Below are 60,948 nucleotides of genomic sequence, written 5' to 3'. Positions count from 1 at the left end.
ATTTTGCTTCCTTATGCTGCTCTTTTGAGTTGAAGTGTCAAGTGCCTAGATCTGATGACAGGACTCAGTTCCTGCATTTGTGCCCTGACTTCAAAAGAGGTGTGTGTGTGTGTGGTGGTGGGGGAGTTTTGTGTTTTTCATTTTTAAGAAGGTAGGACTTATGAAGCAGGGGGGAATTCCACAGCACCTTGACATCTCCAAATCTGAATTAATGTAATCAATCAGTGTCCATACCCCAGGCACCTTGAGGTGGTGGCGGCTGTGAATGGGAGCTTTTCTTCGTGGCTTCGTGGGATATGACAGTGGCTCTGAGGACCCAGGCAACCACAGATCACCACATAGGATAAAACGGCTGCTTTTGTTCTAATTACCAAGTTTGGGATGGTTCACTAACCCAGACAGTGGGAAATTATAGTGTGAGCTTCTTTCTTTCTTTCTTTCTTTCTTTCTTTCTTTTTTCTTTCTTTCTTTCTTTCTTTCTCTCTCTCTCTCTCTCTCTCTCTCTCTCTCTCTCTCTCTCTCTCTTTCTTTCTTTCTTTGTTTTGTTTTTTTTGTTTTTGTTTTTTGAGACAGGGTTTGTCTGTGTACCCCTGACTTTCCTGGATCTCCCTCTGTAGTCCAGGTGGCCTTGAACTCCCAAAGATCCACCTGCCTCTGCCTCCCGAGTGCTGGGACTAAAGGTGTGTGCCACCACCACCCGGCCCTCTTGTGAATGTTTTATGGGTCTGCTTCGCTCGGTGTCATTTCTCTGGTGTCTGTAACTTCCATCGCCTCCACACTGTTGAATAAGCAACATTTTATTTATTCATTTATTGTTGAACAACTATTTTGTGAAACCATTTGAGAGCAACCTGTGAGGTGAGCAGTCTGACATTTCACCCTTAAATACTTTATCATGTGTATATATATTTTTTTTTTTTGGTTTTTCGAGACAGGGTTTCTCTGTGTAGCTTTGCGCCTTTCCTGGATCTTGCTCTGTAGACCAGGCTGGCCTCGAACTCACAAAGATCTGCCTGGCTCTGCCTCCCAAGTGCTGGGATTAAAGGCGTGCACCACCACTGCCCAGATCATGTGTATTTTTAAGAACCAGGACACTTTTCCTGCATAACCATCATATTGTCACCTCATTCTGGTAGTTAAAATGGATGCCATCTTATCTAGCACACAGTCTACACTAGAATGTCTCCAAAGTGCCCAGTGGTAAATACATGGCATGTTAAGATGCTGTTTGGACATCATGGTTACATAGCAACAACTAATATCAAGGTGTATTGGATTTCTGCTGCTGTGGGGAAATGTCTGAGATAAACAGAGGGAAGATAGGTCTATTTTGGCTCACAGTTTGAGAGGTTCTAGCTTAAGTTTGACCATGGCTCTTGGCTTGAGATGAGGGAGGGCATCATGGTATGGAAGACATGGTGGGGCGAAACTGCTCTCATCATAGCATCCAGGAGGAAGAGACAGATGGGAAGGGTGCGGGGACAAGATGAACCCCTCCAAGCATGACCCTGTGACCTACTCTCTCTGATAAGACCCACCTCCTACTTTCCAATAATGATGAAATTGTGAGCCCATCAATGGATTAGCCTATTGATTAGGTATAACGCTTATGATCCAGTCACCTCTCACTGCCATCCCATGGGTCTCTTTCTGCCAGTGAGGCCACCGAGGGGCTTGGGGACTCATGGTTGTCAGAGTTATCTGTTAACAGCTCTACAGCATCACAGCCCTCAGCAGAAGATGGAAGACTTGTCCTCCTCTGAGTCTGTGCTGGGTTTTAGGACAATTATCAGCAATTACAGCAGTTATCCTGGAGGATGTCTGTAAGGAGGGCTGCAGAGGTGGCTCAGCAGTTAAGGGTGCATATTGCTTCTCCAGAGGACCGAGGTTTGGCTCTGAGCACCCACACTGGGTGGCTTGCAACTGCTTGTTACTCTAGCTCCAGGAGACCCAGCACCCTCTTCTGGGAACACCGGAAACACAAATAAAAATAAGCCTTTTAATAAAAGATGATGGTAGACACCTTTCATTCATGTCTTGAGTTCAGATGAAGAACTTCACTCTTGTTCCATGTCCTCTGTATGCTTCCCAGGGTGGTCAGAAGCAGCCAAAGGTTGGGACAAAAATTTCAGCTCGATTACTCAACACTGGTAACACTCAGTTCATTTCTTCCTTTGCCTAAGCCATGTTCATCTTGAAGTTTCAGCAGTCATGTGATAGCTAACCTGGGGTCAATTTGTCCAGGCTCTGATGTTCACTTATTTAGGCAATCGCTTAGATGTTGATATGAAGGTGTGAGGGTTAATCTCAATAGTCATCTTGATGAGAACTAGCATTATCTGGGAGACAGGCCTCTAGGCATGCTTGGGGGGTTATTTTGAGTAGATTAATTAAACTGGGAATATCTGTTACTGTGGGTGGCACCATTCCCTGGGATGGGATCCTGGAGTGTATAAAAACCCCCTTCTGGCTTTTGCAGCCATCTTCACTCACATGCAGATACAAATATACACATAATTTAAAATAAAATAAATCTTAAAATTAAGGAAAAATGAGCCAAGCACAGAATTCACTGTTCTCTTCTTTCTGACCGTGGACATCCCGTGGGCAGCCGAGTCTTTCTGACCGTGGACATCCCGTGAGCAGCCAAGTCTTTCTGACCATGGACATCCCGTGGGCAGCCGAGTCTTTCTGACCGTGGACATCCCGTGGGCAGCCGAGTCTTTCTGACTGTGGACATCCCGTGGGCAGCCGAGTCTTTCTGACCGTGGACATCCCGTGGGCAGCCGAGTCTTTCTGACCGTGGACATCCCGTGGGCAGCTGAGTAAAACTGACTTCCCCATCATGATGATACCATGGGCCGTGAGCCAAGTGAACCTTCCTCCCTCAGGTTGTCTTTGTCAGGCTATCTTATCACAGAAACAGGAAAAACAACTAAGACGGAAGCATTCAACGTTTTGTAGGCAGAGTCTGTCTGTGTCTCAGCAACCGCTCCCAAATAACCATTCAGAGACTTATTACTAATTATAAATGCTCGGCCAACAACTCAGGCTGGTTACTAGCTGACTCTTACATTTGAAATTACCCCATATTTCTTATTTACCTTCTGCCACATGGCTGTACCTTTTCTCAGTAGGGCATGCTCATCTCCTGTTTCCTCTGCATCTGGCTCGTGACTTCTGAGATTCCACCCTTCTTCTTCCTAGCAATCTCTCTGCCCCCAAATCCCACCTAGCTACTGACCAATCAGCATTTTATTAACAATGAGAGCAATACATTTTCACAGTGTACAGAAGGATTATTCCACAGCAACATTTAAAGTAGAGAATGTTTGGGTAAAGCTGGCACCCTCTTCTGGTCTCCTGAGGCACTGCATGCATGTGTTGTGCATACATGCAAACACTCATACATGTAAAATAAAAATACATCTTTGGTTTTTAAAAAATGATATGTGGGGAGTGTCCTCCAAGTGAGCCCTGGGAAGGGTGCAAAAAGAGAGCATTATAGAATGAACTAGTGCTCTGGGTTGTTTCGGGTCACTCTGTCTAGATACCCCTTGGGGGAGGGGGCATGAAGGCACAGAGTCAATGATATAGACACTGGGAGTCAGGTGAGAAGCAAGCAGTGGGCTTGTTTATTGTAGATATGGAGCGAATCCTTCCCAATTTCCCATTGGCAGCCATAGACTCTCTTATCTGTGTTGTCTCTTTCTCATTGGCCCCCAACACTCTGACGGTCGTGCATCACCAATCACCAGGTGCAGTGCCAGACTCCAAGTTGGCTCAGTGGGAAGTAGCTAGCATGCATGCCTATGCATACTACCCAGAACAGGGAAGCTTCAGTTTTATCAGGTTAGCTGGCTGTACTCCTCCTAAACTGGGTCCATTCTGTCTCCCCACTGTATACACCCCACGCACCATTTCTTGTCCCCACTCACCTATCAGTTCCTTGTATCCTAAACTAAAGTTGCTGGGCTAACATATAAAGGTGTTTGGCTTTGGCATAGCTCCTCCTCTTCCACTGTCTCAGCCTTGTCCTGAGATGGTTTGCTCTGCATGGTCATTTGGAAGGTTTTTTGTTTTGTTTTTTAATCTTGACCAGTTCCCACTGGAATAAAACATTCTGTAACTCATGGAATTATGCAAGATCATGGGGGAAAAGTCTTTTCAAAGGTTTTTTTGAAATCTTGGCAGCAATAAAGTCTATCAAGAAGCCTAGGAGCCCTGAAGGCTACAGCTAAGGGCTGTGGCAGAAACAATAGGAGTCTGGTCAAATTCATGGAAAAGGGAGGAGTCCTCGGACCCCTCATTTGTCAATGGAACAGCAACTTCTGTGCACAAAGGTCTAAAGCAGATGAGATCCCTCACTAGATCTACTTCATGATGTAAAGACAGCAGACCCAGCAAAAATCTGGCATTACAAGCAGCCGTGAGCTGCCTAGTGTGGTCCTGGGAATTGAACTCCAGCTCTTGGTGAGAACAGTATGTGGATGAGTGCTTTGCCTGTTTGGATATGTTTACCATGTGTGTGCAGTGCCTCAGGAGGTCAAAAAGGGTGCCAGATGCCTGGAACTGGAGTCACAGGTGGTTGTGAGCCACCATGTGGGTGCTGGGACCAAACCAGAGTCCTCTGCAAGAGCAAGAAGTACTTTACCTCCAAAGCCATCTGACCAGCACCTTTAACAGGTATTTGCTTTGTTTTTTTGAGACAAGGTTTGACTATGTAGCCTTGGCTAGCCTGGAACTCACTATGCAGACCAGGCTAGCTTTAAACTAATAGAGATCTGCTTGCCTCTGCTTCTAGGTGCTGGGATTAAAGGTGTGCATCACCAGCTCCAGATCTTTCTCAGGTTTTTGAGAATTTTTAGGTCATTTACTTCTAATTTATCTTGTTATAATAAAAATACATTTTCTCTTAAAATTATTTTATTTGCATTGATGATGATGATGATGATGATGTGTGTGTGTTTGTGTGTGTGTGTGCATGTGCTCACATGCACTGTGTGTGCTACAGTGCATGTGTAAAGGTCAGAGAACAATTTTTGGAGTCGGTCCTCTCTTTCCAGTGTAGAATCCAGGAATCAAACTTATGATCAGGCTTGGTCAGCATGTGCTGTCACCCATCTTGAGGGTATTTGAAGGGATACAATTCTTTCAAAGTACAGATTTAGCTACATCCTACAAAATTTGACATGTGAATTTTTTTTGTACATAACACTGGGTCTCATAAGGACATTTTCATATATTTATTGTGCTAGATGGTTTTGTGCCAACAAGCTGAAGTCATCTTGAGAGGTTGACTTAAGAAAAAAGACTCCATAAGGTCAGACTGTAGACAAGCCTGTAGTAATTTCCTTAATTAGTGATTGATAGGGGAGGTCCCAGCCCATTGTGGGTGGTGCTATCCCTGGGCTTATGGTCCTGGGTTCTATAAGAAAGCAGACTGAGCAAGTCATGGGGAGCAAGCTAGTAAGCAGCACTCCTCCATGGCATCAGAATCAGCTCTTGCCAACAGGTTCCTGTCCTGACTTCTTTGGATGATGAACAGTGATGTGGGAGTGTCAGCCAGATAAACCCTTTCCTCCCCAGGTTGCTTTGGTCATGGTGTTTCCTCACAGCAATAGTCACCCTGACTAGGACAAGTATCTGATGTACTTAGATCACACTGCCCCTTCAATTGCCTCTTTCTTGTCGATGTGGCTTCATTTCCTATAGACAGCCTGTGCTTTCCTGGATGGAACTTTTTTGTTTTGGAGACAGGATCTCACCGTCTATTCCTGTTCCGCCTTGAACTCACAGAGATCTGTCTGCTCTGCCCCTCTGGTGCTGGGATTGGTCAATGTAACAGTTTTGATAAGTAACATTTTTACCAGACAGTTCCCAATGAGTTAGTTCATTTGTGGTTTTGTCTTAAGTCTCTGTTACCAATATTTGTTAGTTTCCAAAGCATGAGGATTCTAAGTGTCCTTTTGTTGCCATGTTCTAATTCTCTTGCAGGGTTGTTACAAGACACATTTGGCAGGACTCTGGCTCTCTGAAATTGACCAGAGATTGCTTTAACACCAGTGCACACCCCTCAGTTCCCGTCCTGCGTGGCTTCCAAAGTTGAACGTAGCTTTTGGTATTTGGGAAGGAGATGTAACGGCAGAATTTTGTTAGTCTTCTGCCTGGTTTTCTTTCTTTGTTTCCACTGCCTTGTGGCTCAGAGCCAACGGTTGCCTGTTGATAGGCTGTGTTAAGTTAGCCCTTTGAGAACTCAAAGGATCCCAACTTGTAGTGTTTCTGATGTCCACAGGATAGACATTTCCGCTGCAGATAACATCAGGTTGCCAGTGATTAACAACTGCCTTTCAATATTCTCCAGTATTTTACGTGGATCTGCCAACTAGGGTCAGCCAGTGCCACACTGTTTTTATTTATTTTGCAGGATGCATGTGTGCCCTGAGCTCAGAGGACAACTTCAAGGAGCCAGCATTCTCCTTTGACTATGTGGGTCCAGGGAACAGACCTTGAGTCGTTAGAATTGGTGACTAGCGCCTTTGCCCACTGAGTCATCTGGCTGGCTGTGTTATTTCTTGACATTTATGTTGTGTATTTTTTTGTTTGTTTGTGTTTAGAGACAGAGTTTTTCTGTGTAACAGCTCTAGCTGTCTTGAAACTCACTCTATAGATCAGGCTGGCCTTGAACTCAGAGATCTGCCTACTTCTGTCTTCCGAGTGCTGGGACTAACGGTGTGTGCCACCACCACCCAGCTATGTATTTGTTTTAGCCTTGGCTTTCTTTATTTTCTTACCCTTACTCCCCTTTTGTCCAGTTGCTTTTTAAACTGTCTGTCTCTGTAGATGTTTCAAACTCTTGGAATGAAGGGTGTAATGATACGGTTATTTGATCGATAGAAACAAAACAAAGTGTTCCAGTTTGAACAAGTTTATATTTCAGTTTCTGGGGGTCTGTGTGGTGTTGGTTCAGGTGTGTCACAGGCTTGAGGGGTCAAGGTTAACTGAGCTTGCAGAGTCCCCACACTGTCCTGCTCAGAGTCCCTTCTCAGTTTCTCTCATTAGGGAGACTCCTCCCTGGCTGCTGCTGAGCAGCTGCGCACTGCGGCTGATTTTCAGGGCAAGCTGGGAGTTCTCTGCTCACCGTCCACTTTCAGTTCCTGCTTTCTGACTCCTACCCAGAGTTCTCAGTGGCCATCGTGGGAGAGAGGCTCTTAAACTAACATTTCAATTTCAAAATAAATTAAACAGCAAGGCTAGAAGCACCTCCAGGCATTGTGATTTTAGATACCCCACCACAAGCACCCCCTTCCAGAGGCACGGGACCATTTAGAGTACCTTGAATCTGTGTACTCAGTCTTCAATGTTACTCATGGTTCAGTTTAATATGCTTGCTCATTTAGTTGTTTATTAGCAAAATAACAGTGTGTACTGGAGACGCAAACCACCTTAGGGTCACCGAGGCTTCATTTGACCACAGGAGGATGAGGGGCCGGTTGGCCCTGCCTTGGGATACACGAAGATGGGAACCAGGAACCAGGAGCCAGTGTTTAACTTGGTTACTGAGGCACCTGTGATAGCTGCTTGCCAAAGGACAATGGTTCTATCCCCTCATCTGTGAACCTGAGAGTGAAATCTCATCTTCCTTTTTTTTTTTTTTTTTTTTTTTTTTTGGTTTTTCGAGACAGGGTTTCTCTGTGTAGCTTTGCGCCTTTCCTGGAACTCACTTGGTAGTCCAGGCTGGACTCGAACTCACAGAGATCCACCTGGCTCTGCCTCCCGAGTGCTGGGATTAAAGGCGTGCGCCACCACCGCCCGGCTAAAATCTTCCTTTTTTAAGCTTTACCTCTGAGCTACACCCAGCGGTCATGTGAGGACTTTTATGATTTGCAATATTTTTAAAAATTATCTTGTGTGCATGTGGAGGCCGGCCAGAGGAAGTCAACAGCAGGTGACTTCCTCAGTCACTGTTCACCTTACTTTTTGCGACAGGGTCTCTCACCGAACCTGGAGCTCATTGATTTGGTCGGCCATTGAGTTATGTGGGTCTGTTTCTGCCTCCCCAGCACTGAGGTTCCAGGCAGGGGCCACTGTGCCTGGCTACTGCGTGGGTGCTGGGAATCCAGCCCCATGTTCTTGTGCACAGGCAGCCCTTTATTGACTGTGCCATCTCTTCAGCACCTGGTCTACAATATTTAAAAAACCACCCAGGGGCTGGAGAGATGGCTCAGTGGTCAAGGCCTGGCTGTTCTTGTGGAGGACCCACATGGCGGCTCACAACCAGACTCCAGTTCTAGAGTTTCCCTTCCTCTGGCCTCTGCGGGGACCTGCACATATTCATGCAGGAAAAAAAAATACACCTAGAATAAAAGTAAATAAATCTTTAAGAATTAAAAAAATTCAGTACACAGTAACCTCTCATCTGTGAGGTCTTTTCTCCTAGTGTCCTCTACTCCCTTTCTCTGGGGAAGATGTTGTACTTTGGGGTAAAGAATGATAAGGTGTGAAATTTAATGTGAAGCTTCACAGCTTCCATTTTGACTCCTAATTCTAACTGTATAGAAGTTCATTGGGTTATGAAGGCTTTGGATTGGGTTAATTTTAGTGTTGGATTTTTTTTTTTATCTATTTGCAGTTTATTTATTTATATGTTCTATTTATTTTTATTTGCAAGTGTTTTTAATAATAAAGTTTATTTTTAAAAAGGAATGGAAAGGGCCGTCTGCTCTCTGGGTCGGGGAGGAAGCTCCCCTCCCCCCCGTGTGTCTCTGATGTCCATTTCACTTTCTGTCCACGACACCAGTGTCTGGTTCCATGACAGGGAAGTCTGGGGACGAGTCACTCATCATAGAATTTTGGCAGCTCATCTCCCAGGATTACTCGATGATCCACGCCAGCAGCTGTAATGGTGACCAGGTAGATGACACCCCCACTGGAGCCGTCACGGTTCATGGCCAGAGCGATGGCTGCAGGGGGTCGTGTTGGAGAGAGGAGCAGAAAATGGCTGAGCTTCAACACTCTTTCCCTTCCCTTCCACCCGTGTGCCGCTTCTCCCTCAAAGCTCATCGAACAGAGGCATCTTCAGAAATGTCCGGTCAGCAGCATCTGCCCGCGTCCCTACTGTAAATGTTCCCACCGCGTTCTACTTCAGGTGACCTACAGATTAATGCTTTGTCCAAATCCTTGAATGGTGAGCAATCATTCCTGTGAGCTGGCGTGGAGCAGGGGGCAGCGCTTGCTTAGCACCCTGCTGGTTTCCATAGTGATCTTGTACCCTTACTTGGTTTGTGCAAAGCAGTCCCAAGAGCTGCTCCAGAGCTCCATCTCTTTTAACATTCGTCTTGTTCCCTTTCACTCTAAAATGGTTCCCAGTTTTATAGGGTGGGGTTGGAGAGATGGCTCAGTGGTTAAGAGCACCCACTGTTCTTACGGTGGACCCAGGTGAGCTTGGTTCCCAGCACTCACATCAGGTGACTCACAACCGCCTATAATTCCAGCTCCAGGGGATCCTCTTCTGTCTCCACATACACATGCACAAACCCACACACAGACACATTCAAGTACATTTACATAATTAAATATTTTTTAAAAGCTTGGACATGGGATGGTCACCCGTGTATTCCTTTTCTGATTCTTCACAGTCTACTCTCTTCCCATGTCCATACGCCCTCCCCAGTCACCTCTCACTTGGCTAGTTACCATTGGTGGTGAAGCGCCTGCACTCCTCAGGGGTCATGCCTGCTTTATATGCTGAGTCCACATAACCGTAAATGTAGGTACTGCCGGAGCCACCGATGGCAAAGGGCTGTCGGATCAGCATTCCTCCCATGGTTCCATACACCTGGAGAGAGGGTCCCGCAGGTCAGAGTTAAGGATCACCCCACAGGTTCTTCCACTGAGACAGTGAACATGAAGACCTGGGACCCCCACAACTGAGCCTGCGGTATGCATTTGCTTTATTTTATGTATGTGTGTTTGTTTTGAACCAGGGTCTCACTATGTAGCCCTGGCTGGCCTGGAACTCATCTACAATCAGGTTCTTCAAACTCACTGAGGTCGCGTGCCCCTACCTCCCGAGTGCTGGCACTGAAGGCCTGTGTCACCACACCTGGCCTGTAGTATGCTTTTAGAGGAACTGCCTGTGGACCACATTGGCAGAATGACAAGTGACTTTCATGTCTCTGAAGAGAGGAGTGGGGAACCCCCGAGACCAGGAAGGGACACTTACCTGGCCTCCCTCACGTTGGTCCCAGCCAGCTACCATGAGATGTGCCGACAAGTCCTCACGGTACTTGTAGGTGATATTCCTTACCACATTTGCGGCAGCCAGAACAAGGGGCGGCTCCTCCAGTTCCAGCCTGAAGAGGACATTGGGAGTAAGGGTCAGTACAATGTTCCAAGTCCCACCCTTGGCACCACGGTCACCCTCTCTGCCAAGTCACACTTGAACCCGCAGCTGCAGCAGACTCTGCTTCTCTCCCATGTGTCCAGGGAGGCATGACCAGTCAGAGGCCTTCAGCTGCTCACCCTCCTTTTCTCAGCTCCTCCTTCCAACTCCTTCCTTTGACTCTAAGGGCCCTGCCCTCATGGGTAAAAGCAGATAAGCCTTGCTTCCGCCCCAATGACCTTGATTTCTCATATGGCGACTGCTTGATATGAGGAGTGGGCCAAATTGTCATCTTCTTCCTGATTTCCTACATCAGGGCAGTGACGTGCACTTTCCAAGTCTCCACGGGGGAGACAGAATCACTACTGTGATTTCCTCTCTGCAGAAGCAGGACACTCGTCCCCAGACACTCCAGTGCAAGTTCAGAGCTGGCAGAGCCACGGAGCTGGGGAGTGTTACTGGGAGGGGAGTCAGGACCCCGGGCGCTTTGTACCCGTGCAGCTCCAGCTGGTAGGCGGCCATGTCGGCTATCGCTTGAGCATCAGCAGCTGAACCAGAGAGGGCACAGTAGATACGCTGGTGCAGAGGGGACAGCTTGTCAAACACTCGGTTCACCACGGCTTCTCTGTCGGGAAGGAGCCAAACATTTGAGTTGGTCTGACAAAAAGAACAGCGACGCTCGCAATGCTTGGGTTGAGGCAGAAAAAGCAGAAAGGCATTATCTCGGCTAAGTGACTCACCGCACTAACCACAGTTAGGCGGGCTGGGCTGGGGATATGGCCCAGGTGGCATAGTCCCTGCCTGGCAGGCACTAAGCCGTCCAGGCACAAGGCGGGCACGGCGGCACTCAGGAGGTGAGGCAGGAGGATCAGGAGTTCAAGGCCAGCTTAATTACATAGCAAGTTTGAGGCCAACCTGGGCTACAGGAGACTCTAGACTTTAGACACCCCCCCAATCTAGACTTTTAAAGACTTATATTTTATGGTAAAACAGCAAAAAGAACACCTAATTAAGAAGTTTGTGGCTCTGAGCCAGTTGGTGGCGGCGCACGTCTTTAATCCCAGCACTCAGGAGGCAGAGGGATCTCTGAGTTCGAGGCCAGCCTGGTCTACAGAGTGAGTCCCAGGACAGCCAGGGCTAAAAACCCTTTCTAAAAAAGAGGTGAAAAAGGGAGAAAAATGTGCCTGGTACTGGCGTTTCTTCGCTGTTAACCACCTTGAGGGCTCTGGTGTTTCTACAGACCCCGGCACAAAGGGCAGTGATGTCCTCCCACGGCCTCGCTTACGTGTGAGGAAACTGGCCAGGAGGGGAGACCAAGCAAATCCAGTTCAAACTGTGGCATAAGAGTGAGATACCTACTTGACAAAACTATTTTTTATCCTAAGTGCAGATCGCAGAGTCCCTCCACAATCTACCCCGTGTCCCTCTGAGGCACGATTTATGTCCATCAAGCTACAAAACATTCAGACCTGCAGATCCTTGCCCATGCATTGCACTATGATAGCTTTCTGGGAAGTTCAGCTCCATTTCCTGGATGGTTATAATACTGTCCAGAAGTTGGTAAGCAAAAGGTGAACGTGGGGCCTCCAGCCTCCTTCCCAACACCTAGCGCTTTAGTGAGACTCACCCTGCTGACACCCGGGAATCAGAACCCACCACGACACCCCCATCAAACTCCACCGCCATGATGGTTGTCTGCAGAGAGACACAGAGAAGAAATGTCAGAGCAAGAAGCGCCTCCACCCTTCATCTTAAGGAAGGTGAAATGTTGGTGGCGGGAGGTGACTGACTCAAGGTCACATAGTCCTTCAGGCCTGAGCTTCCCTCTGTCTTCTGTGCTGTTGCATCCAGCTGCAGGGAACAGTCACAGCGTGGCTGTGGTACAGCATAGAGAGCCACCTCCCCAGGCCCCAGCTTCTCTGCGTGTAACCCACCCACCCTAAAGACAGAGAAGCAAGGACAGGTTCCTAGAGGTAATCCCTCTGAGAGGGAGAGCAGGACAGGAGGAGGCCGCCAGAGAGAGGACTGTCTCCACTGCTTGTCCAGTGCGCAGGGCACAGGTGAATTACTGTGACACAAGGCCCGGCCTTTCTTGGTCCGGGATCTCTCCCCTGCACCCTCACTTAATCAGGAGCGGGTTCTTATGTTACTGAACAAGGGACACAGAAGAGGCCAGCGGTTAACACGGCCAGGAGCTGACAGGGCGAAGCTGCAAGGATCGCTCAGAGAGAGAAGTCTCCTTTAAGGGACTTCTCTGCAGCCAGGGGAGGGGCTGCTGGAGGGGAGAGTTTTTTCCAGGTCAAGAAGAGGATTAAGGAAAAGTGAAGCAGGAGGAGGACACGTCTACCTCCCCCACGCCCTTTGAGCTGAAAGGTACCTTAGAGACCCTCGCTCGGTTGCGCTGAGAAAACCAACTCAGGAGAATGAGTCTTTCAAGCTCACGCAGGTCTCACTCTGAACCCTTGATTAATTTGACTTCTCCTTCCCACTGCTCCCTGGCATCGAGGGGAGATTTTCCCAACCTTTCTGGCCACTCCACACCTCACTCTGATCTCCAGGGACCCGGCACCTGAGTGTGCTTTCTGACGTACTGATCACAAATAAAAACCTAGAAATGGCCACTCGATTTTAGCAGCTGCTCTCCCAAACCACGCTAGGAGTGGGGTTGGGGCTTTCAGAGAGCAGACACCAGCTTCCATCTCCTCCCCGGCTCCTAGGCCGGGGCCAAGTTCTCCTGCGAGCATGGGAATGCGGGAGTGGGGGCGAACACGGGGTAGGGGGGGGGACAGGGCAGCACCTGGACCAAGGAAGACCACCGATCATCACCCCCTCCCCCCAACCCCGGCGCCAGGGAGCTTGTCCTCGCTCAGGGTGGAGGTTATCAGAGCCCAGGTTAAGCAAAGATCTGTCTGATGTGTAGGTCCTTCTCAACGGAGCCTTCGTGTTACCTTCACCCAGGTGCTTCATCCGGGACACTTTCTCAGCACCTCTTTGCAGGGTCCTCAAGCCCCTCACTTGATTTGTCCCCCACTGCGCAGACCAGAGTGAAAGCGAAAGCGCTTTGTAGCAACTTCCCTTAGATGCTTCCAGCTCGAGCCAAAGTACGCACCTTCCCCCTAGCTTCGCCTGCGGGGCCCTCCAACAGACCCCCGGACACCACACTTCGGATCAGGATACCCTACGTTCACTGTGGAGCGCAAGCGCTGGGCGACACGAGCTTCCTAAGTCTCAGTCTCCTGGTTCACTTCCCAGAGCTTTAGGGTTCCCTGGTCACCCCACCCGCTGACTCTCACCCCCAAGCCCATTACCCCGGTGTGGACTTCTCCTATCCGGAACAAGCCGGCGGTAGGTGCTCCTGCCCGCAGCATCCTGACAGAGCGGAGCTCGGCTTTCCAATCCGCCGCGCTCGCCCGGCGCTCCCAGTTTGCAGCCGGCGGCCCCGCCCCATCACCCTGCGAGGGGCGGGCACTTCTACCAGGCACTTGGCGCCCTTCGCCAACCTGAGCAGCGCAGATCTGCCCAGAGACAAGTGACGACTGAGGGTCCCGCCCTGAAGCTGGGGTGGGGCTTGGGGAGGGAAAATTCTTGCAAGCATGGGAAGAAGGCTGGGAAAGGCGAGGAGAATGGGACTGATGGAGCGCCAGGGCCGCTGGCCAGAACTTCAGATCTGACTTCAGCGGCAGCTTCCAGAACTGCCGGAGCAGGCCAGCCTGGGCAGGCGGGTCCCAGAAGGAGGGCGTGTCTAGTGATTAGGCGGCGGCTTTCGGTTTCTCCTTCCTCTAAACGCCTGCACTTCTGGTCAGCGCCACAGCTCCAGCCGGCGTCCGGGACTTTCCGCGCACGCCGCCGGCCCGCCCTTCTTCCCTCCCGTGGAGACTCCCGTGCAGCGCGGACGCCGAGAGTCCCAGGCTGGGACCAGACCCTGGACAACGCGCTCGATGGCTGCGCTCGCCTGGGTGGCGGCCGCGCTGCTGCTGTTGGCCGACTGGCTGCTGCTGCGGCCCGGGCTCCCGGGGATCTTCTCCCTGCTGGTTCCGGAGGTGCCGCTGCTCCGGGTCTGGGCTGTGGGCCTCAGTCGCTGGGCCATCCTGGGGCTGGGAGTCCGCGGGGTCCTTGGGGTCACCACGGGAGCTCATGGATGGCTGGCTGCTTTGCAGCCGCTGGCAGCGGCGCTGGGGTTGGCCCAGCCGGGACTTGCTTCGTTCCGAGAGCTGGCCTCCTGGGGAGCACTCCGGGAGGGTGACAGCGCTGGAGTACTGCACTGGGGCAGTCGCCTCGACGCGTTCGTTCTCAGTTATGTGGCAGCATTGCCCGCAGCAGCCCTGTGGCACAAACTGGGGAGCCTCTGGGCGCCCAGCGGCCGCGGGGGCGCTGGAGACATGGTGCGTCGGCTGCTAGGCTTCCTGGGTTCCGAGAAGCGGCGCCTCCACCTGGTTCTGGTTCTCTTGATCCTCTCCTGTGTTGGTAAGAGGGATGCAGGGCGAAAGAGCAGGCCACAGGGGACAGGGCAGGAATCCGGGGCAACGGGCAGAAAGGAAGATACAATGTTCCCGGGAAGTGTCAGAGCCTAAGGAGGCAACCTAGGCCGAAAGGGAAGGACCCTGGCCCGAGAGGGAGCTCTGCTGGGGACGGGGTCTTCCTGGGAGCAGAAGCTCACATCACAGCCCTAGTGTAAGGTTTTCTCTCCACACCGTCATCTTTCTTTTCTTTTCTTTTTTCCCTTTTTTTCGAGACAGGGTTTCTCTGTGTAGCTTTGCACCTTTCCTGGTTCTCACTTTGTAGACCAGGCTGGACTTGAACTCACAAAGATTCGCCTGGCTCTGCTTCCCGAGTGCTGGGATTAAAGGCGTGCGCCACCACCGCCCCGCTCTCTTTTCTTTCTTTCCTTTTTTCCCTTTGAGACGGTCTTTCTATGTAGTTCTGCTGTTCTGATCTCACAATGTAGCCCAGGCTGGCCTCAAACCCAGAGAGATCTGCCTGCCTCTGCCTCCCAGTGCTGGGATTAAAGGCTTGTGTCTCAAGCCCTGCTGACTGCCATCTTTCTTAATTAGTCCTGGAAAAGTTTGATGTAGCCGAACAGGCCTCTGTCCGGGAGCTCCGTTCCTGCTTTCTGGACAGTGGTGAAGGGAGAGGGTCAGGAGGAGATCCTAAGTGGTGTGCTCCTAACGCTTGTGACTGAGATATCTCCTCTATCTCCCCAGGGGAAATGGCCATTCCCTTCTTCACTGGCCGCATCACTGACTGGATTCTTCAGGATAAGGCAGCTCCTAATTTTACTCGCAACATATGGCTCATGTCAATTCTCACCATAGCCAGGTGTGGAGGATGGGAACGGGGATCCCCGGAGCAGAGGGGACTGGATGCTGGGACTGTTGTTTGAGCATACTTCTGCAGGGATCCAGGACTCTGTCCCAGGGAGGAACACACCTGACTCTCCTTCCATCTCTCCGACACTCTAGTACAGTGCTGGAGTTTGCTGGCGATGGCATCTACAACATCACCATGGGCCACATGCACTGCCGTGCGCATGGAGAGGTGTTTCGGGCTGTCCTTCGCCAGGAGACAGGGTTTTTCCTACAGAACCCAGCAGGTATCTCACGAAACTTTTTCATTTGTATAATATAATCTGTGTATATCCACACACACTCTCAGCTGCCCCTCCTTTATAAACATGTACACACGCATGCCTAGGTCAATCCCCAGCACCATATAAAGGGGGTGTGGTAATCCCAACACTTGGGAGAAGGAGGCAGGAGATAGAGGTTGAAGTTCAAAGCCATTCATCCACATAGCCAATCTGAGGCCAGCCTAGGCTACACCATCGTGTCTTAAAATCCAGGGCTTGTATGTTAGGCAAAAATCCTACCAGCTGAGCGACTTCTCAAGCCTCCTTATTCATGATGTATCTAAAATGGAGCAAAGCATTGTCCTCTTTACTCAAAGAGAAACAATCTCTGCAGAGACCCCGGAGAAACCAGTCTCAAACCCTGGAAAGCCAGAGGCTGTGATGTCCAACACCTCATTTTAAAAGGAGGAGACCCGCAAAGGCAGACACGCTGGGTTCGACCCCAGGGTCTCCCTTGTCCAGTGGACCCCTGGACTGCTTTCTTGGTAGTAGCTCTTTTCTCTCTACGTCTCCTTGACCAACGGCAGGACGCATACTGCGTACACATGGTCTTTAGAAGCCAAAAGCTTTCAGGGAACTAGATATTCACATTCCATTAACTGTTTTTTTTTGTTTTCTTCCCTCTTTCTCAAGATAGGGTCTCACTGTGTAGCCTTGGCTGGCCTGGAATTCACTAACTACGTAGACCAGGCTGACCTTGACTGCCGCCCCCCACCCCCCACTCTAGAGTGTTGAAATTAAAGGTGTGTGCCACCACACCCACACCCAGCTCCATCAGCTTCTTTATAGGTCAACGCAGGTCCACCAGAACTCTCCTTTCTCTTTCCCTGCACTGAAGTTCCCACACCTACCCAAGCTCCCGCCCCTGCTGGCTGCAGCCTCCTCAGGGTGCTGACATGGCCACCCTGGCGTCCTGTTGTCTGTCAGCGCCTCTTGTCTCTGTGAACCACTGTCTCTCACTGTCCCTCTTGTCCTCAATGTGGCAGGTTCCATCACATCTCGGGTAACTGAGGACACATCCAAGGTGTGTGAATCTATTAGTGACAAGCTGAACGTGCTGATGTGGTACCTGGGGCGAGGCCTGTGTCTCCTGGCGGTCATGTTTTGGGGGTCACTGTACCTCACTGTGGTCACCCTGCTGGCCCTGCCCCTGCTTTTCCTTCTGCCTCGGAAGCTGGGGAAAGTGCACCAGGTACGTTCTCAGGGTCCTCAGCGCCCACGCTGTTTCTCCTAGACTGCTTTCAGTGCGACTTCCCTCTGCTTCTCCATCATCCCGAGCCCCTGTTGCCTCTGGCTCCCAACTGCCCTGCATCCACAGCCTTGTTCTCTGCCTTCTCTCTAACATCTGGCCACAATCTGTCCTTATGAACTGGAGTCCAGGTTGGAGCGGCAGCTCAGGGTTAAGGGTGCTGGCTGCTGCTCTTCCAAAGGATCTGAGTTTGGTTCCCAGCACCCACACCAGGCAGTTCACAGTGGTCTGTAGTCTGATGCCCTCTTCTGGGCTCTACGGATACCTATACATACATACATAATGCACACACATACATAAAATTGAAAATAAATCTTACAGAAACCTAGAAGTATGGCTGTAGACCTTTGTCCTCGCTCTGTCCCTCTGACTGCTGACTTTAATCTCCGTGTAGGTGACCGAGGTGTTGGCGTTCCTTTTCATTTGCACGCCCTGTGTGGTGTCTCTGCTCCTTGTCTCCCCCAGTCACTGCAAGGCAAGGTGCAGGAGTCTCTAGCGGAGTCCACGCAGGTGGCCATCGAGGCCCTGTCTGCAATGCCTACCGTGCGGAGCTTTGCCAACGAGGAGGGAGAGGCCCAGAAGTTTCGGCAGAAACTGGAGGAGATGAAGACTCTCAACAAGAAGGAGGCCTTGGCCTATGTAGCCGAACTCTGGACCGTGAGTGTGAGTACCTGGAGACGAATGCTCACTTCTTTGTCCCAGCATGTCTTGATTTTACTCTTTCCCAACCCTATGTTCCTCCTCCAGTGGGAAGTGATTGGCTCTGGGTCTTCGATCACTCTACTCTCTGTCCTTAATTCCCTCCATGTTTTGTGGTGCTGGGAAGCATCCTTCCACAGAGACACACGAAGTCCACTCGACCTGTGTGTGAGAAACACCACTCTCCCAGCTCCAGGTCTTTCCTTTGCTGCTCAGAAAGCCACACATTCCTGTGCTGTGTGTGCCTCATGCTGGCACTGTGTGTGTGAGCTAGGTGGAGCCATGAGAAGTGCCAGAGGCCAGTGGCCAGGGGCATCTGTGATAATGACGTAGAGGGAACTAAAAGCAGTAACCAGCGGTTCCAGGCTCGATCCTGCCATCAGTCAGCTCTGTGACCACACACGTTACCTTTTTCTGAGGCTGTTTCCCTGTTTAGGAAAATGGGAATAAAAACTGGTGTGTTGATTCACACCTGTAATCCCAGTACTCAGGCCGAAGCAGGAGGATTGCTGTGAGTTCCCAGACATCATGGGCCATGATGTGGGGAGTGAGGGCCGTGAGATGGCTCAGGAGGCAAAGATTCTGCTGCCAAACCTGATGACCTGAGTTCCATCTCTGGAACCCACACGATGGAAGGAGATAAGTTGTCCTCTGACCTTCACAAAGTGCGCCGTAACATCCACTCGCATATAAACAAGTAAACAAGTGTACGGTTGTTTTTTTTTTGGTTTTTCGAGACAGGGTTTCTCTGTGTAGCTTTGCGCCTCTCCTGGAACTCACTTGGTAGTCCAGGCTGGCCTCAAACTCACAGAGATCCGCCTGGCTCTGCCTCCCGAGTGCTGGGAAAATAATTGTAGTTTTAAAAAAAGTAAATTAAAAAACCAAAACAGCAACAAGAAAGGAATAATGATCTCATTCACAGAGGCTCCTGATGTCAGAACAAGCTGAACGATGGCTCAGCTGTCAAGAGTGCATGCCTTAAGCCGGGCGGGGGTGGCGCACACCTTTAATCCCAGCACTCGGGAGACAGAGCCAGGCGGATCTCTGTGAGTTCGAAGCCAGCCTGGGCTACAGAGCAAGATCCAGGACAGGCACCAAAACTACACAGAGAAACCCTGTCTCAAAAAACCAAAAATAAATAAATAAATAAATAAATGAATGAATGAATGAATAAATAAATAAATAAATAAATAAATAAATGAGTGCACGCCTTTAGTCCCAGCACTTGGAGGGCAGAGGCAGACAGAGGCTGGCAGATCTCTGTGAGTTCAAGGCCAGCCTGGTCTACAGAGAGAGTTCCAGGACAATCAGGGCTACACAGAGAAACCCTGTCTCAAAAAACAAAACAAAACAAAATACAAAAAAGAGCACAGACTGCTTTTCCAAATGACCAGAACTTATGTAGGGCACCTCACAACCGCCTGAAACTGTTGCTCCTGGGATTCTGATGCCCTCTTCTGGCTTCTGTGGGCACCTACACTCATGTGCACATACCCACAGAGACATACACACACACATATAACTTAAAATTGTAAAAATAAATCTTTTTAAAAGAGTCAAATGTTCCTCAATCAAGGAGACGATGGTGACGAGGACCTGGAGGACTCCCTGAGCTGTGTTCAGATCTGACCCTTGATCCCTCCTTTCTCCCTGTCTCTCATGTCTCGGAGAACGCACTTGTGACCTTTCCAGTCCGTTTTATCGCATGGTTTCCCGTAGGTGTCGGGAATGCTGCTGAGGGTGGGAATCCTGTACATCGGTGGGCAGCTGGTGACCCGAGGGGCTGTCAGCAGCGGGGACCTTGTCTCCTTTGTTCTGTACCAGCTGCAGTTCACCAACGCTGTTCAGGTGAGCCCCCCACCCTCCACCCTTGTCCTCACAGTGCCTCAGCTGTCTCTGCCTGTCCATTGGCTGTCTCTACCTGCCATTGGCTGTCTCTGCTTGCCTGGAGGTCTCTGCCTGCCATTGGCTGTCTCTGCTTGCCTGGAGGTCTCTGCCTGCCATTGGCTGTCTCTGCCTGCCCGTGGCTGTCTGTGGCTGTCTTTGCAATTCTCTGTCTCTTCACATCACAGAATGCTATCAAGCAGGTTAGCCCTCCCACCTGCCTTCAAGGTCCATCCAGCTCCCACCTACACTCCACTCTACTATGCAGGGTCTGCTCTTCTCCTATCCCTGGATGCAGAAGGCTGTGGGCTCTTCAGAGAAAATATTTGAATACCTGGACCGGACTCCTTGCTCTTCACTCAGTGGCTCGTTGGCACCCTTAAACATGGAAGGTCTTGTCGAGTTCCAAAACGTCTCCTTTGCCTATCCAAACCATCCTGATGTCCAGGTGCTTCAGGTACTGCCACCAATCCTGAATCCCACCTTCACCTCTTCTATGCTCTTACTAACGGCCCAGGTCCTTCCTAACCCTCAAAGGTGCCAATGAGAACCATGTGTTTATACATCACCCCAACCCAAGCATTGGCTTGGTTTTCCAGGGGTGTGGAGAAGAGGCTTCAAGGTGAAGGCTTCTGGGCTGGAGCAGTGGCCCAGTGGCTAAGAGTATGTGCTGCTCTTGCAGAGGACCCCAGCTCAATTCCCAGCATGCAAATGGTGACTCACAACCACCGGTTCCAGTTCCAGGGGGATCCTACACCCTCTTTTGACTTCTGTGGGCATAAGGCATGAACATGGCATGCATGCATTCATACTGGAAAAATAGTCATACACGTAAAATTAAATAAATAATTCTAAAAAATGTTAAGAGAAAGCTCCTATAACAAAGGAGTTGGCAGGGCAACACGTGACTCCAGTTGCCATTTGTGATGCAGATATGATTTCTGCTTGCTGAGGGGAATGCTCGGCCTCCACCTTCCAGTTTTAACTCCCCAGTGACGCGTCTTGCCCATTCCTTTGCTCCAGCCCCTCTCTCTTCTCCTCTGGTGATGCCATCCCAGAGGTCCATGCGTACAGAGGCCGGGGATGGTTGTGTATTCTCCCATTTTTCCTTTTGGGTAATGTGTCATGTTGTACACTGAGTACAGTGACCGGCTCTAGGCCAGAGGAGCTTTCCACCATGTGCTTCTCTGGCCTCCAGGGCCTGACGTTCACACTGCATCCTGGGAAGGTGACAGCGTTGGTGGGACCCAATGGGTCCGGGAAGAGCACCGTGGCTGCCCTGCTGCAGAATCTGTACCAGCCCACCGGGGGCCAGCTGCTGCTGGACGGCCAGTCCCTGGTCCAGTATGACCACCACTACCTGCACACTCAGGTGAGCAAGGAGGAAGTGTGGAGGAGGGGAGGAGATCAAGCCAGGAGAATATTCTCAGTGAAAACTCTTGCCGAAGGTTGGGGATGCAGGCAGTCATGGGCAGAGTGGGGGCTGTGTGCAGGACACATGACTGTAAGGTGTGCACTTGCTTGTGAGTCTGTAGGACACATGATTATATGGTGTGCTTGTGAGTCTGCAGTCCCTAGACAGTGACACTCCTGTGTTTCCTGTCTATGGCTCTTTGCATTTCACCTTAGGTGGCCGCGGTGGGACAAGAGCCACTGCTATTTGGAAGAAGTTTTCGAGAAAATATTGCCTATGGCCTGACCCGGAATCCAACCATGGAGGAAATCACAGCTGTGGCCATGAAGTCTGGAGCCCACGATTTCATCTCCAGACTCCCTCAGGGCTATGACACAGGTATCTCCATCTCACCTCCAGACTCCCTCAGGGCTATGACACAGGTTCTCCATCTCACCTCCAGATTCCAATAACCCTGCTTTATTACTCAATTGCTCCTCCCTTTGGACTTCAATATGTAGTTAAAAGTCTTGTTTCTGTGATTCACATCCTCAGAACTCTACCCACCTTCCCAGGGCCTCCCTTCCAGCTGCCTCTGTTGGTCGTGTGTGTGTGTGTGTGTGTGTGTGTGTGTGTGTGACAGAGACAGAGAGACAGAGAGAGAGATATTGTGTGTGAGAGTGTATGTGTTGGTGTGAGTGTACGTTTATGCGTGAATGTGTCTGTGCGTATGTGTGTGTGAATGTGTATTTGTGTGAGAGAGAATCTGTGTGTGTGTGACTTTGTCTCGCTCTGTATGAATGTGTCTCTATATGTGAAAATGGGTGTTTATGTGAATGTTTGTATGTATGCGTGAGTGTCTGTATGTGTGTGAATGTGTGTCTCTCTGTGTGAATGTGTGTGTGTGCATGTGTATATATGTGTGTCTTGTGTGTGTACACACCTGTTTACATCTCAGCTGGTCTCTTGTCTGCAGAGGTGGGTGAGGCTGGGAACCAGCTGTCAGGGGGTCAGCGACAGGCGGTGGCCTTGGCCCGAGCCTTGATCCGGAAGCCACGCCTGCTCATCTTGGATGACGCCACCAGTGCCCTGGATGCCGGTAACCAGCTACGGGTAAGGCTCTAGTTGTCATCTGTCTTTCTGAGACCGTCTCACTATAGTCTTGGCTGGCCTGGAACTCACTTTGAAGACCATGCTGGCCTCAGAGGAGTAGCAGGCTTTCTTTTTGTGGCCGCCACCCAGCTCCCTGACACTGAGACTTATTGGTTCTGAATGCTCAGCCTAGCTTAGGCTCGTTTCTGGCTAGTTCTTTTAGCTTAAATTAACTGGTTTCTCTTTATCTTGCTTTTGCCTCAGGCTTTTTACCTTTTCTTGCTCTGTCCTACTTTTCCTGCTTCTTCTGTGTCTATTTGGCTGGCCCAGGCACCTCCCTCTCTTTCTCCCTTGTTCTCTCTCAATCTTTTTTTCAAGCCTGGATTCCTCCTCCTATTTATTCTTTCTGCCCACCAGCCCCACCTGTCCCTCCTCTGCCTAGCTATTGGCTGTTCAGCTTTTTATTAGACCAGTCAGGTGCCTTAGGCAGGCAAGGTGAAACAGATATAACACGTCTTTACATAATTAAACACATATCCTTACATCATTTAACAAATGCAGCATAAACAAATGTAACACACCTTTACATAGTTAAAGTAACATTCCACAGCATAAACAAATGTAACACATCTTTGCCCAGTTAAAATAATCCATAGCACAGAGCCATGGCAGTCTTCCTGCTGCTACCTCCAGAGGGCGGGGCTACCCTGCTGCATCATCTTCCTAAGGTCTCGGTTCCATGGGATCTTGCTTCTGTTGCTCATCCTGTTAGTTATGCCATCATGTAACTGTTCAAACCTGTCTTTGGAATTCTCAGTTCCCGTTAGCTTTTCTCCAGGACACTCAGAACCAGTGAGAAGGGCCTCTGCCCCAACAGTGCCGATGTGGGCTAGGCTTGCCTTGAGCACCACAAGCCATCCTGCCCTTTGAACTCAGTCATCCATGTCCATCAGGAGTCCTTTGCTCTGCTTATTCTTGGATGGCAAAATAGAGACTAAGAGAGGTCGATCAACCTTCTAAAAGTCACACAGCTCTTGAGCAGTGGATCCAAATCCAAGTCATCTACCTGAATTCTCACGTTCTTTGTTACCAAGTTAAATTTTTCTTTAATTTTTTTTAGATTTATTTTATGTACTGAGCGTTTTGCCTGAATATATGTGCATTACATGAGTGCCTAGTGCCCTCAAAAGTCAGAAGAGGGTGTTGGATCCCCTGAAACTAGAGTTATGGATGGTTGTGAGCCACCAGGTGGGTGCTGGGACTCAACCCCGGGTCTTTGAGAGAGCAGCCAGTGCCTTAACCGCTGAGTCGTCTCTCTGTAGACGGATTATTCTTTGGGCCACCAGCTCGCAAAAAAAGACTTGGAGACTTATTTTTAATTATGAAAGCTCGGCCTTAGCTTAGGCTTGTTTCTAACTAGTTCTTATAACTTAAATTAACCCGTACCTTTTAATCTACATTCTTTCACGTGGCTTGGTTACCTTTACTCTGCACTGCCCACCCTGCTTCCTCTCCATCTCACAGGCGACTCTGCTGTCTTCCTCTCCAAGTCCTGTCTGTCCCCAGAAGTCCCACCTAACCTCTTCCTGCCTAGGAAATGACCATTCAACTCTTTATTAAAACCAATCACAGTGACACATCTTCACACAGTGTAGAGGATTATTCTGCAACATCTCTCCAGCTCCAAAGTTAAACTTCTTTAAATAATATAAAAATCCTCAGTTTATTAGGGGTTATTAAAAAAGATGTATGCAGTAGTGAAGGGGATGTATGGGGTGGGTCCTGGGGGGCGGAGAGGAGGGAAATGGGAGGTGGTATGATTATATTTCATTGTATACATGGATGAAATTCTCAAAGCATAAACTAATGTGAAAAAAAAATTCCCACATGTTAAGGCTGAACGAGGCAACCCTAGTCTTATTGCAACTTGATATGCCATGTTTGGTTGATATCCCTGGAAGGCCTGCCCTTTTCTGAAGGGAAACAGAGGAGGAGTGGATGGAGGAGAGGGGAGGTGGAGAGGAGGGACTGGGAGGAGAGGAGGGAGGGGAAACTTTCCAGTTGGGATGTAATATATGAGAGAAGAAGAAATTAAAAATAAATTAAAATTTCCCAGCTCACTGATAGACTATTATGGGGGATGAGCGACTGCTCAGTTCCCTCCATGTTGTGCTTTTGTGCATCTGGGCCGCCTCTTGCAAAGAGGCCTCAACAGAACAAGGGTTTGGAGAGAAGCACTCGGACCAGGAACATTAGCATCCTCGGGGGTGTTGGCAGGTGACAGTGTGTCCCAGCCCTGGAAGTCCAGAGGACCCTGCCCTGTAAGGTCTGTGTTTCTGCAGGTCCAGCGGCTCCTGTATGAGAGCCCCGGGCCGGCTCCTCCAACGGTGCTGCTTATCACCCAGCAGCTCAGCCTGGCGGAGCAGGCTCACCACATCCTCTTTCTCAAAGAAGGCTCTGTCTGCGAGCAGGGCACCCATCTGCAGCTCATGGAGAAGAGTGGAGGGTGTTACCGGGCCATGGTGGAGGCCCTTGCGGCTCCTTCGGACTGACAGGCTTCCGGAGCTGCCCACTACGCACTGCCCTCCTCCATTGCCCTCTGCTCTGTGTGGCGGAGAACCTGGGGGCAAAGATAGCACCACACCCACTGACCAGGGAGTTGAGGCGCCGAGGCTTTTGCTACAAGATAAAATAACACCTAGGAGATGGCCGGAATTAACCATGAATGTTACCCCCACCTCTGCCCCTTAGTTAGACTGGGGTTCAGGCACCTCAGGCTGACCTTAAACTTGCGTCCAAGACCTTGAACTCCTGATTCTCCTGCCTCCACTCTCCTGGTGCTATCTGGTACACAGCGTGCACCAACAAACTTGGTTTATGTGGTGTTGGAACCTATGAGAAGAAACGCTCAAAATGTACAGAGAGGAAGGACGAGCAGCTTGTAATTAACCAAAGGCATAGGCTGGACTATGGATAACCCGTGGGCTCTTGATATTTATAATAAAATTGGTGTTTTGTACTGTGGCTTCTCCTGTTTCTCAGCATCCACCGAGTTAGCCCGCACCCTTCCCCACACAGCGCGGGGTCTCGCTCTTCAGAGCCTCTGTTTTACTGCTGGGTCCGGGGTCTCGCTCTTCAGAGCCTCTGTTTTACTGCTGGGTCCGGGGTCTCGCTCTTCAGAGCCTCTGTTTTACTGCTGGGTCCTATCATCTTTTATCTCCTGTGCTTCTCTTTTCCTACCTACCCATCGACTCCCCGCGCTGAGCAGGACGGGGAGGCATCCCCTCCCCTCCCCGCAGCCCAAGGCATCAGCAGCTGCATCTCTGAGCCCAACTCTTCCTCGCTGAGGCGGGAGGAAGCACGGCAGCGGCTGGGGAAGCCAGGATGCCACCCCAGGCCACCTCGCATCCACTTTGATCCTTTCTGAACCGCTCACTCTGCTCCTCAGTGGCATACTCCGGGATAATCTCAAAGAAGAGGGTAGGATTATCTAGAAACTCTCATCCATTTAGGGAGGGACGGGTGAGTGTGACGCCAGCAGTTGCTGGGCAGATGAGGTCCGCACAGGTTGCAAAGAGAGGCGGGGTTTATAAGAGTACCGGGAAGAAGCGCTCAGCCGGGACCTGGGCGAGCAGCCCAGGGCAGGAGCGCGCGTGGGTGGCCTCAGGGTGGAGAGACTGTTGAACCGTGAAGGGCCCTAGGAGGGACCACATGGAAAGACCCGACCTGCGCCCTCATCTTGAATGGCCCTTCCCCACGCGCTAGGGTGTCTTTCCCCATTCCTCCTTCTGGTCGTGCCTATGCGCCCGGTTATCGTATTTTCCAGTTTCTATAAAATGACGCTTATTTGAATGCTGCCCCCCGTCCTCAGGACGCACGCCTAAGTGAAGTTGCTCAGTGCTCCTCTCAGGCTCCAGCTTTCCTGAAGCACCTGTAGAGGTCAGGACCCTACCCAGTCCTCCGCGGTTCCCAGAGGATGCCCGCCTGTGGGCGCTCAGGTACCCCACGGCTAGGCGGCCTCTGAAGGCGCACCTCTTCCATCCCGGCCCATTCACAGACCTGGCAGCAGGGAAACGCTCCTCAGTATGATACTCTTCGTTCAGACACCCATTGATTGGGTTCTTCACGGAAAGGGCAGGGGATGGGGGGGGCGGGGGGGGTTCTTGTTCCCTCCCCTTGGTGCTGTGGCTTTCGCTTTCACTTCCTTGTCGGAGAGTCGACGGCAGATCTCCGGGGCTGAACGGTCATGGCGTTACTGGATCTGTGCGGAGCTCGGGGGCAGCGGCCCGAGTGGGCCGCCCTGGGTGCAGAAAGTGGGTACCGCTCGGACCCGGGACACTACAGTTTCTCTGTGCGAGCTCCGGAGCTCGCCCTTCCCCGGGGAATGCAGGTGAGGATTGCAGGGACCCTTGAGAGATGCAAGGGGGAGGTGGAGGAAGGAGGGGTCTGCCTGGGTCTGCGGAGATGAGGAAGCCTGGAGGGACTGCCCAGGAGAGCAGCATCCAGGCCAGCCCTAAAGAATCCACGTGGAGATGATGGCTTGGGAGAGAGGAAGGGAGGGAGAGGGGGAAGGAGGGAGGGAGGGAGGGAGGAGGGAGGGAGGGAGGAGGGAGGAAAACGGGGTAGGGGTGGGGGGGGTGGGGAGGAGACAGAGACAGGGGGGTGCCCGTCCTAAGACACTGCACAAATCACTATGCCTCAGTCACCACTGCTAGAGGGAACACACTTGGTCTCCGAAGACCCATGAGCTGGGGTGGCTAACCTGGCCTCAGCACCATCCTAGAACACGTTAGGCAGTCTAGGTCTCAGCCTCTCTACTGTAAAATGAGAACACATCAATAAAATGTGCTTTGGGAGAACCGAGGGAGCCACGGATGGGGAAACACCTTGAAGTCAGTTACCATGACCTTTGCTCCCTGGTGCTGGAAAACAGAAAGGTTGGTGGGCATGCCTCCCGCCTTCCTTCTCCATCTAGACTCTGGCTATTGGTGGTTATAGAATTCGGAGACCCCTCCTCACCCACTACTCTCCGAAACCCTGCCCAGGGGCCTCCTGTTACTGAGGTGTTCTGCGCCCCCTTTTTCTCTCAGCCTTCGGAATTCCTGAGGTCCTTTGGCGGTGACCAGGAAAGGAATGTTCAGATTGAGATGGCCCACGGCACCACCACGCTAGCCTTCAAGTTCCAGCATGGAGTCATCGTGGCAGTGGACTCCCGGGCCTCTGCGGGGACTTACATTAGTGAGTACGCATGCGCTGTAGCCAGCGCCTGAGGCCTGCACACCAGTTAGGGTAGAGCAGCTGTGGAGTGGAGTGAGCAGGGAGGGCTGTGGGCTCATTCCTTTGATCTCAAAACTCTTCTAGGCACCCTAAGAGTGAACAAGGTGATCGAGATTAACCCTTACCTGCTCGGCACCATGTCTGGCTGTGCTGCCGACTGTCAGTACTGGGAGCGGCTGCTGGCTAAGGAATGCAGGTGGGCAGATTTCCTCATCTCATTTGTTCAATCCTAGACTCTCCCAGGTCACTTATTCCTGGTGATCTATCCTAGTGCTAATAAGGGGTTTTACAAAAGAAATAAAATAGCCTTTGTGTGATTAAAAATCTCCCGAACCTCAGTCTGTGCCCCTGCTTAGACACCAGGTAATCTGCCAATTATTTAACATGGACACCGTCACGTTAGGATGGGGTCCTTTAACAGGCTTTTAAAAACGTGGCTCATATATTTTAAATTCCAAATCTTTCCCTCATTCCTACATCGCGCCAGCTCGTACCTTCCCAACACTCATCTCTACATCCTTTCTTAACCTCATTCTGTGGGAGAAAACGGACTCTGGCCTGCCGCCCCTGAGGCCTCCTTCCTCCTCACCTAGGCTGTACTACCTGCGGAATGGGGAACGCATCTCCGTGTCTGCGGCCTCCAAGCTGCTCTCCAACATGATGCTGCAGTACCGGGGCATGGGCCTCTCCATGGGCAGCATGATCTGCGGCTGGGACAAGAAGGTGAGTGGCCTGTCCCTATGCTCCCCACCCCCATGAGCTGTCCCTTACCCACTGGACACTACCCTCCCCCATGCTTGGCTCAGGTGTTGATGTTGGCCACAGTGCGCTGTCTTAACTCAAATGTTTCCATGCCGGTATCTGCCCACACGTCACCAATCACACTTGAGTCTTTCTGTTACCGACAAGGTATTTACAAATGTAACTCAGGATGGTCTCCCATCTTCTAGGGACCAGGACTCTACTATGTAGATGAAAATGGGACTCGGCTCTCAGGACAGATGTTCTCCACCGGCAGCGGGAACACCTATGCCTATGGGGTGATGGACAGTGGCTACCGGCAGGATCTCAGTCCTGAAGAGGCCTATGACCTTGGCCGCAGGGCTATTGTTCACGCCACCCACAGAGATTGCTATTCTGGAGGCGTTGTTAATAGTAAGAGACCAGTGCTTCCCCTAGACACCTGGGAGAAGGGGGTTTAGACTGGGGAGACTCAGGGGTGATGGAGTGGGAAGGAAAATGTTTTCAGCTTGTGTGGGGGTGGAGACGGGTGTGAAGGTCCCTGCAAGTCGCTGCTGCCGCCCAGGCCACACCCCTGACTTACTGAAGAGAGGGTTGAGGCCGTGTTCTTTTCTCAATCGCTCACAGTGTACCACATGAAGGAAGACGGCTGGGTGAAAGTGGAAAGTTCCGATGTCAGTGACCTGATGCACAAGTACCGGGAGGCCAATCAGTGATGGCGGTGGCTGCTGGGCAGGTGGCTCCTGGCAAGCCTGGTGGACTCGGGGACCTGGGCCAACTTCAGTCCCAGGAGAAAGGAGGGCCCAACCTGGGCCGGAGACAGAAAGCTCTGAGGCCATGGAGACGGCCAGGTTCACCCTCGTCTCACTGAACACTCCATCCCTGGATACCTTCTAAGTACAATAAAAGAAAACGGTTATACGTGTCTCTGTGCTGTGGCTGAACAGAGTCAGGCTGTGGGGTCCTTTGGAGGGAGGGTGAGGGAGCAAACAGGAAATCAAGTGGACTTCTACTGAGAGGGGGGCGCCACCTTCTCTGTAAGGAGCTGAGCATCACCAGGCTCTTCCTGGACATCCTCCAGCACTCCCCTCCCAGGAGGATCCATCAGCCTTCTCTTTGGACACTCACATTTAATTTCATTTGGCCCACAGCCCTTCCTGGAATGTCATGCTCTGGGGACTCCAGTGTGGCCCCTGGTAGATGTTTTGGGGTGACTGGACTTTGTGGTGATTATAAACACTGAATCGCTTCAGTAGCACCTTTTTTGACATTGGATATTGAAGTGTAAAGATGCTGTTGGGTTCAATTTCATGATGTCCCCTCTGGCTGCCAGGTGAGAGCCCAGTGAAGAGAGATGAGCAGGAATACCCGGGTCTGTGGAAGCACAGGAGTGGTCAAGGGTGAGGTCATGGGTCAGAGGAGAAGCCAGAGCAGCCGCAGGAGCTTCCTTCACTGGGGGTGCCTAAGACCCAGAGCAGATAAGGTGGCCATGTAGCAGGACCGACTTCAATGCTTTCACCCCCAACCCCCACCCCACACTTAAACGTCAAGTGATTCGTGGGTAGTCACACCAACATTTCAGAGGGGATTTTTTTTTTTTTAACTTTTTCTTTAGAGGTGGTTTCAGCACACGGAGTCATTTCTGAGCCTGTCGCTTTGGTAGAGGGAGGCTGCTGTGTGCAGCAGAGATACTTTGTTTTCAAAGCTGAGAATAGAACCCAGGGACTCACCATGCGAGGGAAGGGCCCTACCCTTCAGCCCAGAGGGGTGATTTCTTCGATAAACTGGGCTCCGGGGGAGGAGGTTGGGTAGAGACTGTCGCTGTTTGATAGCATTAGCCTAAACCAGCCTCTCCCTCACATCAGTAGGCCCTGGCACTGACCCAGGACCCTCACCGCAGGCCCGCAGGTCCGACACTGAGAAGGAAGTCTGAAGACAAAGTCTGGGTTCAAAAGGAAACCTTCAGCCTGGTGATAGGGGCTAGGCCTTCTATGAAGGCCCCACGTTTTACCCCAAGACCTCTGTTTCTGGGCTTGTCTGGAAAAAAAAAAAAAAAAACTAAGCCCCTCGTCTCCTCTCCCTCCTCCTTACCCCCCCTTCTCCCTCCTCCTTACCCCCCCTTCCAGAAGTGGGACTCCTGTGTGGTCCATTGTTAATTGTTTGGGTGACTGGGAGGGCATCTAAAATCACTCCCTCCTCCACTCTCTTCCCCTCCTCCTCCTTCCTCCCCTCCCCCCTTTCCCCTCCTCCTTCCCTCCTCCTCCTCCTCCTCCTCCTCCTCCTCCTCCTCCTCCTCCTCCTCCTCCTCCTCCTCCTCCTCCTCCTCCTCCTCCTCCTCCTCCTCCTCCTCCTCCTCCTCCTCCTCTTCTTCCGGAGAATGAACCTAGAGCTCAGGCAAGTGTTTTCTTCCTCTGAACTATGTTCCCAGCCACACGAGCGCTTCTTAAAATAGGTCCGGAGTTCGAGAGAGCAACCGGGGAAATGCAGGGCTTTTCCCATGACAAAGCAGCTCAGACCCTCGGAGGCTTTTGCTAGTAGCGGCCAACTAGGGTGGGTGAGGCTCTTTGGGGACTTGGGGCGCTCACCCCACCCGCAGATTGGCAGGCGCCGCCTGCTGGCCGCTGTGCGCAGCACCGGGACCTGGGCAGTGAAGTGAAAGCGAAAGTCGCGGGACCGGGCGGTCTCATTGCGAGACCGTCGCGGGCGCACCCGGGGGATCCAGTTTGGGAAGAAGCAGATTTCAGAAGCACTCCTGAGCTGCTGGTCCGCAGGTGAGTTCTTGTGGATAGAGCCCGAGCGCTAGCAGGGGTGCGGCCCACTCCCAAACCCTTGGTGTCCCCATCTCGCTCCCCTCTCCGGGTCCTGCCTTAGGTTTTCTGCCCCACGCCCCTGCCTCACCCAATGTCCCAGGTCTTCTGCCCCAGGTCCTGTGCCCCTCACCCAGTGTCCCAGGTCCCCTGCCCCTCACCCCTTGCCCAAGGTCCTCGGTCCGCTCCCTTGCCCGGTGTCCCCTGTCATTGTCTTCTGTCCGGTGCCGCCTGCCCCAAGTCCTCTGACTCTGCGTCCCACTGCTGCACGCTGTTCCCTGGCTCTAAGGACCCGGGGAGTGGAGGGAGTGTGACCGGGGACTGAGTCTTCTCGGTTAACACCAAGAACCTTCAAAGGGACAGGCGTGGTGACAGCAGACCAGCCCTCCCCCGCCCCCGTGTGTGTGTGTGTGTGTGTGTGTGTGTGTGTGTGTGTTGGGTGGCCTTTTCCACTCCTTCAGACCCGCAGCATGGCATGGATCCCAGGAAAGGTGTGACTAGGAGGAGACCTTCTCCGTGAGGCTGCATAAAATGAGAAGTTGAAGCCTGATGTGGGTTCCGGGCAGGAGGCCTGTGGCCAGGGAACTCCACCGCCCTAATTTCTCCCTTTCTCCCTGCAGAACCCATCATGGCGCTGGCCTACCTGAGGCCCTGGGCCTCTCTGCTGCTGGTGGACATGGCTTTACTTGCGCTGCTACAGGGGTCTCTGGGAAATCTGCTTCCCCAGGGGCTTCCAGGACTGTGGCTGGAGGGCACCCTGCGACTTGGAGGGCTGTGGGGACTGCTAACAGTGGGAGGGGTGCTGGGGACGGTGGGGACCTTTCTGCCCTTGCTCTGCCTGGCCACCCCCCTGTTTTTCTCGCTGAGAGCTCTGGTGGGAGGCACCATGAGTGCCCCAGCAGTCAGAGTGGCTTCTGCCTCGTGGGGCTGGCTGCTGGCTGGCTATGGGGCTGCCATGCTGGGCAGGGCCGTGTGGGATGTGCTGAGCCCTCCAGGAGCCCAGGAGAAGGAGCCTGGCCAGGAGAACAACAAAGCCCTGATGTGGCGGTTGCTGAAGCTCTCCCGGCCGGACCTGCCTTTCCTCATGGTTGCCTTCTTCTTCCTCGTGGTGGCTGTGCTGGGTGAGAGGGAGAGGCCACCGTGGAGGGAGGGCGGTGGGAGAAGGGCCTCGGCAGGGTGCAGCCTCCCTATCCTTCCTGCCTCTTTCAGGAGAGGCCTCAATTCCTCACTATTCTGGTCGTGTGATTGACATCCTGGGAGGTGATTTTGACCCGAATGATTTTGCCAGCGCCATCTTCTTCATGTGCCTGTTGTCTGTTGGGAGGTGAGTGGATGATTGACTTCAGGTCCTTTGGTAGACCCACACCTGGACAGGGGCCCTCCATCCCGACTTTGTTTTGCACAAAGCACAAAGTGCTTCAACTGAAATATGCACATTTATCCATCACGGACTCCCATCTATCCATTTATCTCCTCCTTTGAATTTTCCAACGTGCTCCAAGTTTATTTTATGTTACAGAGACAGGTAGGAGGGTGGTGCGGAGCAAAAGGAGCCTTGTGTCCAAAGGGACTGTTCCCAGTGTCCTCAGGTGTCTCCCCAGAATCTCCCGCAGGGGAGGGTGTGTCTCCCCCACCCCAATCTTGTGGCTCCCTCACTGGCTGCCTTTGCCTCTCTTTATACAGACCCAGGAGCCCGCAGTCTCAAGTAAACAAACAATGGACTGTGTGGCAGGGCTGTGACTGGGATGAGGAGGCTCAGGTACAGAGAGAGGGTACAGGTTCAGGCAGGTTCTCCCCCCTCCCGCCCGCCTTCCTAGTCCTTCATTATGCCTCCATTCTAGTTTTGCTGTTTTTTCCCCCTGAAGCCATGCACAGGTGAACTCCTTATGGGTCAGTTCTCTGCTCTCCCGGCCCAGGCTGGATTCCCTTTGGTGTCTTGGTAGCGTTTGGTGTTTGTAGTTCAGTTGATCTCTTTCTCAACTAGCATTTATGAAACTCCCTTCTGCCTTCGAATCTACTCCGCTTTTTAGGAGAATTTTCCTCCTCTAGACCCTTAAGTTTGGCCTGTTCATGGGTATGTTGTGTTCTAAACTAACCACTCCCCCACCCTCCCACCCCGTCATTCTTCCTGAGTAAGAGTGTATGTGCACTGGAGGTCAGAGGACAGCTTGCTGAGTGAGCTCTGTCCCTTCACTGTGTGGAGTCCAGGGGTGGAACTTAGGTCATCACCAGGCATGGCCACGCAGTGTGTTTTGATTTCTTAAAAATATTCTTTGTGCCAGGTGATTGTCCGATGCAGATTTAGGCTAAGCTGTTTCCTAAACCCAGTTGTTCCAGGGGCTGGAACTGCTGCTGGCTAGACACTCTCACCTTGTAATCATATTCAGAACCCCAGTGCATCACACTCCCTCCTGGTCCCCACTAAAGATGCCCCTCTTTCCTGTCCCCATCCACAAAGCTCAGTACCCGCACTCTGGGCCTCAGCCTCAGGTCCCGCACCGCTCTGCTGTGTCTTGCCTTCAGGACCATCTCCCTGGACTGGGGAGACGGCTCACTGGGTCACGTGCTTGCCGTGTAAGCACAGGGAGACTCTCTAACCCCAGTACGGGGTGTGGAGTGAAGACAGGTGGATCCTAAGGCCATGGTGACTGGCCAGTCTATCGGAAATGGTGGGCTCCAGGTTCAGTGAGAGACCCTGCCTCCAGAAAAATAGGGTGGAGGGCAACGGAGGGAGATGGGGTGTCATCCTTTAGTCTTTGAACACACAGCCACCACACACACACAGAGCAGTACACCTGGATCTTTGTGTGTATCCACATGCAAAATAGACACACACACACACACACACACACACACACACACACACACACACACACACACTCACACACACACACACACAGTGGTGGCTCCTTTTCATTCTTACTGTGATCACTCAAAGTCCACCATTTCGTGTCTGCTTATCCAATATGGGAACTAAATTTGCATTTGAAACCCATATTTTGTAAAACACCTGCTTTTGTGCATTTAAAAATACTTCTTCCTTTAAGTTTTTATTATAAAAATTTGGTTGATCCAAGAGGACTCCCCAAAGGATGGAAGGTGAGATTGGTGACTGGGGATCCCTAAAACGGGAGGGAGGGAGGGAGGGAGGGGCTTGTTGCTGTTTCCAAAGGAAGCACGTGTGAGTCCGTGAGCCCATGGGGATTTGTGCTGGTTCCCTGTGTCTCCCCTTCCTACCCGTTTATTCATGTGTTTTTCCCCTTTGCCTCTTGTCTACTTCCCCCATCTCCTTCTTCCCCCTTCTCTCCATCTCTCTTTCCTGCTGTCTGCCCCCACCAACCCGCCCCGCAGCTCCCTGTCTGCAGGCTGCCGCGGAGGCTCCTTCCTCTTCACCATGTCCAGGATTAACCTGCGGATACGAGAACAGCTTTTCTCGTCCTTGCTGCGCCAAGACCTTGGGTTTTTCCAGGAGACCAAGACAGGTGAACCTGGCATCCGGGTCTGGGGTCCTCTGTCCCTCCTGGTCCCGTCACCCACCCCCCACCTCTGGAGCCTGGCAGTTATCTTTTAGAGCAGGGTAGAGGTGTAACCCAGTCTCTGTGGGGGAAGAGGGTGTGAGAGGTGGGATGAGTCAGTGAGATGGCTCAGATCGAGTTCTTGGGTTTCTGCAGTATCCACGGTCCCCTCATCCTCTCTGTCCTCCCCAGGGGAGCTGAACTCACGGCTGAGCTCCGACACCTCCCTGATGAGCCGCTGGCTCCCTTTGAATGCCAATATCCTGCTGCGGAGCCTGGTGAAGGTGGTAGGGCTCTACATCTTCATGCTCCGGGTGTCTCCTAGACTCACCTTCCTCTCCCTGCTGGACCTGCCCCTTGCAATAGCAGCAGAGAAGATGTACAACCCCCGCCATCAGGTGTGTGTGCATGTGTCACAGTGCCCTGCATGTCACAGTGCCCTGCGAGGAGACTAAAGTGTAGAGCTGTGCAGGCTTCCACGTGCAAATCTCAGCATGAGAGACAGAGAGGTAGAATGGACACTCTTTTCAGCCTCTGAAGTACCACATTTTCCTAGTCCAGCCATCCACTGAGTTGAGGAGGTTGGGGGCCCACTGGATCTATAAGCAGAAGTGTTGTGTGTGAGCTGTGGGGAGAGGGAGGTGAGGGGACATCTTTCTGGTAAGATGGTGTCTTCTCATGAGTGTCTCAATGTCTGTGTATGCCCTTCCCACAAACGTTTGAGAATCAGTGTGAAGAACATCTTAGGAGGTTTACACTTTGTTTGTTTTTATTTTATGTGTATGGGTGTTTTGCTTGCACATCTGGACATCTTTGTGCAGTGCCTGAGAAGGCCAGAAGAGGGCGTTGGATGCCCTGTGCCTGGAGTTAGACAGTTGTGAGCAGTGTGGGTACTGGGAATGGACCCCGGTCCTCTGGAGGAGCAGCTGGTGCTCTCAGCCACTGAGGCATCTCTCCAGGCCCTAGAAGGTTTCCCCTTTGACCTCAGCATACATAACTAGATGGAGTGTGGGGGAGGGAGGACGTGAGTCGGGCAGTCCTGAGTCTGGATTCAGTCCTGCCTTGGGCTTTCCCTTGTAGCAAAGCACACAGGATGTAAAAAAAAAAAAAAAAAAAAAAACACGTTACTCACTTTTGGGCCACAATTCAAAGCACAAGCCTTCTGATTCTCCACATTTCCCCCCAAACGTACTGTCACTTTATTTTTAAACGTGAACAAAGCCGTTTTGCTGGCTGTGGTGGCTCATTGTGGCTTTGCTTTGCATTTTCCTGACCACTAATGTTGTTACGTGTGTTTTCACGTGCGTGTGGGACATTTGACACATTCTTTGGAGGGATGTCCATCCGGTTCCTCTCGTTGCTTTTTGGCCCTTTGATGAAGAGAAATTCCTATGCCCATTTTTTTTTCATTTTTAAAAATTTGTAGTTTTGTTGTTGTTTTGTTTTTACTTGTTTGTTTTTGGTTTTAGGTTTTTGGTTTTGGGAGACAAGATTTCTCTGTGTATTCCTGGCTGTCCTAGAACTCACTCTGTAGACCAGGCTGGCCTTGAACTCACAGAGATCCACCTGTCTCTGCCTCCCGAGTGCAGGGATTAAAGGTGTGTGCCACACTGCCCGGCCAAATGAAAGGCATTCTTTATATTTTTTAAATTGTATTTTTAAAATGCAGTCTGCACATATTCTGGATGTTACTTGGCATGCTGGGGACACCGTGGGTTGGCTAGTGATCCATGGCCTGTGGCAGAATTCACCAAGACAGGAAAGGCAGCAGCAGAGGGTGACTAGACACTGTGGTATGGCCGAAGCAGAGAGAGCAGGAAGCTGAGCCCACAGGGCAATTCTCAGGGGCTGCTGTTAGAGGGTGTGTGGTTCGACATACATAGTCAGGCTGTGTTCAGTGTCACAGTGTCCTGGAATAGTCACTGTTGTGCTTGATCTTGAGGGATTGGCGGTCTCACCGTGAGTCAGACACGGCTCAGCACAGAGCACAGGCCTTAAACTGGCACCCACACTTTGCAGCTGGGCCTTGCTGTGGTTAACTCCTGTTTAGAGGCAAAGGCCCTGCTGAGCCTAGCCTGCCCTGAGGCAAAACAGACCTGCTGTGAAGTTGGGATGCTTAGACCAGCTGCCTTCCCAGAACAGCAGCTGCTCTGGCCTCTTATCTGATTTACAAAGATGCGTCTTGAGGTGTTTTTCACTGCAGACGAGGTCTTATGCTGCAGTGTGGACAGGTCCTATTTGTCTTTTTTGCCTGTGCTCTGGTGTCCCATTTAAGAATTCACTGTGTAGTCCAGTGTCAGGAAGCTAGTTAATTGGGGCTGGAGAGATTGCTCAGTGGTTCAGAGTGCTTACTGCTCTTGTAGAGGACTGAGTTTGGTTCCCAGTACCCACATGTCAGCTATCCAGTTCCCTCTTCCAGCCTCAGAGGCCCCTGCACTCGTACACACACACACACACACACACACACACACACACACACACACACACACAAAGTCTTTTTAAAAAGAGTTGTTTTTTTTTTTTTTTTTTTTTTTTTTGGTTTTTCGAGACAGGGTTTCTCTGTGTAGCTTTGCGCCTTTCCTGGAACTCGCTTTGGAGACCAGGCTGGCCTCGAACTCACAGAGATCCGCCTGGCTCTGCCTCCCGAGTGCTGGGATTAAAGTCGTGCGCCACCACCGCCCGGCTAAAAAGAGTTTTTACAATTTCAACTCTTAAATTTAGGTCTTTGATCCATTTCTAATTACAGCTCCACCTTTTTTAAAAAATAAAGATTTATTTTACCATTTGTGCGTGTGTGCATATGTGTGTGTGTGCACATGTGTGTGGCTGCTCACAGAGGCCAGAAGATGGCCCCTGACCCCAGGAGCTGCAGTTGCAGGCAGTGGCGAGTTGGCTTGGGTGCTGGGAACCGCACTCTGGTCATCTGGAAAAGCAGCGAGCTCTCTAAACAGCGGAGCCATCCCGACAGCCAGGTCTTCATCTTCATTAACTGCTGCGTCTCTTTCCCCATCTGACGTCAGGGGGAAGGATTTACTTCAAATGGAAGTTAAACAAAATGTCCCACATGTCCCACAGTGTTTACCAGTGAGAGCTCAGCAAGGCACATGCTCTCTCTCCTTCCTTTGTGTGTGAGTGTGTGTGTGGCAAGAATGTGTGTCCAAGGTGGGTGTTGTTCCTTAGTAGCAAGGTGAAGTCTCTTGGGGCTTCAGGTCCTTATGCTGGCATGGCAAGCACTGAGCCATCTCCCCAGCACATCTCCCCTCCCCTCCCCCCTCCCCTCCCCTCCCCCCCCTCCCCTCCCCTCCCCCCTCCCCTCCCCTCCCCTCCCCTCCCCTCCCCTCCCCTCTTCCTTCCTTCCCTTCAATATTCCTTCTGGAAAGAAAATCAAGGAACAGGGACGAAGGCCGGAGTGAAGCCCCCGGGCCTGTGTTTTCTGCCTCCTTAACCGGTTTATCCTGCTGTCTGTTCTCAGGCGGTGTTAACAGAGATCCAGGATGAGGTGGCCAAGGCCGGTCAGGTGGTGCGCGAGGCAGTAGGAGGGCTGCAGACCGTGCGCAGCTTTGGGGCGGAGGAGCAGGAGGTCAGCCGCTATAAGGAGGCCCTGGAGCGATGTCGACAGCTGTGGTGGCGCCGAGACCTGGAAAGAGCCTTGTATTTAGCCATACGGAGGGTGAGGCGGCCTGCGGAGGGAGACGGGATGAGGAGCCAGACAACGGAGGTTCTAGGAACCAGTATAGTGCACTGGACCCGGGGGCTCACTCACTTCTCCCTCCTTCCCTCCCAGGTGATGGCCTTGGGCATGCAGGTGCTGATTCTGAACTGTGGCGTGCAGCAGATCCTGGCTGGCGAGGTCACCAGGGGAGGCCTGCTCTCCTTCCTGATGTACCAGGAGGAAGTGGGGGCCTATGTCCGGGTGAGTGAGATGCCCTCAGCAGATGCTTTGCTGCTGTTTCTCTCTGGACTTCTAAGCTGTGAGCTTTATTTGTTCAACAAACAAACTATTAATGTTCTTATAGATAATTTAAAACATGCTAAAAAAAAAAATGCGGGGCGGCGGTGGCACATGCCTTTAATCCCAGCACTGGGGAGGCAGAGGCAGGTGGATCTTTGTGAGTTCGAGGCCAGCCTGGTCTACAGAGCGAGATCCAGGAAAGGCGCAAAGCTACACAGAGAAACCCTGTCTCGAAGGAAAAAAAAGAAGAAGAAGACATTATAAGAAACCTTCAGATAACTATCATCAGCTTTAACAATGATCATAACCCTAACCTTAACTCAAACTCCCTACCCCTAGCTTAACTCCATTATAAACTAATGCTGACCCTAACCCAATCCAAACAACTCCAAACAGCCATGACCCTAACTTAACCCCACCGTGACTAACCTTACCTCTAACTGCAGTCCCAAACCCAACCCTACCCCTATCCTTAGTCTTGCCTCAACTCCAACCTACTCCCACCAGCCCACTGTGTTGGGTCTGCCCTCACTCCCCTCATACTATTTTGAAACAAATTCAAAATCTCACAGTCTTATCTGTAGATATTCCGGTGTGCATCTCTAGATTATAAATATGTCGTCCAAAAGGCACTATCATACCAAAAAAATAGCAATAATTTCTTAAATTTACCTAGTACACTCAGTGCCCAGATCTCCACAGGTCCACATAGTGTGACTGATGTCCTCTCAACCTCTTTGTGTCTACTGATTTTAAATTCCCACCTTGCTATTTGTCGAAGGAATGTGAATTTCTGTCTTGTGTTTCCTATGGGTTCTGTGGGTCGAACCTCTGTAGTATTATTCCAGTGTGTACCTCTGACTATTTCTTATCCACTGGTAGATAGATCAATATGGAAACTTTAAGACTCAGCATTCCCCTTTTTATAGTTATGGCTGTGTTCTTTGCTCTGGGAGACACAACATACCTGGTTCTCTTGGTGCTGCTGTCCGCCACTGATAAGCAATGCCCGACATGTGTTAAATGATCAGGTTGTAAATAGTGCTGCTCTGTCCTGCTTTAACTTGGCTGCATCAACCGAGGGACTTGATCTCATTTACTGCCGGGTTACCCAGTGCTGCAGTGTGACTAGGAAAGACTCTTAATTATTTCTTTGTATCGGATCACTTTAAAAAATCAGTTACCTTGTTCTGGGCCCGGGCCATGATTTTCCTGGTTACTTCTTCACCATCCTTTATGTGTGGAGAGCTGTGCTGCGCATTCTGATGATTTCAAAGCCACAGCGACTGCTTTTGAAAGGGTTCCCTGTCTCAAGGGAGGTGATACTAGGCACAGAGTGCAGGGCAATGAGCGAAAGCTGTGGGGCTTGACGCACTCTGGGGACTTCAGAGCTTTTCCGTTACAAACTGAAAACACTGGCTTATCACTGCAACTTTAAAATTCTACCAAAATTACTCTGGGCAAGGGAGCACATGTCTGTAATCCTGTGGTACTTGCAACCCTGAGGAAAGATGTCACATTTGAGGCCAGCCTGGGCTATGTAGCCAAAACTTTCAAAAAAACAAAGACAAAGCCACCCTCCTCCATTCCTAACTAAAAACAACTTCTCCAAGCCTCCCCCCCCCCATTAAAAGATAGAGGCTCTCTTTTGGGGGTGAGGAAAGGGGAGAGGCTGGCCGAGGTCATGCTGTGGGCAGAGTATGTGAGGAGTTGAGTTGGGGACCTGGTTTCTGGTGGGGTTTGATTAGCTGACCTGTCCGTTCCTGTTTTCCAGAGCTTGGTGTACATGTATGGGGATATGCTGAGTAACGTGGGTGCCGCTGAGAAGGTTTTCTGCTACATGGACCGAAAGCCAAATCTGCCCCAGCCTGGGACCCTGGCCCCTCCCAGGCTGGAGGGCCGCGTGGAATTCCAAGACGTCTCCTTTTCGTACCCCAGTCGCCCCGAGAAGCCGGTGCTCCAGGTGCCTGCGGGAGACCCCGTGGTCAGGCACAGCAGCCTGTGCATCTTTTCTCTAGGAAGCTGCCCTTAACTCTTGCCTGCTTTTCCAGGGCCTGACGTTCACACTGCATCCTGGGACGGTGACAGCGTTGGTGGGACCCAATGGGTCTGGGAAGAGCACTGTGGCTGCCCTGCTGCAAAAATCTGTACCAGCCCACCGGGGGCCAGCTGCTGCTGGACGGCCAGCCCCTGGTTCAGTATGACCACCACTACCTGCACCGCCAGGTAGAGGGAGGGGCAGGAGAGAGGATCAGTCGAGGAGGGGGGATGAGGAAGCCCCTGGGAAGAAAGGCTGGGTCCATCCTGAGGAAACCGTCCGTCTGTCCCCTCTGCCCAGGTGGTTCTGGTGGGACAGGAGCCGGTGCTGTTCTCCGGTTCTGTCAAGGACAACATTGCCTATGGCCTGAGGGACTGTGAGGATGCTGAAGTGATGGCGGCTGCCCGGGCGGCCTGTGCAGACGACTTCATAGGGGAAATGACTAACGGAATACACACAGGTACCTACAGGTCCCGAGCCCACCCTGGCAGGGGGAGGAGGAAATGGGGCTGGGGCGAGAGCCCATTGGATAAAGCGCTTGGTTACAAGCGGGAGGACTTGAGTTTGATCTCTGGGGTGGTGGTGGGGGGGGGGGGGGGGGGGGGGGGGGCGGCGGGGGAAGGGGGTGGGGAGAAAGCCAGACTGGGATTAATGCCAGCTCTGGGGATTCAGAGGTTCCTTGGGGTCTCATTCTAAGCCAGTGAGAGACTTTGGTTCCAGAAGATAGACACTGCCTGAGAAATACATACCCCCCCCCCGCCCCCCCCAACACACACAGAGGATCATGCACCAGCACACACACACACACACACACACATACACAGGCTCACAGGTACACACACACACACACACACACACACACACACACACACACACACACACACACAGAGGCTCATGCGCATGCATACACACACACCTCAGATAATGGAACTTACTTTGGGGTGATGTTTGTACCCCGGTTGCTCCTCCCTCTGTTCCCTCCTGCCCTGCTTTGCTGCCTCCTGATTGGCTAACCCAAGCGGATGGGAGAGAGAACCTGTCCTTCTTAGTGGAGAGGGATGTTTTCTGACCTGCAGTGTCTCATGAGGGGAATTTCTCTGATTTCTTCAGAAATAGGGGAGAGAGGGGGGCAGTTAGCTGTGGGACAGAAACAACGTCTGGCCATCGCCCGGGCCCTTGTGCGGAACCCACGGGTCCTCATCCTGGATGAGGCTACCAGTGCCCTGGACGCGCAGTGCGAGCAGGCTGTGAGTACCAGCATGGGGCAGGCAGGGGACAGTGTGATTAAGGGACATGTTTGCAGTCAGGTGGTGTGGAGCTGGGCGGGCGTGGGCCGATGTCCCACTGATGGGGAGAATGTCTGCACCTTGCAGGGCTGTGAATCCTGTGAATTGCAATGGTTACTTTTCTGTTGCTGGACCAAATACCCGAGAAAAGGAATGTAGAAGACAGGTTATTTTGGCTCAGGGGTTGAGAGAGCACACAAGCCGTCACGGCAGGGACAGCATAGCTGTGGGGTGGGTCGTTTGGACTCTTTACACCTTGGTGGACTGAGAACCGAGTGTGAATGCCGGCACCCAGCTGGCTCCCTCTGTCCCTCTTTTTCATGTGGTCCAGGACCCAGGGCATGGGATGGTGCCACCCACTTTCAGGGTGGATCTTTTTCCTCAGTAGTCCTCTCTGGATTCTTGAGTCAGTCCTCACAGACACGCCCAAAGGTGTGCCTTGCCCATGCCCTGGGCTTTCTTAAGTTGATTGGCAATGAAGATCTGTCTCCAGGATGGAATGGAGAATGGTGTGGGGTGTCTGGTCCTCCATCGCTGCCTTTCCCAGTGGCAGCAGTACAGCCAGGGAGGACAGACCCCTGTCGCCTGCCCTCTGCAGCCCCTGCACAGTCACGCCTTCCTTACCCCAGTCATAGGGGTGGCCCAGCTGTGGTGTCCCATTCTTGCCTTTCTGAGGCGTGTCCTCTGTCCTCTGCAGCTGCAGGCCTGGAGATCGCAGGGGGACAGAACGGTGCTGGTGATTGCCCACAGGCTGCACACGGTTCAGAGCGCCGACCAGGTCCTGGTGCTCAAGCAGGGGCGGCTGGTGGAGCATGACCAGCTCAGGGGGGGACCAGGATGTCTATGCTCACCTGGTACAGCAGCGGCTGGAGGAGTGAAGACTTCCAGACACTGAACACTTTTCTCAGAACTGAGGCCAGAATCCGACCCACAGGGACTGTGCTGGAGGCTGGAGTCAGGATAAAGTCTGGGACCATTTTGGACTTTGTATGTTTTGGTGGGCTTGAGTGGGTGAGAATTGGGGGATGGGGTGGTCATGGGGTGGAGTGAGCATTTTTGTGGTTCTAGAAACATTATTTTTTGCTGAATATAAATATAAATATGTATAAAATGTTTTTCCTTAGTATATATTATGGTTAATATTGATTGACATTTTAACCGCATCTAGAATCATGGACAAACATCTGGGCCTGTCTGTGAGGGAGTTATAGATTAGGTTAATTGAGGTTGGAAGACCCGCCCTAACTGTGGGTGGAACCATCCTGTGGGCTGGGGGCCCAGACTGCGTGGAAGGGGGAAAGAGCTGAGCTCAGCATCATCTCTCTCTGCTTCCTGACGGTGGATGCCTGACGGCGGACGCCGTGTAACCTGTGGGCTGCCACTCCTGCCTCCCTGACGTGATGGACTGTACCCTCAAATGTGTAAACCCCCTCAAGCTGCTTTTGTCAGGCGTTTTGTTGCACAGACAAGAAAAATAATTAATATGATATGTACCTATGAATAAATACACATTCACAGAGATGTCTCACAAAGTGTAAAGTCTGTCCATCCTGTGATTTACCTCAGGATGTAACCATTGTTAGCCTTTTGCTAGCTGTCTATTCAGTGTGTATCTGTTCTTTGATACGCAAATAGCCCAACTCCTCATGAACATTCATAAGGCTGCCTTTCTGTCTCCTTCCTTATTCCCACCAGGATAATTCTTTTCTTTCTGTTTTTGATAGGGTCTCTATGTAGCCCTGGCTGTCCTGGAACTCACTATGTAGACCAGGCTGGCCTCAAATTCAGAGATCTACCTGCTTCTGCATCTCAAGTGCTGGGATTAAAGGCGTGCGCCATCATGCCTGGCCCTGTACCTGATATTTTGGGGGAAACTAGAGGATGCCTGGGTAAGTCACAGCTCTTGAGTTAACAGTGTTAATAACATAAGTGTGTGGGCAAGAGCTGCACTTGCAGAGTTTGAGTGTGAGCAGGGACTATGCAAAGTGGTTCCCATGCTCTAGCAGGTCTTTCTTTGGATTGCCAGCTCCCGAATAACGACATGGAGACTTTTTATTAATTATGAAAATTTGACCTTAGTTTAGGCTTTTCCCCAAACAGTTATTAAAACTTAAATTAACCTGTTTCTATTAATCTGTGTTTTGCCACGTAGCTTGTTAACCTCTCCTTAGTACTGTAAATCTGCCTTCTCCGTGTCTGGCTGGCAAATCTCCCACCAGATTCTCTCCCAGAGTTCCTATCTGCCCAGAAGTCCCGCCTATCCTCTCCTGCCTAGCTATTGGCCATTCAGCTCTTTATTAACCCAATCAGAAGGTGCCTTAGGCAGGTGAGGTAAAACAGAGACACATCTCTACAGTGTACAAAAAGATCATCCCAATACCATGTGTTATCTTTAATCCTTATTCTGAGCCATATACGATTTGTATATTACTACTTCCAGTTTCTTTATCATTTCCATCTTATGGGTGGGGAAACTGAGGCTCAAAGAGGATAGAGGACTTTCCCAAGGTGCCTAGTTTCGTTTTGGTTGTTGTGACAGACAAAAGCTGGGGGGGGGGGGGTTTACTGGCTCACAGCTCCAGGTCACAGTCCACCAGTGAGGGAGTCAAGGATCGTCGCGGCAGGCAGGCTTGCTCTTTCACACTGCACTACCTCTGACCAAGGAACCCACTTCGCAGCCAGAGAAGAGCAGCGGGGACCAGAGCGGCCACTGCTCCACAGGGGCCAGGCAGGTTTATTCTCAGCCAGCTTTCTCACACAACCTGCCCAGGGAACGGTGCTGTCCTCGGTGGGCGGGGTCCTCCTACACCAGCAATCAAGACTGTCCCCAACAGACATGCCCATGGGGCAACCTGATCTAAATAACTCCTTACTGAGACTCTCTTCCTGGGTGTCTCAGCTACTTTTCTGTTGCTGTGACAAAACACCATGACCAGAAGCAACTTTTATCCGGCTTGTGGCTCCAGAGGCAGCGTCTGTAATGGTGGGGGAGGTGTGGCAGCAGGCATCAGAGGAGCAAACCAAGAGATCTCATCTCTGTCCACAAAGGAAGCAGAGGGCAGACTGGAAGTGAGGCAACTCTCGCCTCCCGCCCTCAGCCACACACTTCCTCCAGCAAGGCTGCATTGCTTCCCTGACAGCATCAACTGGGGACCAAGTATTCAAAGATTGGGTCTTTGGGTGACGTTTCTCATTTAAAGCACCATGTCATTCTAGGTAATTCTAGGTTGTGGCAAGTTGGCATTAAAAATAGTTTTTTTTTTTAGATTTATTTATTGTCTGTGTATGAATTTCTGCCAGCAATGCTTGTATGTGTACATGTGTGCCTGGTGCCTATGGAGGTCAGAAAGGGCATTGGATCCCCTGATTTGGAGTTAAAGGTGGCTGTGAGCCGACGTGTGGGTGCTGGGTGGGAATCCAACTCAGGTGCTCTGCAAGAGCACTGAGTGTTTTTTAAATTCCTGAGCCCCCTCTCCAGGCTGCAAGTGGACATTTAAAACCAACCACCCCACAGGGTCACACACTGTTGGAGTTGGTGTTGCACGCCCCTGGAGTCTGAATTCTGAACAGTTACATTGTATCTCCTGTCCAGGATCTCTAACCCAAGTCAGACCAAGTGAAGCCACTGGCTCTTTGAATCCAAATCCAGTGTATTCTCTCCCCTCAAGACAGGTGTCATTCACAGCTGTAGATCATTCCGTCTCCAGAGAGGTTTCTGTCGGGTTTCCCACCCAGCTGTTCAGGAAGGCAGATTCTCATTCTGGGGGACTCTTCTATGACCTGCTTCTGGGCCTAGAGCCTTTGCCCAACACACGGGGGCCCCCAACTTCCCTTTCTTGGTCCCATCAGCCCAGGACACAGCGAGCGCCCTGGCCACCCTCCTGGTTTCCCACAAGCCCTTCCGAAGTTGACTGGGGGTTTCCAGGAAAAGCCTCCCTGGCTCAGTTGGGAGATTTCCTTTCCAGGTGGCCGGTTCTCACCTCCTTTAAGCTCCCCAGCCCGCCTGTCCTCTAGGCAGGCGCTCCCAGGGAAAGCCACATGTCTCATTGGGCTGTGTGTATTTGATCTGGCCCAGAGCCCAGCTTCACGGACGATGAATAACAAGTCTGTTGGAGAAATGAACTCCTGCTGCTGATCCACCACTGAGAATTAGATGTTGTCTCACTCACCAGCACCGGGAGTGCCGGGATTGGCACACTCCTGTTCTAGGAAACAGAAACTTAGACGTTCCTGGAAGCAGCAGGTACTTTCCAGTGCTAGCCGGAGCCTGCCAGCACAGTCGTTCATTGTCTCCCAGCCTGGCACTCTGGCACTCTCGCCCCAGCCTGGCAGTGGGGTGAGAGTGTACAACAGCCTGAGACCTACCCACCTCCCAGGCGGGGTGAGAGAAGCCTTGCCCAGAGTCCTTCCCTCTCCCACAAAAATCCCTTTCTTATAAGGGGAAAAGAATTCTCCATCTAGTGATCTGAGGGAGGCTGAAACTCTCACGGAAAATGGTCTGTGAGGAGTCTTTGGTATTTTTTTTGCTACAATCACACCAACATTTGTCATTCTTGAAACCTGGAAGAGCATCTTAAAAATACTACAGCAGGGGCTGGAGAGGTGGCTCAGTGGTTAAGGGCTCTGGCTGGTCTTCCAGAGGATCCAGGTTCAACTCCCCACACCCACATGGCAGCTCACAGCCACCTGTAACTTCAGTGCATGGGGAGCTCACGCCCTCTGCTGGCCTAAGTAGGCACTGCACTCACACTGTGCACAGACATCCAGGCCCAAGTACATAAAACAAATAAAAATAAAAAATGTGGCAGGGCTGAGTAATGATGTTTTCTGCAAAGCCAGATGACATGAGCTCAATCCCCTGGGCCCACTTAACGGAAGGGGAGAACCGACTCCCACGGTTTGTCCTCTGACCTTCATGTATACAAGCCCAAAGCGCGCGCTCGCTCTCTCTCTCAGACACACACACACACACACACACACACACACACACACACACACACACACACACACACATTAAAATATAATTAGAAAAACCCAGCAAAGTGGTCAAGTCTTCACAGATATAGAAACAGGCCGGGCATCACTCAGCCCATCTGTTATATAGTTGGGGCAGACATGAGTGGGGGTAAAAGGGGGGGGGGTTCCCAGGAGAGCCAGACACAGGGGATACAGAAGGTAGTCCCCAAACACAGAGACCAAACCCCTTGAGCGTGGCCTGTCTACCAATCACAAGTATCAGTGACTCTGGTTCACTTAGAGTTTTCTTCACCCATGCCTCATGCTTTCTGTGCCCCATAATCCCCCAGTTGCCTTCAGTTTCTTTCTCACTTATCCAGTTTTGTTCTAAAAAGTTACTGTTACTAATTTCAGCATAGGTGGGTTTCATTGTGACTTTTTGTAGACCGAGTTTTCCTGTCCCACCAGCCCACTCCCAAATGCAGGGAGTCTTATTATTAATTATAAATGTTCAGCCAATAGCTCAGGCTTGTTACTAAGTAGCTCTTACATTTAAACTAACCCATATTTCTTATTTACACTCTGCCACCTTTATTAGCATGGCACATTCATCTCCTGCTCTCTCTGTGTCTGGCTGGTGACCCTCTGACTCTTCCCTTCTTCTTCCCAGCATTCTCTGTTTGGCTCTCCCCCTAACCTTACTCTATCCTATTGACTAGTCAGCTTCTTTATTAAGCCAGTCACACTGACATATATTCACACAGTGTAAAGGAATATCCCACAACTTAAAAAATATTTTTATTACATTCGTGTGTGTGTGTGTGTGTGTGTGTGTGTGTGTGTGTGTGTGTGTGTGTGTGTGTAGGACAAATAACAACCTGCTTCAGTTGGTTGGTTCTCTCCTCCCACTATGTGGGTCCCAGGGATTCAGCTCAGGTTACCAGACGTGGCAGAAGTGTCTTTACCCACTGAGCCATCTTGCCAGCCCTCCTTATGACATTTTCATACATGCATATAACATATTTGATCATATTCAGCCTCTGTCACCCCTCTTATCCTCCTTTTCCCACTCACATTGCTGAGAGTGCCCCCCTTTGTTTCCACGTCTGCTTTAAATCTCACAGAAAAAATACAGAATGTTTGTCTTTTTTCTCTGTGTGGTATCTCCAGGTCTATGCGTTTTCCTGCCCCTGCCATTTTATTCTTCTTTATGGATAAGTAAAGCTCAATTGTGCAGGTATACCCCATCCTCTCTCTTCGTTAGTTGATGAGCTTGTAGGCTGTTCCACAACTACCTATGGGCATGCAGGCTGTTCCAAAACTACCTATAGTAATGTAGGCTATTTCATAACATACCTATATGTTTGTAGGCTGTTCTACAACCTACCTACCTATGGGCATGCAGGCTGTTCCACAACTGCCTATAGTAATGCAGGCTGTTCCACAACTACCTATAGTAATGTAGGATGTTCCACAACCTACCTACTATGGGTGTGTAGGCTGTTCCACAACCTGTTGTGTTGCACTGAGTGGGGGTGTGCGGGTGTCTGTTTTATGTTGACTCTGATTCCTTCAGGTGTATACTTAGGCATGGTACAGCTGGGCTGTATGGTGGTTTTAATTTGGTCTTGTGAGGAGCCTCCATGCCGATTCTTACAGTGGCTGGACTAAGTCACGTTCCTCAGCAGTGTATAAGAACCCATTGCCACGTCGGGCGGTGGTGGCGCACGCCTTTAATCCCAGCACTCGGGAGGCAGAGCCAGGCGGATCTCTGTGAGTTTGAGGCCAGCCTGGGCTACTAAGTGAGTTCCAGGAAAGGCGCAAAGCTACACAGAGAAACCCTGTCTCGAAAAACAAACAAACAAACAAAAACAAACAAAAAAAGAACCCATTGCCACAAACACCTCCTTTCCTTTTCTCTTTTTGGTCTTTTGGGACAGGGTCTCACCATGTAGCTGGGCCTTGAACTCACAGTGAACCCTCACCCCTACCTCTGCCTCCCAAGGGCTGCATTTTTTCTTTTTCTTTCTTAAAAAATATCTGTTAATTTTTGATTTTTGTGTATGTCTGTGTACCACATGTGTGTCTGGTTCCAATGGAAGCCAGAAGAGGGCATCAGATCCCCTGGAAGTGGAGTAGCAGATGGCTGTGAGCTGCCACGTGGGTGCTGGAAACCGAATCCTGGTCTTCTGTAAGGGCAGCAAGTGCCGTTAACTGCGAGCATCTCTCCAGCCCTTCCTCTTCTTGTCTTGGTAGTCAGACTGAGGTGAGATGGACTCAGTGTAGCCACACTTTAAAAAAAACTGTATTTTACTTATTAATTGTTATTTGTGTGTGGATGTTCGCTCCCACCACAGCATGTATGTGGAGGCCAGAGGACAGTTTTGTGGAGTTGGTTCTGTCTTTCCACCATGTGGGTCCTGCAGATTGAACTCAGGTCATCAGAACCGCAGCAAGCGCCTTTACCCCGAGCCATCTTGATTGCCCTCAATGCAGTTTTGTTCGTCATTTCCACAAGGGCTAACATTTTTGAACTTAAATAAAAACTCTGAAGTCAGCCCCTGTGTAGATGTAACCAACCGTCTTATTAAATAAGAAACACAGAACCAATGCAAAGAAGAAAGCCAAGAGATCAGAGCTAAGAGCCTTACCCGCCTGCTGCAGCTAGCCTCTTAAGCCAAGAGACCTCTCTGAAAAGGAGCTACTTCCTGTCTGTTTGTCTTTATATAGACTTTCTGTTCTGCCTTCTCATTGGTTGTAAAAAAACCCACATGACTGCCTCGTCACTGTCTGTTGTACAGCCCTCCAGGTCTTCTATGGTATTGAGATTAAAGGCGTGTGTCTCCAATACTGGCTGTATCCTTGAACACACAGAGATCTACCTAGCTCTGCCTACCAAGTGCTGGGATTAAAGGCGTGCGCCACCAACGCCCAGCTTTTGCTATGGCTCTAATAGCTCTGACCCCCAGGCAACTTTATTTATTAACATACAAATAAAATCACATTTCAGTACAAATAAAACACCACCATACTCCTGAAAGCACAGGCTTCCTTGTGGCATATTCAAACACGCTTAGTTTAGGTTGACTGGCCTCTCTCTTCCCTCCATCCAGGTTTATAACATCCTTTCCTTTCCTCTTCCCATTTCACATCCCGTGCATTGTTAACCCCTTCACCCTCCTCCTTCATGAGCTTTTCCCACATGTTCATTGGCTTCACGCACTTTTTCATTTGAACAGTGTATTTTCAGGGTTGTGGGTGTAGGTAGCAGTAGCCTGGCACGTGGAAGGCCCAGGATTGATTGACAGCACCACAAACAAATATTCATCTAAAAAGTGTCATTTGCTGGTTGGGTTATTTGCTTTTTTAGTGTCTAAAGTTCCGACATTGTTGCATGTTCTGGATATTGGTCTCCTGTCAGGCAGACAGCCGGCCAAGTGTTCTCTCCCTTTCTGTCTGTCTGTCTCTCCCGTTCTGTCTGTCTCTCCCATTCTGTCTGTCTCTCCCATTCTGTCTGTCTGTCTCTCCCATTCTGTCTGTCTCTCCCATTCTGTTTCTCCCATTCTGTCTGTCTCTCCCGTTCTGTCTGTCTCTTCTGTTCTGTCTGTCTCTCCGGTTCTGCTTTTTTGCTCCTCAGAAGCTTTTTAATCTGATGTAATCCCACTTTTCACTTCTCCCTTCCCCCAGGCTCCTGGAGCCTTTCCAGCTGCCGCTCACACCTGGCTCTTGCAGTGTCTCTTGTATCTGTGTTTCCAGCTCTTACACCAAAGCCTTTGATCCATTCTGAGTTGATTTTTTTTTTTTGGCACAGGATGACAGGTAGGTAAAGTTTAGTCTTTCAAAAGGAAAATATAAACAGAGAGGGGACACTCTTAGGAAAGCTTTGTAGGTTCTTTGAGACATCGAGGCAGCTCCCCAGTCTGTCCTGTTCTCTGTGGGGACAGCATCCAGCCTCTAGTCCTCAGTGCCTTGCACAGTGGGATGACCTCCTGGAGGTCACACAGCTTTCATGGATCCCCAGGAGGGAATGTGGAGTAGTTAGGATGTCTGGGATGGAGACCTTCCTTATTCTGGTGAGCTAGGGACCAGGACTGGTGTGAGTCTGATGCCATTTTGTGGCCCTAGAAAAAACTGAGTCATTTTGGGGACTCTTACAAACTTACTCTTTACTGGGTGCTTCCTGAATGCTATGACTGCACCCACGCAGGACATACATATTCTTACTTTACTCTCAGGATAACCTCATGTGGCAGGTGTGACTATCCCAACCCTGAACATAAGAACACAAATTTAGAAACTATCACTGGGTCTCACTCTTGGACAAGGTGGACTTTGACTTGGGAACAAGTCTTCGAAGACTTGTAAACAACAATTCTCTCTCTATTCTTTTTTTTTTAAATGCACAAACATGCAAGGTTTTAATGTAGCTGTAAATTCAAAAGACAAGGAGGAGCGCTTCACTCCATCACTCCCTGACTGGCCAGAAGATCCAGTTCTCAGCTTCAGGCTTGTCATTCTGGAGAGATTTAACCTACATTTAAGTGAATATGCTGTCTCGGTTAGTTTTTGTTGACACAGCTAGGGTCGTCTGGGAAGAGGGAACCTCAGCTGAGAAAATGTCCCCACCAGACCAGCCTTGAGCAAGTCGGTGGTGCATTTTCTTGATTGATGACTGATGTGGGAGGGCCCAGCTCACTGTTGGTGGTGCTACCCCTGGGCAGGTGGTTCCTGGTTATATAAGAAATCAGGCAGAGCAATCCAATAAGCAGTGTTCCTCCGTGGCCTCGGCTTCAGTTCCTGCCTTGAGTTCCTGCCCTGACTTCCCTCAGCAATGGAAATGTAACGGGGATTTGTAAGCCAAATAACATTTCCGTCCCTGAGTTGCTTTTGGCCATGGAGTTTACCTCAGTAACAGAAAGCTGTGATATACGTGTACATATTTCTGCTTCACATTTTCCCAAAGAGCAGCTCCCCAAATCTGCTTTTCTGAAATGTCCTTTTTACACTGAAAGTAAATGGCTGTGTGAGACCCTAGTTCATGGACGTGCCTGTCAGTGGTGCAGCGCACATTAAGTTGGTGAATTCCCACAGGCTGCTTAACCTCTCTGGAAGTGGACTCTGGGAGCGAGGAGGCCCCTTCCCCTTCCCCTCCAAAATTCCCACACTGGGTCAGACTGGCCTCCTAACTGCTACAGGGAGAAAAGAAAATAGCAAATAACTAAGGGCATTAGAGACACAGCGTCCTTGAGGACAGCTGGAAGGTGAGCCATATCTAGCTGAGGTTTTTATTGTTTGTCACATAATACGGTGACTGCCTGTGGTGGGGCTGGGAAGTCCGACGCTCTTACAGGGAAAGGATGGACCCTCCACCCTGGGCTTTCTTGATCCAACTTCCAGCTGACTGGCTCAGCTTCCTCAGTTTCTGCTGGCGATTGTAAGCTTCCCATTGATGATGTCTGCTGCTCTTTGATGTTTACTCTCAAGGGATGCTCAGCAAGACTCTCCCCACCCATGGGGACACAGCTGGCTGCCTCAGTGCGCTTCCCCAGCTGATTTCTCTTGGGAATCCGTTCTGTGTGTCCCTTTGCTTGCTCTCCGTTGGCGATGCTGGTCCTCTGTGCTGGGGGTTCTGAGCACCCGATGGGTGGCGTTTGCTGTTATCTGCTATTTCTCTCTTCTACTGGCTATTTATTCTATTTATTTTGCTTGCTATTTATTTAATAAACTCATCCATTTTGAAATGAGAAGCTCAGCTATTGTAGATCACCCTTTGGACCATGCAGAACAAGTGGGTGGCTGGATGATGTTATTACAAATCTTTTGCCATTGTCCACAATGTCTTGTTTAGGTGCTAAAATACATGTATACAAACATGTCAATAGGATAAAATTCCTTGCATAATAGACACACCATTAAATTGCTTTGTTGGATATGCTGGCCAGTTTTGTGTGTGTGTGTGTGTGTGTGTGTGTGTGTGTGTGTGTGTGTGTGTGTGTGTGTGCACGCATGCTCAAGCGTGCATTCCAAGCATGTCTGTCAACTTGAAACAGCTAGGGTCATCTAGGAAGAGGGAACCTCAATGGAGAAAATGCCCCCATCAGATTGACCTAGGCAAATCTGTAGGACATTTTTTTTTTTAACTTGATGATTGATGTGAAAAGGTCAGCCCACTATGGGTGGGGCCATCCCTGAGCTGGTGGTCCTGGGTTCTATAAGAAAGCAGGCTGAGTAAGCCATAAAGAGCAAGCCAGTACGCAGTGTTCCTCCATGGCCTCTGCGTCAGCTCCTGCCTCCAGGTTCCTCCCTGAGTTCCTGCCCCAACTTTCCTCAGTGATGGACCATAAGCTATGGGGTGAAATAAGCCCTTTCCTCTGCAAGTAACTTTGGCCGTGGTGTCCATCACAGCAACAGAAAGCTGACTAAGGCAGCAGAGGTGGATTAATTTACACGTCTTTCCCCATGCGGTTTTCAGCACAGTGTATAGCCATTTCAATTTTTGTCAATCATCTTCATCATTGTTGTTATATTATTATTATTATTATTATTATTATTATTATTATTATTATTACTTTGAGACCAGGGCTCACTCTGTAGCCCAGGTTGGCACTGCACCCATGGACCAGCAGTTCTGCCGGCCACTGTGTCCTATAAAGTCCTATCCTGCCATTTTCCTGACCTGGCCCCCCAATGCTTCCGTATATTCTGTCCTTATATTTACATGGTTTTATTCTTTTGAGAATTCTGTCTCTCTGTCTGTCCTTCTGTCTCAGTCTCCTCCTCCCTCCTCTCCTTGCTTGGCATAAAAGACACGGTACAATCCGTCTTCTGCTTTGTGATGAGCCCGCCACTGACTCGCTTTACGCCACGTCCACGAAGCCGTCTACGTCTTCCTTGTTCAGCACCCTCTGCTGCCAGTGTCAGCCACGCTGCAGGAAGGGAGACCTCTGGGTCAGAATAGTTCAGGGACCCTACTAAACGAGGCCAGCAGGACGCACAATAAACAATCTGCTTTGTTCTAGGGCCTCATACTCTGTAGACTTTCCCCCTCCTGACTTAAACCACTGACACTGACCCTCCAGGTAACCAGTTCTTGGCTATCATAATGCAACTATATCAAAGTGTTCTGCCTAGCAACAAATGATGCAGAAAGTCTTCAGTCTTGATTGGTTAGCAGTCTGAAGATGGTCCCAATCTCAGGGCAGCTGGAGAGTTATCTATTCTTTGTGAATTTTTTTTTTTTATTTTCAGTTGTGTGGAAGACAGCTCCATTCTAAAGAGGCTCATCAGCCTCTCTACTGTCTCGTGTCCCCTCCAGAATGGGTGCTGGGAGGGTCCCCTGTGTGATGGCTCTACTAGTGAACCTCATGAGGCCGGATTCCTTCATGTCTGAAGGCAGAGACTCCCCAGGTAAGAACAGAGCAGTTTGTTTCTGGGTGTGTTTGCTGGAATTGGTGTGGGGGTTTGTCTCCCCCACAGATCAAAGTCTCGGAACAGAGTGGTTCTGACTTAAAGAGCAGCGCCTTCCCACTGACCAGGAAGCCCTCATGGCCTCCTCCTCATCCACAATGAGCTGCCTGGAAAGGACTTCCCGTTCACAGACGTCAGGGGAGGGAGGAAGAAAGAAGGAGACATTTTTCCTCGTTGGGTTCCTTATGCATCGATGTCAGACACTAGAACTGTGAAAGCCGGAGTCGGAGAGCAGCTGAGCCTCCTAAGTCAGAGTTACGTTGTAACTCTTGTTATGACTTTCTGTTTATCTAGTTAATTGGAAATAACCCCCATGTTAAGTGGTCGGCATCACACTGAGCAGTTTTGAGGTGTAAGAGAAGAAGTCAGACAAGTTGAATATGTTAGTTATTTTTGGCCTTAGGTTACTGTGAGCAATTTATTTTTTAGCCGGGGAGACAGGCTATGCAAACATGAGCGTTGTTAGACCATGAAAACGTGGGGTTATGAGCAGAAAACAGGATGTGATATGCTAAGAAAAGATGTCCCTTTAGTGTCAGGGTCTCGTCAAATACAGAAGAAGAACAAGCCTTGGGGAGGGAGCATCATTTTTCTCTGAGAACAAAAAGAAAAAAAAAAAGCTCTGAGTTTATCATGTCCATTTGATAACTAAAAAAAAAATCAGCATAGAGTTGTTTTGTTTTTGTTTTTGCTTGTTTATGTATTTCTGAGACAGGGTTTCTCTGTGTAGAGGAGGCTGTCCTGGATCTCACTCTGTAGACCAGGCTGGCCTCAAACTCACAGAGATCCACTTGCCTCTGTCTCCCAAGTGCTGGGATTAAAGGCATGCACCACCACCTCCCAGCTTCAGCATAGATTTTTAAATGATAAAAAATCCACATTTTTTTCTTCTTTAGCTTGTAAGAGGGAATGGAGAAGGGGAGAAATGCTGAGGGACTGGAGGATGGCATGTCATCTGAGCTCAGTGAATGAGACAGAGGGGCCTGGACTGCTATAAGGTCATTCTTAGCGGAGGCTGGGCATGCCTGGAGGAGACTGCAGAGCTTAGGAGTGAGCAGACCCACAGCTCAAGCACAACTGCCATCATCCTTCAAGTCACAGATTCGAGTTGTTTCCTGGGGCTCTCCCGTGACTGCCCGCTCTATCATTCTCAAGCGCGCAGAACTGAGCCACAGCACGCCACCATTAAAAGGACTCTTCCTCTTCCTGTCCCTCCTCCTTCCTCTTCCTGTCCCTCCTCCTTCCTCTTCCTGTCCCTCCTCCTTTCTCTTCCTGTCCTCCTCCTTCCTCTTCCTGTCCCTCCTCCTTTCTCTTCCTGTCCCTCCTCCTTCCTCTTCCTGTCCCTCCTCCTTTCTCTTCCTGTCCCTCCTCCTTTCTCTTCCTGTCCCTCCTCCTTTCTCTTCCTGTCCCTCCTCCTTTCTCTTCCTGTCCCTCCTCCTTCCTCTTCCTGTCCCTCCTCCTTCCTCTTCCTGTCCTCCTCCTTCCTCTTCCTGCCCCCCTCCTTTCTCTTCCTGTCCCTCCTCCTTCCTCTTCCTGTCCCTCCTCCTTCCTCTTCCTGTCCTCCTCCTTCCTCTTCTCTCCTCTCCATGGATACCATTCCAAGAGTGTCTTCAACATGAGTGCAGTGTTCAGAGACATAAAATGTGCAGCAAGATGGCTCAGTGGCTAAAGCCACGTGCTGCCAAACCTGACAACCTGTGTTTGATCCCAGGACCCACGTGTTGGACAGGGGAGGACTGACTCCTGAGAACGGTTTTCCCTGTAGATTTCACATTTTTAATAAACGCCATTGAGCATTGCTGACATTTGTTTTCATCCCTTAACGTTATGCTTTTGAGCATGTTGTGGTCAAACGGCCCCCTCTCAAATCCGCACCCTCTGGGCGGTGCACCAGGCACAGGCTCTCCCAGAGCTGCATTGGTGCACCAGGCACAGGCTCTCCCAGAGCTGCATTGGTGCACCAGGCACAGGCTCTCCCAGAGCTGCACTGGTGCACCAGGCACAGGCTCTCCCAGAGCTGCATTGGTGCACCAGGCACAGGCTCTCCCAGAGCTGCACTGGTGCACCAGGCACAGGCTCTCCCAGAGCTGCATTGGTGCACCAGGCACAGGCTCTCCCAGAGCTGCATTGGTGCACCAGGCACAGGCTCTCCCAGAGCTGCATTGGTTTGGTGGGCACAGGCTCTCCCAGAGCTGCATTGGTGTGATGGGCACAGGCTCTCCCAGAGCTGCAGCTGGCTCCTAATCCTTCTGTGGTTTCCAGAGGACTTTGTGATTCAGGCAAAGGCGGACTGTTACTTCACCAACGGGACAGAAAAGGTGCGCTTCGTGGTCAGGTTCATCTTCAACCTGGAGGAGTATTTACATTTCGACAGTGACCTGGGGATGTTTGTGGCGCTGACTGAGCTGGGGGAGCCTGATGCTGAGCAGTGGAACAAACGCTGGGACCTCCTGGAGCGGAGCAGAGCCTCTGTGAACATGGTCTGCAGGCAGAACTACAGGCTGGGGGCCCCCTTCACCGTGGGGAGAAATGGTGAGTGAAGGTGGGGCCTAGCGGGGTTCTCCGTGAGAACCTGTCCTATGAGAGGCACTTAAAATGTTTTAAATTACATCTATTTATGTGTGTGTGCGTGTGTATGTGTGTGTGTGTGTGTGTGCCATGCATGCCACAGTGCACACATGGAGGTCGGGGACACCTTGAGGCAGTTGGTTCTCTCTCTCCATCCTGTGGTCATAGTGATTGAACTCAGGTCCTCAGGCATGGTGGTTGGCACCCTAACTTGCTGAGACATTTTGCCAGCTTTCTTGTGAAAGGAAATTTATTCTCCAGGGTAAGAGGGTCACAGGAAAGGGGGGCTGTGACTTTGCTCTGTCCTCAGTTGTGAATCACGGTTCTCACAGGATAGGACATTGTGGTCTTAGTTCTACAACCCCAGAGTTCTCAGGGACTCGGAGGACTGGTGCGCTCTTGAATACAATAAGTGACTATGGGGGCACCGAGCGGTCTAAATTATCCTTGTGGCCATCCATACATGCTTCTCAGTCTAGGGGTCGTGGGTGTCCCTCCGCTTCCAGCTTCTGCTGGTGTGGGAAATGGATCAAGGGTGTCACAGTCCCTGTAGAAGCTCCTGCCCTTGTGTGATCTTTCTTCTCTCTCTCTTGCTAGTGCCACCAGAGGTGACAGTGTGTCCAGAGAGGACTCCGCTGCTGCGGCAACACAACCTGCTGCTCTGCTCTGTGACAGGCTTCTACCCCGGGGACATAAATGTTCGGTGGTTTCGGAATGGACAGGAGGAGAGGTCTGGGATCATATCCACCGGCCTTGTGAGGAACGGAGACTGGACCTTTCAGACGACAGTGATGCTGGAAATAATCCCAGAGCTTGGTGACGTCTACAGCTGCCTTGTGGAGCACCCCAGCCTCCAGAGCCCCGTTTCTGTGGAGTGGGGTGAGCTTCCTTTAGTGTTTTTGTATGTCTGGGGCTTGTGCCACTTCTGTGTTCATCTTGAGCACAAGACAAGTTCTCCTGATCTGAGAATTTTAGGGTCAGGGTGGGAGAGAACAGGGCAGACATCCATCCTCAGAGTGTCTGGGAGACAAGGCGGGCTGCTAACCCACTACTTGCCTCCAACCCTGGGACCTAGAGTCCTTTAGCACTGTAGTCTTTAGGGACACTGTCATGGACTGTGAGTCAGGGACGGGGCTGGAGAAGGGGCTCAGTTGGTAAAGTACTTGTCACACAAGCGTGAGGACTGAGGTTGATCCAGATCCAGGAGCTCTGGTGCCTGCTTCTAGTCCCAGGGCCAGGGAAGTGGAGACAGGCCGACTCTAGAGCTCATGGGCTTCTCAGCCTAGCCTGCTTAGTAGTTCCAGGCCAATGAGGGACCCGATGCAGAAACAACCACAGCAACAGCAGGTGGATGGCACCTGGGGAATGACATCTGAAGTTGACCTCTGTCCTTGCACAGCACACACACACACACACACACACACACACACACACACACACACACACACACACACACACAGAATCAGTGACAGATGGGAGGCAATTCCATCTCTAGACAACTCTTCCCTGAGCAGTGCTGGATGGGGTGCAGTATAGGCCTTGGGGTTTTAAGAAGTTGTGTCCAGTTTAGCAGTGGTGGCACACACCTTTAATCCCAGAACTCAGGAGGCAGAGGCAGGAGGATCTCTGAGTTTGAGGCCAGCCTGGTCTACAGAATGAGTTCTAGGACAGCCAGGGCTACACAGAGAAACCCTGTCTCAACAAAACAAAACAAAACAAAGCAAAACAACAAAAGAAGTTGTATCCAGTATTGGGAACATTGATGAACATTACATTGACTTTAAATCTTGTTTCCCACAGTGGCTCAGTCTGAACATTCGTGGAAAAAGATACTGAGTGGAGGTGCAGCGTTCCTGCTTGGGCTGATTGTCTTCCTGGTGGGGGCTGTTATCCACCTCAAGGCTCAGAAAGGTAATGCACCTCTGAGGAGAACCTTCCCATCTGCCCTGTGGCTTCTCCACCTCCAGCTTCCTTTACTGTAAAGATGTGAGTGAGGGAAGCCTGGCTGTGCTGAGGCATCATGGTGATGTTCTAAAGCCAGGGGAGTCCAGGAGTAAGCAGAGAGAAGTGCTGGCATTGCAGGCCACCCTCCCCACCCCAGGAAAATGACATTTGATCTGACTGGGATCCTATTCTCTCTTTCCAGTATCTGTGGAGACCCGGTCAGGTGATGAGGTAAGCGCTCCCATTCCTTGTCTTTGGCTGGCAGATCATTGCCTAGTTCTTTGGCCAGAGCAAGCATCATGGAGTGAGGGAGGCAGAGGTGCCTCTGGCTGAGTGGGTCTCCCGAGTCTCTGGAATGGGAGGGTGTGAAGCCTTCTGAGACTATCTCATTGTTTCTTCAGGTCTCAAGAGCCACCTCATCCCCAGTAAGATCCTAATGGAAGCTTCTCCCACAGAGTCTGAAGAAGTGTCAAAAGTCCAGGGCCCTGGGTTGGGTAAAGGACACTGGCTCCAGAGTTGTGAGATGTGGTCATGTATCTTCCCCTATGGTCCTTCTCCCTCCTGTCTGTACTTCAGTAGTCCCCACTTCCAGGACACTGTCCAGAAATTCCCTTAGGACCGAATTCATCCCAGTCCCACGTTGTTTTGGTCTCTATGGTGTGATCCTAACCCTGTGAATGGGGAACCCCAGTCTTTCTGTCTTCCAACCATAGTTTCCAGTCTTCCAGACAGTCACTTTAAAATCCCTTGTATTGTAAAATAAAACAAGCACAGATAACCGTAGTGAATGTATAATTCAATGACTTATTTAAGGCAAAACCCTTGTAGACCTTGGCATTCTCCGCAGAAGTCACCATGAGCCTTGACCAATAAACACCCCCAGGCACACATATGGTGGTGTTGTGTTCCCCAAAATATTGTGCTCCCTAACAAACTTATCTGGGGTCAGAGAACAGAAAAGCCACTAGATACAGAGGCTAGAAAATGGTGGCACTCACGCCTTTAATCCTAGCATTCCAGAGGCAGAAATCCCTCTAGATCTCTGTGAGTTCAAGGCCACATTGGAAACAGCCAGACATGGTGACACACCCCTTTAATCCCAGAAAGTGAGCCTTTAATCCCAGGAACTGAGGGCAGAAAGCAGAAAGATATATAAGGCGTGAAAACCAGGAACTAGGCTGGTTAAGCATTCAGGCTTTCGAGAAGCAGTTCAGCTGAGATTCATTTGGATGAGGACACAGAGGCTTCCATCTGAGGAAACAGGATTAGCTGAGGAACTGTCGAGGTGAGGTGGCTGTGGCTTGTTCTGTCTCTCTGATCTTCCAGCGTTCACCCCAATACCAAGCCCTGAGTTTGTTTTTATTAATAAGACTCTTTAAGATTTGTGCAACACACATGCTATACACATGTGGTTATTTAACAGTCTCTTCAGCCAACTGTACGTTTCTGAGTACCACACTCCATTGTCTTTCTTGTCTCTTAGACTTCCAGGTGTTTTATTTCATACTTTTTTTTGGTTAGGATTAAATTTGTTAAGAAGCCTGAGCCATCTAAGGTGAAGAGTTTCTCACACTTGGATTTTGTTGCCTGCACACACGTGGCCCCATCTAGCATATTCTTCTGCCCTTCATGTTTTCTTAAGTTAGCACCTGATGCAGAGATGGGAATCAGACTCTGGTTTGATTCTTTTGGCATCTATAAGAGGCCATTTCTTTATCTGGAATCACGTTTTATATCTCATTTATCTTTTCAATAACCATTGATGCTAATTGCCCAGGTCTGTTAATTTATCAGGGATTGCTACATTGTGACAGTCCAATTCTAGGATTCTTTCTTCATTTATTTATTGTATATTGTTGGCTCTACTCACTGTTACTTGCGCTAGAAGTTCCAAGTCTGTGATGGTAAGACTGTGGGTGTCTGCAGTGGTTCCAGCCTGCACCAGAGCGCTCTTGTGTTCACTGCTGTGCACTTCTTAAACAAAGACCTGGTTTCACTTAATAGTGACCTTAGTGCACAATGAAATTCACTGGCTTTGCTAAGTCTTGACACCCAAGTAACAGCCTTTTT

At 50.6% G+C, this 60,948-nt stretch overlaps 5 protein-coding genes across 7 annotated transcripts; 4 read left to right on the top strand and 1 right to left on the bottom strand.

Moving 5' to 3' along the window:
* Positions 1 to 8,652: 8,652 nt before the first annotated feature.
* Psmb9 (proteasome 20S subunit beta 9) lies at positions 8,653 to 13,838 on the bottom strand. Of its 2 annotated transcripts, XM_052744284.1 has the most exons (6): positions 13,693 to 13,838; positions 12,012 to 12,079; positions 10,878 to 11,009; positions 10,226 to 10,355; positions 9,697 to 9,838; positions 8,653 to 8,963 (listed from the first exon to the last, which is right to left on the bottom strand). In XM_052744284.1, exons 1-6 carry the CDS (start codon positions 13,750 to 13,752, stop codon positions 8,836 to 8,838), a joined length of 660 nt encoding a protein of 219 aa, XP_052600244.1. In that variant the 5' UTR covers positions 13,753 to 13,838; the 3' UTR covers positions 8,653 to 8,835. The 2 variants fall into 2 exon arrangements, with proteins under 2 accessions (XP_052600244.1, XP_052600245.1); XM_052744285.1 differs by lacking the exon at positions 12,012 to 12,079 and having other exon boundaries at positions 8,654 to 8,963; positions 13,693 to 13,807.
* Positions 13,839 to 14,023: 185 nt separating this feature from the next.
* On the top strand, positions 14,024 to 25,347 carry Tap1 (transporter 1, ATP binding cassette subfamily B member). Its single transcript, XM_052744283.1, has 11 exons — positions 14,024 to 14,848; positions 15,586 to 15,700; positions 15,844 to 15,974; positions 16,997 to 17,202; positions 17,725 to 17,922; positions 19,678 to 19,806; positions 20,111 to 20,299; positions 21,041 to 21,214; positions 21,472 to 21,634; positions 22,212 to 22,348; positions 24,670 to 25,347. Exons 1-11 carry the CDS (start codon positions 14,323 to 14,325, stop codon positions 24,877 to 24,879), a joined length of 2,178 nt encoding a protein of 725 aa, XP_052600243.1. The 5' UTR covers positions 14,024 to 14,322; the 3' UTR covers positions 24,880 to 25,347.
* Positions 25,348 to 26,528: 1,181 nt separating this feature from the next.
* Psmb8 (proteasome 20S subunit beta 8) lies at positions 26,529 to 29,271 on the top strand. Its single transcript, XM_052743844.1, has 6 exons — positions 26,529 to 26,717; positions 27,418 to 27,565; positions 27,689 to 27,800; positions 28,198 to 28,327; positions 28,555 to 28,759; positions 28,973 to 29,271. The coding sequence occupies exons 1-6, from the start codon at positions 26,574 to 26,576 to the stop codon at positions 29,059 to 29,061; spliced, it is 828 nt and encodes a 275-aa protein (XP_052599804.1). The 5' UTR covers positions 26,529 to 26,573; the 3' UTR covers positions 29,062 to 29,271.
* Positions 29,272 to 30,738: 1,467 nt separating this feature from the next.
* Positions 30,739 to 43,462, top strand: Tap2 (transporter 2, ATP binding cassette subfamily B member). The gene is given in 14 exon segments (XM_052744282.1): positions 30,739 to 31,116; positions 31,773 to 32,273; positions 32,362 to 32,476; positions 34,504 to 34,634; positions 34,860 to 35,065; positions 38,140 to 38,337; positions 38,452 to 38,580; positions 40,394 to 40,582; positions 40,671 to 40,760; positions 40,762 to 40,845; positions 40,958 to 41,117; positions 41,768 to 41,904; positions 42,641 to 42,769; positions 42,771 to 43,462. Coding segments are annotated over 13 exon segments (2,112 nt in total). The 5' UTR covers positions 30,739 to 31,116; positions 31,773 to 31,780; the 3' UTR covers positions 42,822 to 43,462.
* A 10,658-nt stretch (positions 43,463 to 54,120) lies between these two features.
* LOC128114352 (HLA class II histocompatibility antigen, DO beta chain) lies at positions 54,121 to 59,661 on the top strand. 2 transcript variants are annotated; one of them, XM_052744281.1, is made up of 6 exons: positions 54,121 to 54,306; positions 56,629 to 56,898; positions 57,610 to 57,813; positions 58,735 to 58,845; positions 59,081 to 59,109; positions 59,280 to 59,661. In XM_052744281.1, exons 1-6 carry the CDS (start codon positions 54,216 to 54,218, stop codon positions 59,313 to 59,315), a joined length of 741 nt encoding a protein of 246 aa, XP_052600241.1. In that variant the 5' UTR covers positions 54,121 to 54,215; the 3' UTR covers positions 59,316 to 59,661. The 2 variants fall into 2 exon arrangements, with proteins under 2 accessions (XP_052600241.1, XP_052600239.1); XM_052744279.1 differs by having other exon boundaries at positions 57,532 to 57,813.
* Positions 59,662 to 60,948: the final 1,287 nt, after the last annotated feature.

The sequence above is a fragment of the Peromyscus californicus genome, unplaced genomic scaffold (assembly GCF_007827085.1).
Source record: "Peromyscus californicus insignis strain IS unplaced genomic scaffold, ASM782708v3 Scaffold_19__1_contigs__length_69161282, whole genome shotgun sequence".
In the NCBI taxonomy this organism is placed as follows: domain Eukaryota; kingdom Metazoa; phylum Chordata; class Mammalia; order Rodentia; family Cricetidae; genus Peromyscus; species Peromyscus californicus.
This window is presented reverse-complemented; position numbering and strand designations above follow the sequence as displayed.

Bases quoted from the DNA above. Each gene is read 5' to 3' on its own strand.
- Psmb8 (XM_052743844.1), top strand. From the start codon at position 26,574: ATGGCGTTACTGGATCTGTGCGGAGCTCGGGGGCAGCGGCCCGAGTGG. The intron at 26,718-27,417 runs GTGAGGATTGCA...TTTTTCTCTCAG, and splicing joins CCCTTCCCCGGGGAATGCAG to CCTTCGGAATTCCTGAGGTC. The intron at 28,328-28,554 runs GTGAGTGGCCTG...CCCATCTTCTAG, and splicing joins TCTGCGGCTGGGACAAGAAG to GGACCAGGACTCTACTATGT.
- LOC128114352 (XM_052744279.1), top strand. From the start codon at position 54,216: ATGGGTGCTGGGAGGGTCCCCTGTGTGATGGCTCTACTAGTGAACCTC. The intron at 54,307-56,628 runs GTAAGAACAGAG...TGTGGTTTCCAG, and splicing joins TGAAGGCAGAGACTCCCCAG to AGGACTTTGTGATTCAGGCA. The intron at 57,814-58,734 runs GTGAGCTTCCTT...TGTTTCCCACAG, and splicing joins CCCCGTTTCTGTGGAGTGGG to TGGCTCAGTCTGAACATTCG.
- Tap1 (XM_052744283.1), top strand. From the start codon at position 14,323: ATGGCTGCGCTCGCCTGGGTGGCGGCCGCGCTGCTGCTGTTGGCCGAC. The intron at 20,300-21,040 runs GTACTGCCACCA...TCTGGCCTCCAG, and splicing joins CTGATGTCCAGGTGCTTCAG to GGCCTGACGTTCACACTGCA. The intron at 22,349-24,669 runs GTAAGGCTCTAG...GTGTTTCTGCAG, and splicing joins ATGCCGGTAACCAGCTACGG to GTCCAGCGGCTCCTGTATGA.
- Psmb9 (XM_052744284.1), bottom strand. From the start codon at position 13,752: ATGCTGCGGGCAGGAGCACCTACCGCCGGCTTGTTCCGGATAGGAGAA. The intron at 12,080-13,692 runs GTAATGGGCTTG...GTCTCTCTGCAG, and splicing joins TAGGAGAAGTCCACACCGGG to ACAACCATCATGGCGGTGGA. The intron at 8,964-9,696 runs GTAACTAGCCAA...GACCCCCTGCAG, and splicing joins CAGGCGCTTCACCACCAATG to CCATCGCTCTGGCCATGAAC.